Source organism: Bos indicus, chromosome 2 (assembly GCF_029378745.1).
Source record: "Bos indicus isolate NIAB-ARS_2022 breed Sahiwal x Tharparkar chromosome 2, NIAB-ARS_B.indTharparkar_mat_pri_1.0, whole genome shotgun sequence".
Lineage (NCBI taxonomy): Eukaryota > Metazoa > Chordata > Mammalia > Artiodactyla > Bovidae > Bos > Bos indicus.
Genome location: NC_091761.1, coordinates 92,094,417 through 92,166,505, shown reverse-complemented (window position 1 = coordinate 92,166,505; position 72,089 = coordinate 92,094,417). Strand labels below are relative to the sequence as shown.

The window sequence follows — 72,089 nt, the reverse complement described above, 5'->3', positions numbered from 1 at the left end:
GGGCATCTTCCAGACCCAGGAATCAACCGCGGGTCTCCTGCATTGCAGGCAGACGCTTTACCATCTGAGCCACCAGGGAGATTTGATTAGAAGAATATAGAATACACCCGTTGTCCTCATCTTGCTACCACTCTAGTATTACAACAACTGAAAGAGCTGTGAGACACAGATTCTTTCTGAAGAGGAGCACTTTGGAATCTTAAAAAGTTTTGTGGTCTCGTAGAGCCTGAGTCCTGTCACAGCAGCAGAGAGGCTTGTGGATCTCTGTCCAGACTTGGAGAAGGTTGATTACTGATCTTGTTGGCAAACAGAACACCATGGTCCTGTGGAATCTACCATCATGTGGTTCTGTAGAGGATCTGACAACAGAATATACCACTGCAACAAGTCATGATAGACAGAGAGGGAAAGCAGACATGAACAATCTTGCCTATTCCTCGTCTCCTAGAAATGGGCCTGCAGTTCTCTGATACAAAGAATTTCAGGCACAAAGTTGGTGGCTGTCCTATGTCACTGACGGAGCTTTCTCAGGTATTAGTGGACTGGCTTAGATGAGTCACTGAAGAAATTTCTTGCCCTGCTTGCCATAGCTCATTGATTGTCTCAGGAGAAGCCTATGAGATTAACTGCACTTTTGGTCATATATATGATTCCACTGATGAAAGGTAATAGAAATAAAGTAGAAATAAACAAATGGACATAATCAAACTTACAAGCTTCTGTATGACAAAGGAAACCATGAAGAAAAAATAACCTATGGACTGAGAGAAAATGTTTGCAAATGATGCAACCAACAAGGGCTTAATTTCCAAAATATACAAACAGCTAGTACAACTCAACAATAAAAACCAAACAACCCAATCAAAAAACGGGCAGAAGGACTAAACAGAAATTTCTCCAAAAGAGACATACAGATGGCCAACTGGCACATGAAAAGATGCTCAACATAGCTAACAACTGGAAAAATGCAAATCGAAACAACCAGATACTACCTCACCCTGGCCAGAATGCCTGTCATTTAAAAGTACACAGATTACAAATGCTGGAAAAGGTGTGTCGAAGAGGAAACCCTCCTACACTGTTGGTGGGAATGTAAATTGATGCAGCCCCTATGGAAAAAAGTATGGGGATTCCTCAAAAAACTAAAAATAGAGTTGTCATATATGCCCTAATATATGGGCATATATGACAATATATATAGGGCAATATAACCCTAATCCTGGGCATATATCCAGACAAAACTACAATTCAAAATATGCATGCACCCCTATGTTCACAGCAGCACTATTCACAATAAACCTGCAGGACATGGAAGCAACCTGTCGATTGACAGATGAATGAAGATGTGAGATATATATGTATACGTATATATATACACACATGTGTATGTGTGTGTTTAGTCAGTCAGTCATGTCCAAGTCTTTGTGACCCCATGGACTATATATAGCTCCCCAAGCTTCTCTGTCCATGGAATTCTCCATGTAAGAATACTGGTGTGGGTAGCTATTCACTTCTCCAAGGGATCTTTCTTTCCAACCCAGGAACTGAACTTGGGTCTTCTGCATTGCAGGCAGATTCTTTACCATCTGAGCCACCAGGGAAGCCCATATATATATAATGGAATGTTATATATATATATAATGGAATTACATATATGGAATATATACATATGAAGAAATGCTGTATATATAATGGAATACTACTAGCCAGTCATTGGAAGGACTGTTGCTGAAGCTGAAGCTCCAATACTTTGGCCACCTGATGTGAAGAGCTAACTCATTAGGAAAGACCCTGATGCTGGGAGATATTGAAGGCAGGAGGAGAAGTGGACAACAGAGGACAAAATGGTTGGATGGCATCACAGACTCAATGGAAGTGAATTTGAGCAAGCTCCAGAAGATGATGAAGGGCAGGGAAGCCTGGTGTGCTGCAGTCCATGACATCACAAAGAGTCATGGGATCACAAAGAGTCGGACACGACTGAGGTACTGAATAACAACAACTCAGACATAAAGAGAATGAAATACTGCCATTTGCACCAACATGGATGCAACTAGAGATTATCATATTAAGTGAAATAAATCAGAAAGAAAAAGGCAAATACCATATGATATCATTTATAAGTGGAATCTAAAGTATGAAACAAATGAACCTATCTACAAAACAGAAACAGACTCATGCACAAAGGGAACAGATTTGTGATTGCCAAGGTGAGGGGAGTAGGGGAAGGATGGATTGGAAGTTTGGGGTTAGTAGATGCAAACTATTATACATAAAATGTATAAACAATGAGATGTACTGTACAGCATGGGCAACTATATTCAATATTCTGTAATAAACCATAACGGAAAAGAATATGAAAAAGAATATATATATACACATACACATATATACATTATATATATATATTTGAATCACTTTGCTATACAGCAGAAGTTAAAACAACTTTGTAATTCAACTGTGCTTAAAAAGAAACCTGAAAACCCAGATTGCTGACCTCAGCAATCTAAACTGGTTCATCACGGAAAGTTCTGAAGAGAGATTTCTAGAGTTACATGAGCAAGATGCTGTTGATTTAGCACAAAATGCTGAACTTGCAAATGTTTCTCAGGTAGAGCAGCTATGAAGTTCACGAGGTTCCTGAAGCCTCTTGAGAGGGTAAAGTCAAAAGGAATTGAAGGCAAAAGCAGGACAATGGATTATGTAGCAAAGTTAAGTGCCAGTGATTTTACACTTAAAGGTTTTTTTATGAATATTTTATAGAATGTGATTTTTCAAATGGAGAAAATGTATCTTGCATAATGGGATAGGATATTTTGGCCTTAAGGCTGTTATATTGCTTATTTTTAAATAACTGACAGCTTCCCTGAGGATGACTCAAGCAGTAAAGAACCCGTTTCCAATGCAGGAGATGTAAAAGCATGGGTTTGTTCCCTGGGTCAGGAAGATCCCCCTGGAGGAGGGCATGGCAACCCACTTCTGTATTCTTGCCTGAAGAATCCCATGGACAGAGGAGCCTGGCAGGCTACAGTCCAGAGTCGCAGAATCACACATGACTGAGCACACAAGCACACAAATAACTGACACTAAATTTCATAGAGGAAATTGTCTTTAAAGCACAGTGAGTTTTACAAAGCCCTTAATCCAATGATTTTTACACTCTTTTTTTTAACCTCTGAAATTCCTTTTTGTCCTTAAAAGTATCACAAGAAATTCCAACCTGTAAGACAGTGTCATTTATTCACCAAATATCTACATTCCAGATGTTGGGTTAAGCACTGAATAATGGGTAGAGATCACTCAAACTCTGTCCCTGGCGAAACCAAGAGTGTTTCAGGAGCCCCTCCCAACTCCTCTGCTGAACCTGTCATCCCCTGCCACAGCCTTGGTTTTCCTTGAGCTGATCCCTGGTCTCAGCCCACTCCTTCATTCAGAACTAGGTCAACAAGATCAGAAGGCAAACCATTCATGTCACCTTTTACCACTTAAGTATCAGAAAGTTCAATTGCACCCATTTCTTTCTTCTTGCTTTAGACCAGAAATAAAATCACAAGTTGCCCACCTTCCTCTTTTCAAAAAAATGATTCCTCCTACACCTGCCTTCATAATTCTGTTGCTTTGAGTGGAGGCACACTATCTTTATTTTTACTTTCCTGGTACTCTCTTCACACTGTCACCTTGCTTCTGGAAGAAAATCTGTGTGGGAGGATGAGAGCAGAGTTAAGTTGGCAGAATGAAGAAAGCAAATCATGGTCCCTGTGGTATAGCACAAGACTGGGGTGCAAGAGTACAAGATGCAGAAATGGGATTATAATAAAATTACCAGGAAAGAAAGTCTAAGAGTTGGAGTTCAAGAAAAGAAGAAAAAGCCACCCACTGAGAATTGTGCATGGATAACCAGGGCATCAGGAATGGAAGAGTGCTGTCAATGAGGGGAAGCTATAGTGGCTGTTGTTGTTGCTCAGTAGCTCAGTCATGTCCAACTCTTTTTGACCTCATGAACGGCAGCATGCCAGGCTTCCTTGTCCTTCACTATCTCTCAAAGTTGGCTCAAACTCATGTTCATTGAGTCAGTGATGCCATCCAACCATCTCATTTTCTGTTACCCCCTTTTCTTCCTGCCTTCAACCTTTCCCAGCATCAGGGTCTTTTCCAATGAGCTGGCTCTTCACATCAAGTGGCCAAAGTATTGGAGCTTCAGCTTCAGCATCAGTCCTTCCAATGAATATCAGGGTTGATTTCCTTTGGGATTGACTGTGGCTGTGGGGTGACTGAAAGAAATTTATATAAATAATAACATGTCTATAGGAAGATGCTTTCTTTGTGGGTGATCTCTTGTCTTGCCACCTTTATGATCAAAGAACCACAATTGCTGGTCAGATTTGACATTGAAATGGAATACAATATAATAACAAAACACATTAACTGAGCATCTACCTTGTGGCAGGTACTGTGACACACACTGAGGGTCCAAGGGACTGAGAGTTACAGCCCTGACTCCCAGGAGCTCTGTATCTGCAGAGGGAAGACCCACAAGCCAAAAAATATGACATGAGTGTGTTAATCGACCACTTTGCACTCAGCTAACTCTGAGCCAGGCATTGGGCTGGACACCAGGAAATATAGGCCTATAACAACAGATACATTTCTTCAAGTCCTGATATATGTGGTACATGGGGGAGGAAGCTGATCAAAATAATTACAGAAGCAATTCTAGAACTGCCTCTGTTACAGGGCAATGAAAGTGAGGCCTGGGAGCTCTAAGAACCTGCCGTGGGGCATTTGATTGAGTCAGAAGTCAGGGAAGGCTCTCCCCAGGTGAGATCTAAAAGAATACTAGGGGTTGACTAGGCAAAGAGAGGTGAAAAGAGCCTTCTAAGCAGAAAAAATAGCCCTATCAAGGTCAGGGAGCCATGGGAGGCATTAGAGTACAAGATTGGTGAAGGGGATGGGACCTATACAAGAACTTGAAAGCCATACAGAGAAGTTTTATCCTTATTCTAAGCTAAATGGGGAGTCATAAATCCTTTGCTGGTGGTGGTTTAGTCAAGTTGTGTCCAACTCTTGCAACCCCATGGACTGTAGTCTGCGAGTTTCCTCTGTCCTCTGTTCATGGGATTTCCCAGGCAAGACTACTGGAGTGGGTTGCCATTTCCTTCTCCAGGGGATATTCTTGACCCAGGGATTAAACCCGGGTCTCTTGCATTGAAGGCAAATTCTTTGCCAACTGAGCCACCAGAAAACCTGAAAGCCATACAGAGAAGTTTTGTCCTTATCCTAAATGTAAATGAGGAGGAGTCATATAAATCCTTTATGAAAGTTCTATGTAAGAAGCACTGAGGCTACAGAGAGGATGGAATTAATTCTTCCTGAGAGGTGGGGAGGTCTGGAAAAGCTATCAAGAAAATGTGACATTTGGGTTGGAACTTGTCAGATGAGTAGGTATTTTTCTAGGTAATATAACTGGATAAAGCCATCCCAGACAATGCCACTGAGAAAAGGAAAAGCGGAATAGGGAACTGGCGACATTTGAGAAACACGGGGCAAGGCACATGATATTCTGGTTTGTTGGTGGTGGGGGCTGGGCTTGAGGGTTACTGAAGGGAGAGTTAGGAAGCAATAAACTGAACTTGGTCAGTTGAGGCATTTTTCAGAAGTGAAAGCATTTGTCAGAAATATGGAGAAGAGAAGGAAGAACGGGCCTGAAGGGACAAGCCAAGCCAGCTGGCTCAAAGAAATATTGAGCTGGTCTTTTCTTATTCCTGCCAAGAATTATCTTCTCTCCCCTTTCTAGGTAGCCAGGTAGACAAAATTGCCTCCACCATCAGATTAGGTGTCTGTGTTCTGAGAATCTGGCTCTGGGTGGGGTTGTCCTCAGAAAGTCAAATTCCCAGCAAGCTACGTTCTCATTTGTGTACCCTGTAGTTAGTCTCTGACCCTTCACCTTGATCCCAGTGTCTGATTGCCCAGGTTTTTAATCTAGGGTTCTCTTGATCTTATGTCATATGGATTCTGCCTTCTTACTTTCAAGCTTCTTGTTCCTGGTGCTTGATCCTTCCCCTTGACTTCTCACATTCCTGGCCTGTCATTTTCTCACGGCCACATCTGACCTCTTTAGACTCTTAGGACCAGTCAGTACCCCATGGAGCTTTTCAATGCCCTCTCCACTACTTTCCCTATCAATTGCCCAATTCAGTCCTTCCTAGTCAATTTTTCCCTTTTACCACCAAGGAACCAGCCATGTGGTGCCATGCTTGAACCCACCTAAAATAAGAGCTGTCATGAGTTCTTACTACTTCCCAGGGATCCTACTGCTACACCATCCTGTCCTATTTTAACCCATTCACTTCCACTCTTTGAACAGTCCAAGGGCATTTAGCACTTGAAACATCTCAGGTGTGAATTGCCACCATGCACCAGTGTCCCCAGCATTCAGTTAATGACTAAATTGAAGAAACAGAAAGCTGATGCTGACATACTTGGCTCCACATCAGCTTCCTGATTCTGAGAAGCTGAGTTAAGTTGAGCACTTTCTTTTTAAAATAAAATGGGGCTCTGTTTGGGTCTCATGAAACAATGTAAGTAATGTGCTCATTTCACTGGCTATCACACAGGACACATTCATTTAAGGATTACTACTATTAAATATGTTGGCAGCAAAAATATATATCACATTATTTTATTCATATTTTCCTGTGATTAGATTATAAGGCCACACTGGCTTATAAGTCAAACAAGAAGTAAATGACTTAGATCAGAAGTCAGCAAACTTCCTATACACAGCCAGAAAGTATTTTAGGTTTTGTGGGCAATGTGCTCTCCGTCACAACTACTTCTTGCTGCCTCTGTAGAGTAATCAGCCTGTGTGCATGCGAAGTTGATTCAGTCATGTCTGCCTCTCTGTGACCTCATGGACTGTAGCCCACAAGTCTCCTCTCTCCATGGGATTTTCCAGGCAAGAATACTGGAGAGGGTTGCCATGGCCTCCTCCAGGAGATTTTCCCGACCTATGGATCCAACCCATGTCTCTTATGTCTTCTGCATTGGCAGGCGGGTTCTTTACCACTGCTGCTGCTGCTGCTGCTGCTAAGTCACTTCAGTCGTGTCCGACTCTGTGCGACCCCAGAGACGGCAGCCCACCAGGCTCCCCCGTCCCTGGGATTCTCCAGGCAAGAACACTGGAGTGGCTTGCCATTTCCTTCTCCAATGCATGAAAGGGAAAAGTGAAAGTGAAGTCTCTCAGTTGTGTCCGACTCTTCGAGACCCCATGGTCTGCAGCCTACGAGGCTCCTCCATCCATGGGATTTTCCAGGCAAGAGTACTGGAGTGGGGTGCCATTGCCTTCTCCACTAGCACCACCCAAATAGTAAATGAATGGGTATGTGTTCCAATAGCTGTGTTCTGACAGTAGCAAGAGTTTGCTGGTCTCTGACGTGGTGGCCAGTATTACAATATTGACTAATGAATTCATGAATTTATTTATTTAATGATAGTTACTGAGGACCTACTATGTTGGGTGCTAGGCACACGATGGTAAGACAAACATATTTCCGGCTCCATAGAGATGACAGCTAAGTGGAGGAGATGGATGTTAATCAAATAAGCACACATATAAATAGAAAGTGGGCTTAACTGTTTACAATAGCTAGGACATGGAAGCAACATAGATGTCCATTGGCAGATGAATGGATAAGGAAGTTGTGGTACATATACACAGTGGAATATTACTCAGTTATTAAAAAAATGCATTCGAGTCAGTTCTAATGAGGTGAATGAAACTGGAGCCTGTTATACAAAGTGAAGTAAGCCAGAAAGAGAAACACAAATACAGTATATTAACACATACATATGGAATTTAGAAAGATGGTAACAATGACCCTATATGCAAGATAGCAAAAGAGACACAGATGTAAAGAACAGATTTTGGACTATGTGGGAGAAGGCGAGGATGGGATGATATGAGAGAATAGCATTGCAACATGTATATTACCATATGTAAAATAGAAGACCAGGGCAAGTTTGATGCATGAGGCAGGGCACTCAAAGCTGGTGCTCTAGGACAACCCAGAGGGATGCGGTGGGGACATGGGAGTGGGGGTTCAGGATGGTGGGACACATGAACACCCATGGCTGATTTTTGTCAACAAAAACCACCTTGGTTATCACAAAAACCACCACAATATTGTAAAGTAATTAGCCTCTAATTAAAATAAATAAATTAATAAACAATTAAAAAAATAAAGTGCGCTTAATCTGCCTGCCAATAAAGAAGATGCAGGTGACCTGGGTTCGATCCCTGGGTCAGGAAGATCCCCTAGAGAAGGAAATGGCAACATACTCCAAAACTCTTGCCTGGGAAATCCCATGGACAGAGGAGCCTCAAGGGCTACTGTCCATAGGGTTGCAAAGAGCCGAATGCAACTAAACAACTGAGCACACATAAAGTGACAAGTGTAATTAGAGGTATAAAGAAAAGATACATGGAGCTATTAGACTATCAAAGAGGCATTTATTTACTTGTGTGTTTGGTGGGGGTTGGTTAAAGAAATTACTCTAAGGAAGTGTTGCTTGAGCTGCTCTCTGAAGGGTGAGAATAAGTTAGCTGGATTGAAGATGTAGTGGAAGGGTTTCCCAGGCAAAGGGCCAAATGTGTGCAAAGCCCTGTACTGGGGGGAGCCATGGAATATCTAAAGAATCGGGACAAGAGTGATATGGCCAAAGCACACGTAACATAGGGATACGTGGGTTAAGATGTGACTAAGCAGCCTTGCTGAGGACTGTGATCTTTAATCCAAAAGCAATGGCAAGCGAATAACCAGCTTTAATGCACGATTGGATTCGCCTATTGGAAAAAAATATCCCTTCAGTTGAGGCACTGAAAAATGGAGTGGAGGGGGACATATAACATTGCAATAAGAGAAATTTCCAGTTATGGCCAAATTATTCTCTTTAAAGAGGGAGAATGGGTAGTTTGATGATTTGCAAGTAAAATTGCTTCTCTGCATCATGGAAAAATCTTTTAAACTCTTTCTGGTGTGTGGAAAATGAAGAAAAAAATGAAAAATTTTATTTCATCAGTGCCAACCTTTTTATCTTCTCAGTGTTTCTCTTTCAGCAGCAAAGAACCAATGAATTTGCATAAAAGTTTACTCACACACAGTTCTGGGGACCTACTGACTCAACTTGTTTTTCAACTTGACTTATTTTCCACACGTGAAACATTTTGGCTCAGACAGCAGACAGGTTGCAATAAAGTGCTCCTCTTGATTGAACTAAAATATCATTAATCAAAACAATTGAGAAGTAAATCAAGTATTTTCAAAGATTAAAAACTAATACCCATAAAATGAGGTTCAAAACAAAAGAAATCATGTTTTTAGGCTTCTTAAATTATTCATATTCCTTCTAATGGCACCAAAAACTTACAAGGTCTAGTAGAGTAGTTCTCAGCTGGTGGTGGTTTTCCCCCGCTGGGGCACATTTGACTATGTTTGGAGGTATTTTTGGATGTCACAGCTTGGAAGGGAGGGAGGTTGCTACTAACCTATAGTGTGGAGAGTCCAGAGATGCTGCTAAACATCCTTCAACACACAGGGCAGATCTCCCCACAGCAGAGCTTTTTGAACAGAAGTGTTAACAGTTGAGAATAGGGTGGAGAAACACTAGTCTAGAAGAATATGAATCCACTAACTTGCTTCAATTCTGTTTGTTCCAGGTAATGCTATGAATCTTTCTTTTTTTTTTTGTCTTTTTTCTTTCTTTTCTCTTTTATTTTCTACTTTTCTTTCTTTTTCGTTTCTTCCTTCCCCCTTCCTTTTCTTCCCCTCCTTCTCTCCCTCTCCTCTTTCCCCTCATCTCCCACCTCTTCTCTCTCCCCCTCCTCCTTCTCCTCCTCCTCCTTCTCCTCCTCCTCCTTCTCTTTCTTCATCATCATTGTCACCGTCTTTGCTAACCCACCTGGTGTCTATAATCTGAAATGAGAATCCTCAGCTTTTGCAGAAGTCATAAACAACCTTATGGATGCATATCACCTCCACCCCAGGGGGTAGATTGAAATCCGCACATGATTGACCCGGTTTGACCCAGTTTCTTTTCATAGTGACTTGTGTCTTCAGTTTGTCAATCATTATCTCACTAGGACTCAGTCATCCCCTTGCATCCATTCCTAGCCCCTCTCCTCCACCATACAGCCTTTTAAATATGCAATTTAATCTTGCCAATCTCCTATTTATTAAAAAAAAAAAAACAAAAAACTTCGCTGACTTCCCAAGGGGAAGATTAAAAGCTTTATTGGCCTCTGAGACCCTGAATAATCTCTCTCTGCCCCACCACTTCCCAATTTTTCAGATTCATCTCCTACCACTCACTCCAGCCATGTTGGACTCTCTTAGCTTTGAATATGCTATGTTCTGGTCTACTTCACAGGCTCTTCCCTGTATGGAATGCTGTTCCCTTTATTTAGTTAAATAACCTCTCCTTAATCTTCAAGTTCCAACTTAATCATAATTTTTCAAGGAAACCTTCTCTGATTCCCAGACTAGGTAAAAAGCACCAGATCACTTGAGAATATTTATTTATGTGTTATCTTTTGTTAGTGTTGATCTTCTCCATCAGACTGTAAAGAAAACCATGAGTGGGTGTTCAAAAAGAATATTGCATTTTTTACTGTTTCAAAAAATTCTTATCTTTTATCTGTAACCACATGTCATGGACCTAATGTTTCCTCTAAGAAAATAGTGGACTTGGGTAAAATAATCCTGACATCTCACTTTAGCACAGAAAGTCAAAATTATCCATCTTAACACAGAGCCATTTACTAGGATATCTTTGCTGCCCCATCTTATGTTCTTCTGGACCACTCTTAACTTTAGGCATTATGACAGCCAACCAGTTAGAGTACCTTCACCTTAGTTGCTCACATATCTCTAACTTTCAGCCCTGGGACTGATGCATCACAGGACACCTTGGGCAAGCTGCCTGGACTCATGCATGTGCAGCTTGGAAGTACTAGGGATTTGGCACCGTGTGGGGAAACTCTTGGTCAGTAGTTGACAGGACTAGTGTTCTCCCACCAGTCCTATTGCCTGGGCAGACCATTCTGAAACATATTCTAAATCTTCTTCAGAAGGTCTTGGCTAGATAAAGTCCTAGCAGCCTACAGAGATGGTCAAGCCAATAATGCATCCTTAAATTGGATTTCCTATCTTCACTCTTTCCTCAATCCATCACTCATGCTCTTTAGGACCACTTCCAAAACAATCTATATATAAACACTTCTCTTGGGCTTTCATTTTTGTGGGGAATCCAATACAAGACAATGACATTGGATGTTCTGGGAGTCATGTAGTAACAGCTATTTAATTGCACAGTAAGTGAATTCCACTTAGCTCCAGATATCTAGGATCCATCTGTGGTAAACTAAATGATGGTATCCCAAATCTATATCCATGTCCTAATCTCCAGAACCCATGAGTATGTTACCTTGACATGATAAAAAGGACTTTGCAGATATGATTGAGATTAAGATCTTGAAGTAGGGAGTTTATCTGGGATTATTCGGGTGGTGCCTAAAGGTAATCACAAATCCTTATAAGAGAGAGTCTGGGGGGTCAGAGTCAAAGAGAAGACCATGTGGTGTTGGAAGCAGAGAGTGGAATGATGACTTTGAAGATGGAGGAAGGCACCACAAGCCAAGAAATGCTGGCAGCCACCAGAAGGTGGAAAAGGCAAGAAGATGAACTTTCCCCTGAGGCCTAAAGAAGGAAATTTGATTTTAACCCAGTAAAACTGGCTTTGGGCTTCTCATCTCCATACTCTAAGAAAATAAACTTGTTTTAAGCAACTACGTTTGTGGTAATTTGTTATTGTAGTCATAGAAAACTAACAGTCTACCCCTTTTGAAAGTAATACAATTCAATGATGCTTTTAATAAAAATAATAGTAGCCGCTAATATTTATTAAGTCAACTACATATTGTGAGTCAGATTCTGTGTCAATAACTTATTGTCTATTCTTCCCTAAAACAACCTTATAAGGTTGTTACCTCTACTATCCATCATGATGAATATCATTCTATGATGCTCCAGAGGCCCCTCCTCCTCTCTCCATCCTGGAAGGTGGTCCATAGAGACTGACTCAGCTGGCTCCCTTGATCTCTGGCTTCTACTTAGGTTTGGCCTGTCAGAGGCAACAGCAGGAAATGTGGAGAGTGGGTTGACAATAAGGTCTCCAACTTTCTCTCTTTCCCAGGTTATTACAGGTTGACTGTATCCCTTTCCTAAGATCACAAGTCATGACAAGTAACTTCTACAGAGAGTTTATTTTTCAGGTCCTTGCTCCTGCTACTGTGGGAATTATCCCATCACATCTTGCTTTTCCCGAATCTTGTTCACACTTCTGTAAATAGCTTTTCATTAAACACGCCTTAAATTACCCAGATTGTATGTGCCATCTGATTTCTGCCAGGACCTTGTCTGATAGTTTCCTTAGCTGTAAAATGAAGATTAATGCTCAGAATTGTTAAATAGCTCACACATTTCATGCAAGTATAAAATAACCAAAGACTGAGAGGGTTCATCTACTTTTGCTGCAATAGGGAGCACTGCTGATGTTCTCCCAAATTTGAAGAAAAGAAATAAATACATTGTTGTTAATTTTGGGTCTATTGATCACAAGCATATTTAATCTGTTTGCATTTTAATCATGCTATCTCCTTTAAATGTGGTGTTCTCATTTTTTACATTCACTATTGGCTATTTTTTTTTAATAATGTATGCAAATTTTGTGAAAATATATCATTGTCTATCTTGTTTTGATCATCTTGACACCACATTTTCCTGTTACACAAACATTTTAGAGTGTGGTTTGTCCTCAAAGACCATGCCAATCTAAAGGAAATGTTTCTGTGAGTTGTCTGAGTTCTCTGTGGCCATTTTTGATGAAGTCTGCAATTCTAGCAGCTGTGTCCTAAATTAAAATGAAGATGGGCATTTCTCCAGAGATGGACCAATTCATCAAGAACCCATCTTGCTCATAATATAAAACTTTAATAATTCAGCTCTACTAGGGGGCTAGCCAGGCTGAAACATGTTGTTTAAAGAAATATGGTTCAGTGGCTTTGAAATACAAACAAGAACTTGAACTAGGTAAATAGAATGTAGCCAAGCATAGTTCTTAGGAAATCTGCTTGAATGAATAGCTAAGAAAGATTTATAATTGGTGCATCAATTATTTCTATGGGACTGGATGTTTTTATGATGCTTGAGGGTACTTGAAAAGTTTGTTCTCATAAGTAATTTAAACATTCCCCTTGAAATACTGTTTGCACTATTAATTTGTTTAGCAAATTAATCACAGAATCATAACATTTTAGAGCTGAAAGAGGCCTCAGAGAAAATCCAGTGTACTTCTCTTTCTGCAAACAGTGGCTTGCATCATTCTTAGTTTTATGCTCACACTACAAGGGCCAGCCCTCTGCATACTCCTCAATTCAGCTGGAACTCCCAAGGCACTTGCTCTCAGAGGGGGATCCAACATAACTGAGTGCTTGACCACAAACGGAGATCAGGACATGTCATAAGTGAGGATATACAATGCTCCTCTCACTGATCCCCCAGAAGAAATTCCTGGTCCTCCAGACAGAAACTTTGTTCTGCTTTACTCTTCCCTAGCTTTTTTGCCAGGAACTCAGCGTCCCCCGTCACATACCTTCCCAGCCACTTCCACTATGGAAGGCTCAGAGGAGGACCAACTCCTCAGTGTCTTGCCTTGCTAGTCTTCTTCCAATCTGCGTGCTCTCTCCAACCCTCTGAAACCCCTGCTCCAAAATGGCTTTTGCCAAGGCCATTCATAACAAAATTCAAGAGTTACATAACTTGACCACTTCTTGGTAGCATTTGGAATGGCTGACATTTTTTTTTCTTGAAGCTCTTTCCTCCCTTGGCTTCTAATGCAGTGAGTCTCCCCTGGTTCACCCCACCACTCTGATCATCCCTTCCCAGTACCCGTTGTTGAAGTTCCAGGTTGCTGTCATCTTCTCGTCTCATACTGCAGTTCTTCTGGGAAATCAAAGTCAAGCCACCACTTTGTCAACTACTCACAGGCTGTTAACACTCATGCTAAGTCCTTGGTGGAGATCTTTCTCCTGAGCTCCTAATTACCTGTCAAATACCTTCTGAAGTTCCACAGCTCTTCAAGCTTCACAGACCCCAAACAGAGCTATTCTTCCACTTAAATGACCTCCCCACTCATGTTTTTCCCTCTGTAAATAACATTATCATTGGGAGTTTCTGGATCAGTTCATGAGTGCTTCCCCACTGCTTCCAAAATTAAATCCAAGTTTCTTAGAACAACATATAAGGAAAGTCTGAATCACTGAGTCACTGCCTAACAATTTCATCTCTAATAACTCCCGGTTAGCCCTCACATCCACTCCAGCTAGACTGTCCTTCTCTTAACCCTCAAACAAACACTGACTCATATTCAGAGTCAGTTTAAGAATTGTCTCCTCTATACACTGTTCCCCATCCTGAGATAAAGCTCTTTGTCACCAATTTCTGCCTCTCTGGAAGATTCATTCACTCCATGTGTGCCTTATCTATGACACTTAGCTATTCATTGTCCTAAGATAAGATTCTGAACAGTGTTATTGTCATTAGAATTAGGAAGAAAGAACAGGAATTTCAAAGTCACGAAGAAGAAGCAACAGTGTCCAGAAGATTAAAGTCATCACAATAAGGATGAACTAAGTAACCAGCTTCAAAAATGGGAGATGTTCAGAAATTTTCCCTCACTGAGACTTCTTTGTGTAAGATGCTTTCCTGGAAATGAAATGGCTAAATGGGTCTGTTGGAGCAAAACAACTTAATTGTGGGTTTTCTCCCCCCTCCCCTCTTTGGCTGCTGAATTCTAGAAACTGACTTTGAGTGCTGCCAGTCACAACCCTGATAGTAAGGAGTAGGAAGGGGAAGGATGTAGATAAGGGAGAATAAAGATGCATGTTTCCTTATCTGATGTCTTCAATCTTCTAAGGCTAGACACGGGGGAGGAAACAAGCTGAATGACACAAGATGCCAAGAAATCACAGGTGAAAAGGAGCATTTCACAGAACCAGCATCCTAGTGATAGATGTAGGCCGGCATGGTAAGACGGGGAAAAGGATTCGTCTCTGTTCATTTTGTCCACTTAGAGTTAGGATGCAGTACTCCATGACCCTTGTACCCAGCTATTTAGCCAAATATCTAGAAATCAATAAAATCTCCAAAGATTCTGCAAGTCACACAAGTCTTTGCTTGCTTGCTTGCTTTCAAATTAACTCCAAGACCTCAAATAGCCACAGCTACGGAAATCAGAGTTCTGGCAGCAATAAAAAATAAGTGTTGATACGGCAGTCAGTCCCCATACCCTATTGTATACAAATGTTTATTTTACTTTTCATCCCTGGGTATTTAAATATGTCACATGTTTTTGTCTAACTTGTCTGAACTTCTATACAAAAACATATGAAAGCAGGTCTCTCCCATCTAAAAGTACTTAATACATGATTTCCAGGTTAGAAATACAAGAAAATTCTGAAATCTAAACTGGGAAAGTGAAAGTATTCACAATTGTGATTCTCAGATGAAGTCGTTTGTAGATTTCTTCCATTAAGTGGCAGGATGAATTATCTACAGTGAAATCAACAAAAGCTGGTGGCTTTTTTGGTATTTTACTGAGGAAAGGGGAGGAGGCTTCATACATGATTAACTTTATCTGGTTGAATTGAGAGTTTTCTGAATGATTAAGAAACTAGGACTTGACTAAGTCAGAAACCATGTGGTCCATAACAGAACGCCTTCTAAAGAAAAACAACATAAATTTCCAGATGAAGCAACAATATGACTCGTGTAACTGTATAACCAAGACAAGAACTCCACTTGCTTTCAGTTCTGGATAAAGTCCCTGAACTGAGGCCACTCCAGGACAAGGGGGTAAAATGTGTTCTTGGAGACTTCATGGAAAGAGAAAAATTCTCTCTTGAAATTGAGCCCTCCGGTTTATTTTAATGATGTCTCCATTTTTAAGTTGGGTGAATAGAAGAGAGGGAGGTGAGCTTTGAATTGCTTGCTTTGCTAATATAAATGGCTTTTACTTGTTATATTTTTCTAAAAAAAAGGAAAAAAACACAATTCTCACAAGTGGAAAGGGGACTCAAATTTTATTGAGTCTTCCATGGGCTAGACACTGCGAGAAAGTTTCTTTCATATTCATTCTCACTTTTAGAAACAGTAATGATAATTTCAGAATTCTGCTGGCATAGCCACCACTGACTGAGAACTTCTGTGTGTCAATGAGTGCTAAGCCTTTTATTCAGGTCACCTCATTTTCAAGGTTTCCAAGATTCATCTATCTTGTAACATATATCAGCACTTCATTCTTTGTTGTATTATCTTAAAATAAAACTAATTCAAACTTGTGAAAGATAACTTCTGTGTCCATTGAATAGCCTTTCCTTGAAAATGATTTCCACACAATCAAAGCAGCCCTCATGTGAAGACAACCAATATTATATTTTGTAGGAGACACATAGCGTTATGCATTCTCCATAACCTTCTTTTTGATCTCTCAGTCCAGTTGACTTGGGAATATATCACTCATTTGTAGAACAAAAGCTAAAGGACCCAAAGATCCCAGGCTTGTCCTAGCTCCTGCGGGAAGACAGGCCAGATCAGGAGAAATTAGGTTGTTTAAAGTCTGTTGGCCCTTGTGTGTTTATTACCATGCTAACTATCTGCTCCAAGTTTGGGGCTTCCTATGAATTCCACTTCTGATTCTTTTGTACCATTATCTAACCTTCATGGTACAAAAATTTAGGTGAGGTGACCACCATGGGATTGAACACACCATTTCTACCGATTTTTCTTCATTCCTTTATTAGATAATATGAGAGATTCATAGCATTGAAATCAACCTCAGCATCCTCTATTAAGAGGCCTCTGAAGGCCATACAACCAGTGAAGCAACAGATCTGATTTTAGAGCCCAGGGAGCAGGTAGTTTTCATGGTGAACAAAAGATAATATGGATGAACTTCAGAATCAAAAGATCCAGCTATAAATCTCTATTCTGCCACACCTTGGCTGTGGGAACTTGTGTAACTTAACCTACCCAAGCCATCTCCTCATGCAGCTATGACTATTCAATAAGACAACAGGTATAAAGTGCCGAACACTGCGCTTGTGTAGTTGAAAGTATTGATCAATGTCAACTGCCATCCTTTTCAGGTTAGAGCTTTTTGGTTCCTTTTTGATTCAGAGCTTTTTGAGAGCTCTTTCCCAGGGAATTGACCAAAACTCATTGGTTTCCATTGCCTCCTCTACTTCCACACAAGGTCACTTGGCTGCCTAGGGTTACAGCTCCCTTCCACGTGCTGTTACCTGAGTGTCAGTTATTACAAAGCCAGACCGTGCCTTGCTGGGCTTTAGTCCCGAAGCCAGCTGTCATGTCAATCTGTTATGGTTGTCCCGCCCTAAGAAGCTCTGGGAGGCCCCAGGAAAGTATTTTGGATGGAAAGTAAAAGTTTATTTTTCCTGCTTTGTAGTTCCCAAGGGTGAGAATGAACCCAGAATGTAGTCTGAACTCCCTTTTTGGCCCTAAACACCTTACATTCTCAAATGCAAACTGCTGCATGTAATTGAATCCTATTGTAGTCACAGTTTTCCCACTATAAAATATTGTCTTAATTTTAACTAGCATGCTTACTCCTCAAAATCTAACTGAGAACTTCCCATGATACCCAAATGTCTTAGTTAAACAAACATGTAAGCTTGCAGTAATAGTTGTTTCAAACATTTTCCTTTTCCACAGGTTATCGACCAGGGTATTTTCACATTTTGTTACTTTCCCAGATACTGGTCTAACTGGTTTCTGAAACATGTTTTCCTCACCTTACAATCTTTTACAGGCCTGGCCCTGGCAGGCTTACTGTTCGATTACAAACTTCCCCTAAATTTCCTCAAGGCTGTTTCAGAGCCCACTCCAAAACTCTGCCTTCTCATCACTTCTGCTTCAGCCACTTGGAGGAAAGACAGAAAACAAATGTTGAATTAATTAACTTTTGGAGGAGCCCACTATATAAAAGCTGAGCAAAGTTCTGTCATTTTAGGGCTGACCTAATGTGAACTACTTAACATTTCAAAGCTTCAGTTTCCCCTTCTGATGAATAGCATCCATCATATAGGTGGTTTTGAGTAATAAGACAGAAAATTAATATAAAGCATTTGATGTAGTATCTAGCACACATAGGGAGAAGGCAATGGCACCCCACTCCAGTACTCTTGCCTGGAAAATCCCATGGACAGAGGAGACTGGTAGGCTGTAGTCCATGGGGTCGAGAAGAGTTGGACACGACTGAGCGACTTCACTTTCACTTTTCACTTTCATGCATTGGAGAAGGAAATGGCAACCCACTCCAGTGTTCTTGCCTGGAGAATCCCAGGGACAGGGGAGCCTGGTGGGCTGCTGTCTATGGGGTCGCACAGAGTCGGACACGACTGAAGCGACTTAGCAGCAGCAGCAGCTAGCACACATAAGCAAACAACTAATAAAGAAGGCTGAGCACTGAAGAATTGATGCTTTTGAACTGTGGTGTTGGAGAAGACTTTTGAGAGTCCCTTGGACTGCAAGGAGATCCAACCAGTCCATTCTGAAGGAGATCAGTCCTAGGTGTTCATTGGAGGGACTGATGCTGAAGCTGAAACTCCAGTACTTTGGCCACCTGATGCGAAGAGCTGACTCATTTGAAAAGACCCTGCTTCTGGGAAAGATTGAGAGCAGGAGGAGAAGGGGACAACAGAGGATGAGATGGTTGGATGGCATCACCAACTCAATGGACATTGGTTTGGGTAGACTCCAGGGGTTGGTGACGGACAGGGAGGCCCGGCATGCTGCGGTTCATGGGGTCACAAAGAGTTGGACATGACTGAGCGACTGAACTGAGCTGAATATTGGCTCTTAATATTGTTGTTCAGGTTATCAGACAACAGAGAATATGATGATATATGAAACCTATCCTCTACTCTTAAAGAGCTCACAGGATACTTGAGATGACAAGACATGATCATGTGACAAGACTTGATCACATGACAAGACAAAAGCATTGATGCTGCTAAGTCGCTTCAGTCGTGTCCGACTCTGTGCGACCCCATAGATGGAAGCCCACCAGGCTCCCCCATCCCTGGGAGTCTCCAGGCAAGAACACTGGAGTGGGTTGCCATTTCCTTCTCCAATACATGAAAGTGAAAAGTGAAAGTGAAGTCACTCAGTCCTGTCCAACTCTAGTGACCCCATGGACTGCAGCCTACCAGGCTCCTCTATCCATGGGATTTTCTAGGCAAAAGTACTGGAGTGGGGTGCCATTGCCTTCTCCGACAAAAGCATTAGCAAATCCTAATAACAAATGTGATGCTATTATTTGTCAGGTGAGTGAGGGACAGAGCACTACTGTGAGCTAGAATATAACCTGGAAAGACTTCAGGTTGATAGAGGAGTAACAAGCTAGGTGTTGATGGATGAGGTGCACTCAGATAATGAGTGGGGAGAGTATCAGAATAGGACAAACAGTAATAAGCAACCTTCTGAAACAGGACATGTTTAGAAGATTATGAATAACAGGTTAGTAGAGCATTCGTGCCAATGTGGGTTGGAATCAGACTCAAACAAGCATTGTTAAATGTCCATTGTAGACATCTGAAGTTTCAAGCCAAAAACCATGGAAGCTTAATGTGGCGGTGGTAGGTGTGGTGGGTTTGGGAGGGAGAGATGAGAGCAGAATGAGTATAATGTTAAGGTCATCTAAATTTAAGGTGACGTGCAGAGATTTGGGTGGCTGTCCAGCACCCCATGGAAAGGGAAGCCAGATCTGAAAGACAGACACCCAAGGGGAAGAATTGTGTCCTAATTGAACAGGCAAGGGCAACATGGAGTAGAGGGGTTATGCAAGGACAAGGGAATCACAGAGTCCTTGGAGGCTTTCATTCCAGGAGGCAGGCAGGAGAATGGCGCATAGTATCATTAGCAAAAGATGAAAGTCACACATTCAGTCATTTTTTTCAATAATATTAATTCTGCACTCTCTGTGTCAGATCCTGTGCCAGGTCACTGGGATTCAGAGATGAACAGGGCAGTCGTTGCCTTCCAGGAAATAACAGTCTAGTCAGAAAGGGAAACTAACTTGGGGAAGAAATATAAATGTTTACTCATAAGGTGACAGAGCTGAGAAAACATATATGTCACCTAGAGCACTCCTTACCTGAAGCAAACTGTAGAGAAGAACACTGAAGTCCAAACAGGTTAAAATTTACCATTCTAGCTACTGTCAGAGCCACGCCAGAATGTGAGCCCAGAATTCTGTTTTTTTGAAGGGAAAGTGGTTGGTGAACAAAAGTGGAAAAGTGGGGTTATAATCCAACAATTGACTTTCTTGCTCATTTGATTCCAAAGGACAGCTGGACCTTGATTTGGTCTTGAGCTTGACCTGTGGAAGTGTTAGATCTTGAATGAGGAAATCTCAAAGGATATGTTGAGAGGAAGGAGAGGAGCATGTGAGATCCTCTTTTCTAGCTCCACACTCCCAGTATAGAGAAGGCAAATGTTTGCAGGTCTGAGGTGATAGCTCATTGTGGCTTTGATTTGCAGTGCCATGGTGATTATTGATGTTCAGAAATGTTTTATGTACCTGTTGACTTTTGATATGTCTTCTCTGGTGAAATGTTTATTCAGGTTCCTTGCCCATTTTTTTAGGCAGGTTTCTTTGTTTCTCTATTGTGTTGCAGGACTTCTTTATATATTTTGAATATCAGCCCCTTACCAGACACATGATTTGCACATATTTTCCCCCATTCTGTTTGCTGCCTGCTCATTTTGCTGACAGTTTCCTTTGCCAGACAGATGGATGATTTTTAGCTTGATGTGGTTCCTTTTATTTGCTTTTGCTTTTATTGCCTTTGCTTTTGGTATCAAATCCAAAAAAAAAATCATCACAAAGGTCTATGTTAAGGAGCTTACTCTGTTTTTACTCTAAGAGTTTGGTAGCTTTGGGTTTTATGTTCAGGCCTTTAGGCCATTTTGAGTTAGTTTTTGTGTGTGGTATAGGATGGTGGCCCATTCTTTTGCATGTGGCTGTCCAGTTCTCCCAGCACCATTTACTGAAGAGCCTCCATTGTACATTCTTGGCTCTGCTGTCATAAATTAACTGCCCATATGTTCATGGGTTTATTTTGGGGCTCTACATTCTCTCCCTTTGATCTACATGTCTGTTTTTATGTCAATACCACATATTTTGGTTACCATAGCTTTTTAATATAGTTTTAAATCAGAAAGTGTGATGTTGTCCACTTTATTCTTCTCAAGACTGCTTTGACTATTCAGGGTCTTTTGTAGTTCATACACATTTCAGATTGTTTGTTCTCCTTCTGTGAAAACCACCTTTGGAATTTGGCCTTTGCTTTGGGCAGTATAGACATTTTAATAATATTAACCCCTCTAATCCATAAGCATGGGATATCTTTCAATTTATTTGTAGCATCAGTTGTTTTCACCAATATCTCATAGTTTTCAGTGTACAGGTCTTTTACCTCATTGGTTAAATTTATTCCTAGGTATTTTAATCTTTTGCTGTTTTTTTGATACAACTGCAAATGGGATTGTTTTCTTAATTTCTTTCTGATAGGTCAATATTCATGTATATAAATGTAATTGATTGTTGTATATTGATTTTGTAGCCTGCAACTTTACTGAACTTGTTCATTGGTTCTAATAGGCTTTGTCAATGGAGTCTCTAGGATTTTCTAAATATAGCATCATGTCATCTGAAAATAAAGACAGTTTTACTTCTCTATTTCTGATTTGGATGCTTTTTATCTCTTTTTCTTGCCTACTTGCTGTAGCTAGAATTTTCATTACTATGTTGGATAAAAGTGGCAAAAGTAGGTATCCTTGTCTTGTTCCTGGTCTTAGGGCAAGAGCTTTCAGTTTTTCAGCATTGAGTATAATGTTTCCTGTGGGCTTGTCATATGCGTCCTTTAATATATTGAGTTATGTTCCTTCTATACCCACTTTTTTGAGAGTTTTTATCATGATGGATGTTGAACTTTGCCAAATGCTTTTTCTGTCTCTATTGAGATGACCATATGATTTGTATCTTTTATTTTGTTAATGTAGTGTCTCATATTGATTTTATGAATGTTGAATCATCTTTCCATTCATGGAATAAATTCCACTTGATCATGTTGTATGATCCTTTTAATGTATTGTTGAATTCGGTTTGCTAATATTTTGTTGAAGGTTTTTGCATCTATATTCATTAGGGACATGGTCCTGTAATTTTCTTTTCTTATAATGTCCTTATTCAATTTTGGTATCAGGATAATGCTGGCCTCATACAATGAGTTTGAAAGTGTCCCCTCCTCTACTATGCTTGGCAGAATTCACCAGTGAGGCCCTCTGGTCCTGGGCTTTTATTTGTTGTGGGGTTTTTGATAACTGACTCAATCTCCTTACCAGTAATCAGTTGGCTCAGATTTTTACATCTTAATAATTTATTCTTGGTAGGTTATATATTTCTATGAATTTATCCATTTCTTCTAAATTATCCAATTTGTTGGTACATGATTGTTCATAGCAGTCTCTTAAGATTCTTGGTATTTCTGTGGTATCAATTTAATGTCTCCTCTTTCATTTCCAATTTTACATTTTTGAGTCCTCTCTTTTTTGGTAAGTCTAGGTGAAAGTTTGTCTATTTTTTAATCTTTTTTAAAAAAAACAAACAGTCTTGGTTTTGCCGATCTTTTCTATTATCTTTTAGCCTCTGTTTTTATTCATTTCCACTCTTATCTTTGTTACTTCCTTCCTTCTACTACCTTTGGTCTTCGTATGTTCTTTTTCTAATTCCTTGAGGTAAAAAATTAAGTGTTTATTTTATATCTTTCTTGTTTCTTAATGTACATATTTATCACTGAACTTCCTTCTTAGAACTATTTTTCCTGTACCCCAAACACTTTGTTGTATTTCCATTTTTATTTGTCTTGAGATTTTTAAAATTTTCTCTTCTGATTTTTCTCTGACCCATTGATCTTTCATTGGTAGCATGCTGTTTAATCTCCACATATTTGTGAATTTTCAGTTTTCTTCTGGTAATTGATTTCTAGTTTTATACCATTCTGACAGGAAAAGATGCTTGGTATGATTTTTAATCTTAAATGTATTATGATTTGCTTTGTGGTCTAACATATCTATCTAGAGAATGTTCCATGTACACTTGAGAATGGTGTATTCTGTTGCTTTTGGATGGAATGTCCTATAAATGTCCAAGTCCACCTGGTCTAATGTGTCACTTAAGTCCAATGTTTCCTTATAGATTTTCTGTCTGAATTATCTGTCCATTAGTAATCCCCTACTTTTATCATATGGCTGTTTATGTCTGCCAATATTTGCTTTATATATTTAGGTTTTACTGTGTCAGATACATAAATAGCTACTAATGTTATATCTTCTTGTTGCTAGCCCAGAACCCTTTGTCATACTGTTCCACCGCAAAGTCCTCACCATCAAGACCACATCCTTGACATTCACTCCTGCATTGCCTTGTGACATCATTCACAAGGTTTCAAACAAGGGAATGTGATCCATGGCAATCTGTGAACTGTGAGGGGGAAGGTAAGCTATTGCTACCTCAATTCTCACGTGCTGGTGACTTTTTTGCTCCCCAAAGAGTCTAAACTTCCAACGACCATACATTCAACGTCTGCGAGAATGAGGACATCATCTACTATCCACATGAAAGCCTGTCTCTTCTCTCTCCCTCACTGGCTATACAAAAACAGTTCTTGAAGTCGTGGCACTTCGATTCTTCAGTGTTGCTCAAATTGGTTGTTTCACTTACACCGCTGCCACTGCTGCCTCAGTCCAAGTCTCCACTGCAGCTGTCTCCGAATTTGCCGCCTCCCTCACTACAATCCCATCTTTTCCATTCTCCCATCACATGTCACTCCTCTCCTTAAAAACCACCAATGCTTCTTCACTGACTACAGAATAAAGTCCAGTCTCCTCAGTATGACCAGCAGTTCTTTTCCTTCCAGAAGTCCCTGGCCCCTCCTACCACACCAAGTGCTCTATGATCCCTTGGGGTGTTTTATCTGAACACCCCAAGAATTTCATCCCCTTATACATTTGCACATACCATATAGCGGTAGTGGTTTAGTGACTAAGTCGTATTCAACTCTTTGCATCTCCATGGACTGTAGCCCACCAGGCTCCTCTGTCCATAGGATTTCCCCGGCAAGAATACTGGAGTGGGTTGCCATTTCCTTCTGCAGGGGATCTTCCTGACCCAGGGATCAAACCTGTGTCTCCTGCATTGGCAGGTGGAGTCTATATTGCCGAATCACCAGGGAAGTCCCGCACATATTCTGCTGCTTTTTCTCCCTCTCAGTGTTAGGGAAATTGAACTCTATGTTTCAATTCCTAACTCAAAAATCACCTCCCTTAAATACACACTTCTTTTATTTTTTTTTTAATTTATAACACTGTAACAAAACACCATAACGAAAAAAAAAAGAGGATATAAATCTGATCTTAGCCTCCCTGGTGGCTCAGTGGTAAAGAGTCTGCCTGCCTATGCAGAAAACACAGGTTTGATCCCTGGGTCAGAAAGATCCCCTGGAGAAGGGAAAGGCAACCCACTCCAGCATTCTTGCCTGGGAAATCCCATGGCCAAAGGCAACTGGTGTCCACAGTGTCACAAGGAGTCAGACACGACCTGACTGAACAACAATAAATGTCACATACAGAGATACACACTATATAGCAAAGTGAAATATAGTCTAAAATTTAGCAAATGATCTGGAAGTAACACAAAGACAGGAGTCATGTTAGGCCACAAGATGTTGTCAAACAATCCTGCATGTCTGATAGCCCCTCAGTCGTTCACTTTAGCCTCTGGGAGGTCTTTGGGGGTCTTTATGTGTCTTCCTTCTTTCCTAGACTGTGATTCCTTGAGGAAAAGAAATTCATCTTATTTCCCTATTTTCAGTTTCTCAGTGTCTAGCACTTGTTAAGTACTCAATAAATGGTTATTGGAAAATGAGTAAATGAACATTTCAGTGGCTATCATACTCATCTTTATATTCCCTCCCAGGACTGAATAATTTGTACATAATGTATAAAATGGAGAGAATTCAAAAAGAGATTTCCAAGCACATGGAATATGGCCATCCTCTTCAGGGAAAATAGATTAATTTGGGGAAATGTATTGAATATCAAGAAAGAAAACTTGGAAAAAGAGCCAGTGAAGAAGAAAAACAGAGAGTCAAAAAGGAAGGAGCAGTAGGGGGCAGGGAAGACAGGGCCAGTGATGGGTCAATAGCTATGAACTTTTAGGCTCAGCTAGCTCTTGTTGAGCCTGATACATTTTGCATTCACTCTGCCCACTATATGTGCTAAGTCACTTCAGCCCACCAGTCTTCTCTGTCCATGGGATTCTCCAGGCAACAATACTGGAGTGGGTTGCCGTTTCCTACTCCAGGGGCCCACTGTAAGTTTGGTACTAAATAGACATAGTCATGTCAGAAGTTGGACGGTGGGAAACTTTCAAGTCCCAAGTCAGAAGCCCAGCAGGGTAAATGACTTCCTTGTCCTCAGATTTAGTTTGTGCTCCATGTGAACACACCATACTATTTGCTGTGTTTTTGTTTATATCAATTTTAACCACTTCTGGCTACCTTTCCCTCAAACTCTAGAGCTGTTGGACACACCGCCTTTTATCTACATTTACCCACTCTGGTTGTTAACTCTGGAGAATAGGCATTCCTTCCAGATGTTAGTTGATCTCACATCTGTTTAGGTGTTCTAGACTTCCTCATGCCCTGGGATGTAGGTAACACATGGGGCTTCCTATGTAGTCCTGGCAAATCTCATCTAACTCTTCAAATGTGTATATGCCAACCTAGGCAGTTATCTGGCTCATCTCCTTCATTCTCATCTTCTTCCCCATTCCCACCCTTGGCCTCTTTTGGCCCTGACATACTTCAGAGATTAAAATGCTCTTTGTCTCTTGGAGTAAGTTTTTAAAGGTACTAGAAAAGAAGACTATGTAGCTTTTTTATTTTCCAATATAGCTTTACTTAAAATCACTATAAATTGTTAAAAGACTGACAGCGTGTAACAAAAGACAGTGACTACAATGAAATACTCTTTATAAAAATCTGTGCCATGTTTTGTGGAAAATTTCATCCCAATTTTTCTGATTTTGAAATTGCTCGCTTATAATTGCTATTTAAGTCCAAGAAGCATTGAAACTGCCATCTATAACATTTTTAAAGGTTGTTTGTTTGTTTTACTTTGAAATCACTTAAAAGAAGTTTGTACCACATATATTCATATTCTGCAAACCTAAGAATTAAGTGGCCGCTGATTCAAACATATTACCCAGGTAGAACTGCCATAAGTTAAACTGCTTGTTTTAGTTTGCAAAGTCATTCCTTTCAACTCATTCTAATTGGGTCAATCCCTTTCTTTTCATCTAACTTTCAAGATGGAAAAAAGTTACAATATAAAATACTAAAAAATGGGGAAATTGGCACTTTATGATTGAAGAAAACAGACTACCTTTACCCTTAGAAAGCTGTCGAAGTGTAGAAGATGGAAGTAGAGAATCTCTTGTGACTTGGGTGATTTTTGAAAGCTTGGGAGCTTTCAGAGTTTCCCAGAAATTAGAGAAGTAAGCAACAGAGTGCCTGACGATGCAGTTTTAAGAAGTACAGACCTTACCAAAAAATAGAAATGTATCTAGCTGATGAAATTTATGAAATTTTACATACAACAATGGTCATCTCACCCACCTGGGAAAATGAAGAGCTGAAGTACATGTTTTCAACAGTGAACTGATAGGCTCTGATAATCTACAAAATGTTCACCATGTAAGGTCTTTAAAAAAACACTGAAATTCAAGTGCTGGGAATGGAGCTAAAGATTCTAAAATGCTAGAAGGGTAAAAATTATAGTACTAGAAGAGACTTTAGAAACTGTTTTGTAAATGAGGAAAATGAGACCTTGAGTGTGTTTGACTGGCAGTGAAATGACTACTCAGTCACTGTGAAGATAAATGCACAGACAAAAGGCAACATGCTTTGAGAAATAAGAAAAATTACATGCAGAGGTTAAATGCGATTGGGTATAATTGAGATGGGATGCAGCAGTTCATCTGCAAAAACCCCCAAGCTTCAATCCACACTCCCGGCTTCCTCCCCCATGAGTACAAAGAAGTTGGCAACAATGAAAGTGGTAATATAAAGAAACTTAAAAATTCAAAGCTAGTGATAACTGTGAGAAAATGAAGAGGTGTGAGGTGTGAAAGCCAAAAAGCTCACAATAATTATGAGAATAGAAAATTGACTAATTTTAGACAAATTATTGGTGAAAATTGTATAATCACATTGTAAACTTTCTTTCAAGCATGTAATTAAAAAGTGTGTCCCAACATATTTTTAAGTGTCAGTTTTGAATTCAGGTTTGTCTTTTTTAAAGATTCTTATGTTAATTTGTTCTACAGCAACACTAAGTACCACTTCTTTAGAAAAGCAAATTGTACCATGGGAAAAGTGCTTAGCAAGAGCTTATAGTTTGTTCTTTGTGGGGGTGGCAAAGTTTCTTGGGTGTAGGCACCAGAACTCAGTCTCATTTTCTCTCTAAGCATGGTGTCCTAAGTTTGTTATGCCTGTAAGTAAATAGGGCTCCCAGATGTCTCCCACAGCCAGCTGTGGCTCAAGGTGCTTTTCAAGTGAGTTGGGTGGGGTATTTGAAATTGTAATATTCAGTGCCTCCGGGCACCAGAGATTGCTGTTGATAATAAAGATAATGAAAGGAGGGGAAAACCCAGATGACTTCAAATAAGCCTAAACTTCAAAAGTTTCAAGACTTAGAAGCTGGTAATTTGAGGTAAAGATCTTTTGTGGGTTGAACTTGACTTAATTAATTCCCTGCCCCTACCTTCACCAATAATGCATTAAAGAAAGGAAATTGAAATTGTCTCTTGGAAATTGGATAAAGGAAAAAATTAGGTCCATTTGGCCTAAAGAAGAGAAGGTAGAGACAAGGTTTACTAACCATCTTCAAGGATATAATCCTTATGAGAAGATTAGTGGACTTGTCCTAGAGGTGTTCAGTAATAGTTACTGAATGAGCCATTTTCGTTAATGGCAGGAAGAAGTTAGTTTAAATTTCAACAAATAAGAAAGACAGTCTAGTGAGAACTAATGAAAAATAACTATATAGGAAACATCCACCTCTGAATATTTTAGGAATAGATAAGGCAGGAAGATAGATTACACTTTTTCCCAAGATCATATCATATTTGAGTTCATCAAAGTTCATCTTAACATAATAAATGGCCTTGTAATATCTCTAGGATTATTTCAAGGGAAATTAATGTATTTGTCTATGTGCTCCCAAATTCCTACAATAAGTTTTACACATGGAAGAGAGAAAAGCTTTCTGTGGCTACAAACTTTCCTTCCTGAGCCTACAAACAGCAGAGAAGTTGAAATGAGAAGCCTGGGAGGAAAGGAGAGATGAGAGTGCTCAGAATCAAAGAGGGCCATCTCAAACCCAAGGAAGCACTTGACTGCCAAGTCAAAGAAGATATCAGTGACTCCACTTCCACCAGAGCCCAAACTGCTCCATAGGACTTCTGGGAACACCAATTACAAGGTGAATATATCAGCTGCCAACTCTGACTGTCCTACACCATATTATCTGATCCCAAGTTTCTGGAACCACTGTCACCCCTTAGGAGATCATCCTTCCTTGCAAAATCCCAAGTCAAGATAGGAAACAAACTTCTCAGAGTTGATTTCTTATTAAATTGGCCAAGATATATTTTCTAAGCTTTTCCTTTTCCTCTGAAGCTACCAGACTTTCTAAACCTAGGGAAGAATAATGATATCTGATGAAAACTCTCAGCTATCAGTTCTCTAGAAGATCATCAGAAAATCAAGCAAACTCAGACTACTAAATGCATTGAAGTAACAGAGGACACCACTTTGAGAGTCTCAAAATAGAAAATTGAGATAAATTATCCATAGTGTTTTAGGGCCTAGACAAGATGACTTTAAGGTAGGTCTTCCAAGGCAAGAAATTGGCTGGGGCTGGGCAAAGTTTATGACAAAATAAGTTGATTTAGTAGGCACAGTAGGCAAGGTTGTTAAAGTAGGTCTTGATGAGCAAGCTGTTAGAAGTAAGTTATAGAGCTGACATTACAGGTTGGGTTCTCCATAAAGCAGATCCTGGGGCAGTTTAGTATTTCAGATGGTCATTAGGGTGTGTCCTTGAGATCAACAGCTATGTAATAGAGGTGGGGGAAGGGGCAAGCCAGAATGGCCAGGAGGGAAGTCAACCTGTGATACAGTCTCCATAATCTCAGAAAATCCCCCATAGTGAGTTCTACATATTTAAAATGACTCATCAGAAATGTCCTTTATTGGGCCATGTCACTGGATATAGGTTACCCCTGGAAGGAAGTTATGGTCAAGGCAGCTTTGATGAAGTAATTAGTGCTCAACTGCAGCTGAGGTGATCTTGGAAAGGAAAGACAGAAAAAGACATTCAGCCAATAGCCTACCTAGCAGCTAGGGTAGAAGTCTTAAAGAGGGATCTAGACAGAGTGGTCCACAGTTTCATCATATTCTCTAATCACACTCCCTGAATAAGTATCTATTATTATTGCTTGGTCTGAATACTGTCTAGCGTAGGAGTAGGAAAATATGTCTGATCTCATTATTGTGTAACATCAGATCAGATCAGATCAGATCAGTCGCTCAGTCGTGTCCGACTCTTTGCGACCCCATGAATCACAGCACGCCAGGCCTCCCTGTCCATTACCAACTTCCGGAGTTCACTCAGACTCACGTCCATCGAGTCAGTGATGCCATCCAGCCATCTCATCCTCTGTCGTCCCCTTCTCCTCCTGCTCCCAATCCCCCCCAGCATCAGAGTCTTTTCCAATGAGTCAACTCTTCGCATGAGGTGGCCAAAGTACTGGAGTTTCAGCTTTAGCATCATTCCTTCCAAAGAAATCCCAGGGCTGATCTCCTTCAGAATGGACTGGTTGGATCTCCTTGTAGTCCAAGGGACTCTCAAGAGTCTTCTCCAACACCACAGTTCAAAAGCATCAATTCTTCGGTGCTCAGCCTTCTTCACAGTCCAACTCTCACATCCATACATGACCACAGGAAAAACCATAGCCTTGACTAGATGAACCTTTGTTGGCAAAGTAATGTCTCTGCTTTTGAATATGCTATCTAGGTTGGTCATAGCTCTCCTTCCAAGGAATAAGCATCTTTTAATTTCTTGGCTGCAGCCACCATCTGTAGTGATTTTGGAGCCCAGAAAAATAAAGTCTAGGAACAAGGAATTAGGACAGTTTCAGTTTTCAAAACAAGTTCAACTTCTGTCCTCCCCACATGAAATTTGTCTGGATCTCAGAGAAAGAGGTGCTTTTCCTCTATATATCAGTTGGATCCTCTATCCATCCATCCTCAACCCCTTTTCTCCACTCATGTATTACATGTGTTATCATTGTACCCTATGCGTGTCCCATTGCCCCTCACCTCTGATAACTTTTCTGCCAAAAGTTAATTAATTAATTTTGATTTATTTGGGCTTGTAGATCTGTATATAATCATCTGTCTTCCTTTCATCATCAAATGGCTTCACTTTAAAAAGAAATAAAAGATAGTTCTTACTGGCTTCATTTCTCTTACCAACCCTTCCAATTCTACTTTACTCTACTCTACTCTATGAAAACTACCCATTGGGAAGTCATTAGTAAGTCTCCCTTGATATTTACAAGATTTGCTCAGATTGACCACCTTCTTAAAACTCACTCTTGGCTTTTCGCTTCTGCAACTTTTCCTTCTGCCTCTGACATAATCATTTCTTTGTCTTGTTTTTTGTTTTTCTTTCTCTTCATTATCTGTCTCAAAAACAAAGATAGTTCCCATTTCTCTCTCTTTTCTGCTTTAGCCATACTTTCCTAGTTGTTGATCTCTACTCATACGAACAGCACCTCCATGTGAATAATATATTGTTTTCTTCAATATCCAGTTGCCAACTAGAAATCTAGAAGTGATTCATTTGTCAGCACCCCAAACTCACCGTTTCTATTAGCAGACTTAATGTATACTCCTTCAAGCGTACAATTCTCATATTTCCTATCTATATCCTCCCATATATCCCTATTCTATACAGAATACTGGAGGAGAAAGTGGCAACCCACTCCAGTATTCTTGCCTAGGAAATCCCATGGACAGAGTCGGAGCCTGGTGGGCTACAGTCCATGGGGTTGCAAAGAGTAGGACACGACTTAGTGACTGAGCACATACAAAATATAGTCCTGCGTGGATCAGCATTCAGTGAGGGAAACAGAACACCACGCCAATTATTCCAACAGAGAAAATTTAATACAGGAAATAATTTAAATAGACTTTGGAGGATTGAAAAGGCAGAGTAAGAGGGGATTCTGAGGTAACTCAAGATAGTAAGTCCAGAAAGCAGCTACCATTTGTAGGGCTGTTGGAACAGAGGGGAAAAGTTTGGGTTATTAGAACCTAGAGTCTTGGGTCTGAGGAGAGGTCTCTGCCTGTCTGGCACTGATGGCTCAGGAAATCAGAGGAAGATCCTCAGGATGACAAGATTCAAACCCCAGTGGAGACGGTGCTACGTGGGCTGGTGCTCACATCACTAAGGCAGCTCTATTAGAGGCTGATTCTAGAAGTATGGGAAGAAACTGGAAATCAGAACCCACTGCAGTTTCCAGGGTACAGAACCATCGTAATGACCCTGATGGGAACAGCGATCAAAACACGAAGGAGCATGTGCCTTCTCCCTGCTCCAGATCTCACAGGGAGCAGAGGGAAAGCAGAATTGTGATTTGCAGAGTCCCAGTCCCAGCATCCCAAGAGGACAAGTTTATAGCTCAGAGGTGACAGCTTAATTAATATCAGCTCTGGTGCCATAGTCTTCTAAGCCAGGGATCAGCAAACCACAGCCCACAGGCTGAAAGTCTTAGTAAATAAAGCTTTACTGGAATACAGCCTTGATTGTTCATTTATTAATATGTATTGTGTATAGATGCTTTCATGCTAACTGTGGAGAGTTGAAAATGGCATGAAGTCTGTATGGCCCAAGCAGCCAAAAATATGATTTTGTCCTTTATAGAAAAAGCTTGCCAACCTCTGCTCTAAACTTCCAAAGCTGAACAACTGCATTTTTTTTTTTAATTAACTGCACTTCTTTCACCCTCAATAGATCTATCAAGCTACATGTCTATGATATTATTTCTCCTTCTTGACTGTTTCCTCAGACATTATCTCTCTTCTTGGTTATCATCTTTCATCTGCCTTCAGTCTATTTACATACAGCTGTAAGATTATTTCCTTGGGCTCTGCAGATGGTGACTGCAGCCATGAAATTAAAAGGTACTTGCTCCTTGGAAGACAAGTTATGACAAACCTAGACTGCATGTTGAAAAGCAGAGACATTACTTTGCTGACAAAGGTCTGTATAGCCAAGGCTATGGTTTTTCCTGTGGTCATATATGGATGTAAGAATTTGACCATAAAGAAGGCTGAGTGCTGAAGAATTGATGCTTTTGAAATGTGGTATTGGAGATGACTCTTGAGAGTTGCTTGGGCTGCAAGGAGATCAAACCAGTCAATCCTAAAGGAAATCAACCCTGAATATTCATTGGAGGGACTGATGCTGAAGTTGAAACTCCAATACTTTGGCCACCTGATGCAAAGAGCCGACTCATTGGAAAAGACCCTGATGCTGGGAAAGACTGAAGGCAGGAGGAAAAGGGGACGACAGAGGATGAGATGGTTTGATGGCATCACCAACTCAATGGACATGAGTTTTAGCAAACTCCTGGAGTTGATGATGGCCAGGGAAGCCTGGCGTGCTGCAGTTCATGAGGTCGCAAAGAGTAAGACACAACTGAACAAGTGAACAACAACAACTAGATTATTCTTCGTAAAATTTGCCTCTGGAAATGTTTCTTCCCTGGTCAAATACCTCCATTGCTTCCCCTTTTTGCTAAAAATAAAAAATCTAAAGTCATTCTCATGTTTGGCTCAAACTACATTTGCTGGCTTGTTTTCTACCACTTTCATGCACCCTCAGATCAATGAATTGTCTCTAACAAACTCTACTCTTAATATCTTTGTGATTTGCACTTACATCTCTGGTTTAACATAATTAAAAATAAAAAACACCTCTACTCCACACCTGAGTTAAAATCCAATTGAGAAAACCAACTCTCAACTGAGTACGGGAAAAAGATCAAAATGTTAGATTTATTACAATGAAAGCTAAGGTACAGTATGTGGTGTATGCAAGAAAAATGGATTACTGATACTCTTTACTATCTCTCATTCACATACCAATTAGACCTTTAGGAAAGCCCACTCAAGGAGAAAACTTTGATCTTCAAAATAAAACAATATCCAGGACCTCTGCCTCCCACTGATGTAGGATAGAGAGGACATGATAGAAATTAGCACCCAGGGCTTGGAACTTTGTGATAGATCAGCTCCACTAAATGGATCAGTGTGTACCAATGGATGTCTCCTACCATCAGAAAGGATGGAGTAGGAAAGAAGACAGGTAAATGATGAGGGTGTTAATTAAGGACTCCCATATAAAATTTAAAGCAAGAATAGGGGAAGGGTTAGTTCCTCCAAATAGTCCCCATTTTTTCTCTCTTCCTCTGGGATTCATCATGAATTATGTCAACGAAAACAGTGATCATTCTCTGAAAGGGAGGAGACCAGCTGTTGATCAAGGCAGTCTTATTTCCACCTTCATGGGTTGCTTCCTTAGTATCACCTATTGATCCTTTGGTAACCTTCTGGGGAAGCATAAAAATGCTCCAGACAGTATACTAATGAGATTAACTCCAAATCGACACTGTATCCAAGGCTGAGACTTTGCTTCTTCTTCTATTTCCCATCCCAAATGATGCCCAACTACACTGCCCACTGTAGCTTACCAGAGGTTAGGCAACACAATTAAAATGCTACACCAACATATTTCACGCAGAAATTTCCAACAAAATAAAGATGACAGAACTTTGCATAGAAACTCCCTCCCACTGTGAAATTCCCAGAAGAAATTGAAGTCCAAATATTAAATTCTCTTGCAAGTTAAGGTTCAAATAATTTAACATGCAAAGAATTAACATCCTTAATTCTTCTTCTCCATATTGCAAAATGGCTCTGTGAGAAGGCCTTATGAATAGCTGTGAAAAGAAGAGAAACGAAAAGCAAAAAAGGAAAGATATACCCATTTGAATACAGAGTTCCAAAGAATAGCAAGGAGAGATAAGAAAGTCTTCCTCAGTGATGAGTGCAACGAAATCAAGGAAAACAATAGAATGGGAAAGACTAGAGATCTCTTCAAGAAAATTAGAGATACCAAGGGAACATTTCATGCAAAGATGAACACAATAAAGGACAGAAATGGTATGGACTTAACAGAAGCAAAAGATATTAAGAAGATGTGGCAAGAATATACAGAACTGTACAAAAAAGATCTTCATGACCCAGATAATCACGATGATGTGATCACTCACCTAGAGCCAGACATCCTGGAATGTGAAGTCAAGTGGGCCTTAGGGAGCATCACTACGAACAAAGCTAGTGGAGGTGATGGAATTCCAGTTGAGCTATTTCAAATCCTGGAAGATGATGCTGTGAAAGTGCTGCACTCAATATGCCAGCAAATTTGGAAAACTTAGCAGTGGCCACAGGACTGGAAAAGGTCAGTTTTCATTCCAATCGCAAAGAAAGGCAATGCCAAAGAATGCTCAAACTACCGCACAATTGCAGTCATTTCACAGTCTAGCAAAGTAATGCTCAAAATTCTCCAAGCAAGCCATGCTTCAACAATACGAGAACAGTGAACTTCCAGATGTTCAAGCTGGTTTTAGAAAAGGCAGAGGAACCAGAGATCAAATTGCCAACATCTGCTGGATCATGGAAAAAGCAAGAGAGTTCCAACAAAACATCTATTTCTATTTTATTGACTATGCCAAAGCCTTTGACTGTGTGGATCACAATAAACTGTGGAAAATTCTGAAAGAGATGGGAATACCAGACCACCTGACCTGCCTCTTGAGAAACCTGTATGCAGGTCAGGAAGAAACAGTTAGAACTGGACATGGAACAGACTGGCTCCAAATAGGAAAAGGAGTACATCAAGGTTGTATATTTTCACCGTGCTTATTTAGCTTACATGCAGAGTACATCATGAGAAACGCTGGGCTGGAGGAAGCACAAGCTGGAATCAAGATTGCCGGGAGAAATATCAATAACCTCAGATATGCAGATGACACCACCCTTATGGCACAAAGCAAAGAAGAACTAAAGAGCCTCTTGATGAAAGCGAAAGAGGAGAGTGAAAAAGTTGGCTTAAAGCTCAACATTCAGAAAACTAAGATCATGGCATCTAGTCCCATCACTTCATGGGAAATAGATGGGGAAACAGTGAAAACAGTGACAGACTATTTGGGGGGCTCCTAAATCACTGCAGATGGTGATTGCAGCCATGAAATTAAAAGACACTTACTCCTTGGAAGGCAAGTTATGACCACCCTAAACACCATATTCAAAAGCAGAGACATTGCTTTGCTAACAAAGGTCCGTCTAGTCAAGGCTATGTTTTTTCCAATAGTCATGTACGGATGTGAGAGTTGAACTATAAAGAAAACTGAGCACTGAAGAACTGACGCTTTTGAACCATGGTGTTGGAGAAGACTCTTGAGAGTCCCTTGGACTTCAAGGAGATCCAACCAGTCCATCCTAAAGGATATCAGTCTTAAATGTTCATTGGAAGGACTGATGTTGAAACTGAAATGCCAATACTTTGGCCACCTAATGCGAAGAACTGACTCATTTGAATAGACCCTGATGCTGGGAAAGATTGAAGGCCGGAGGAGAAGGGGACAACAGAGGATGAGATGGTTGGATGGCATCACCAACTCAATGGACATGAGTTTGAGTCAACTCTGGGAGTTGGTGATGGACAGGGAGGCCTGGCGTGATGCAGTCCATGGGGTCGCAAAGAGTTGGACACGATTGAGCAACTGAACTGAACCGAAAGGATTTAAGCTCAGATATCTGGTGGAGTCTATGTTCTTTTGACTACTACTACCTGGGATTTTTATCACTGATATGGGCATCAATTTTGTTTTTCCCTCACATTTAAAGAAGTCTTACTTTGATTGTTACAGCAGCACTGCACATGAAATTTAAAACAGGACAAAACTCAGACCCTAGAAATTTCATCTCAGGCAAAACTGTGCCCTGAACACAATACTTAGTCTAGACTCATGTTCATTTGTCCAAAGATCATGGCAATGAATCTGCGGTAATGAAGGGCAGTCAGAGTGGAAAAGTTCTCAATTTTAGTCGTGCCAGGATGCCGATCAGCTGATGTCAGTTATCTATAGTTCATGACTATGAACTTAAGCCCACCTGGACAAATTCTCTTAAGAGATTAATACTACATCTGAGAAAAAATCCAAAAGCATACTCTCTTTTTTCTTGGAGAGAAGTGCTGAAGATGCAATAGCCGTCTTTAAAAGGGTAGAAATTTATAGTGGTTAGAGTATCAGTCACATGGTCTTATTTCCATTTCCCTTTTGAGTTTTGGGGTAGTAGAAGATAGGAGCTGAGTCCCAGAAGCCAGGGATCTGGCTTTCATTTCCACTGACCATTTCATTCAAAACCAGTTTTGGGCCAGACTTCTCATGTGTGGTTAGAAGGAAGAGAGATCCTTGGATGAAGAAGAGGGTTACACCAGTGTTTCCTAGGTCAAGAGCAGAGAGGGGTGTTGAGAGAACACTGGCTCTGGAGGGCAGGTGGGGGTTTGGAGGTGGGAACAAGTCCTGGTGAAGAAGGAGAAGAAAGAAAAGGAAAGTGAAATTGACAAAAGGGCCCCAATAGAGTCTCTCCACATGCTCCCCACCCTTCCTCTTTCTTTGTCTTCTTCAGTCTTCCTCCATGGGTGGAGAAGTTGGGAGATAAGAGGGGTGAGTTAATGTTTAGGGAGAGGATATAGGGTTTGTGAAATTGAGTTGTGTAAGATAAAGCAAGTGGGAAAACAGATAAGCAAAGGAAATAAAAGGTACAGTTTCTAGTCTCTTTATGATACTAGGAATGTTAACCATGAAAAATTATTTTACTTCTTTAGACCATCAACAAAGTTGGACTGTGGATCCTTGTAGATTCTGTGGTTGCAGAGCCTGTGGAGTTTCTGTGGTTATTCTGTTGAGCTTTATAAATATCTTTTCTTGTGATCAGATTTGATATCTCAGGCCTCACCTTCACACATGTAAAATTGAATATTCTAGACATTTTAAAATCTGGACAGTGGGATTTCTATAGCATTTTGCTTAAAATTCAGAAATTAACATAAAATTCCTTTAGGATAACAGAGTGGTATTAGACAGGGACGAGAAGGATGGAGAGGCATTTTGGTTATTTTAAATCACTCCTTTGGTCCTCACATACCAAGAGGGTTTAATCTCAAAGTACTGTTTGGGAAACGTTAGGCTGAATTCAAGCTTCAACTGGACGGCAGTCAGTGGTTCCCATATTTCTCATGTTCATTCACTTGGGTTTCTTTACGTTAAAAGAAGAATGCTTCCCAGAAATCGCCATTTTTCTTGACTATTGCTAGGAAATAAATTCAAACCCCATGGCATTTAATATATATCATAGGATGGAGGAAAATAGAAGATCCCTACCTGGATTTCCATTAGAGTGGAAACTCTGACCCAAAATAATTTAATTAATTCTAGCCCACTTCCCACATTAATAAAGTGAACAGATATTAAAAATTAACATCAGCTTCTTTTAGGATGCTGGCAGGCATTTCCAAAGGATGCAAGATAAAAACTTATTTCATAGTGGTGAGGACCAAATGACTCCTGGCTAAGTGAGGCAATTGAGTCTTTTCTTAATCTGAGCTTAAACTATACTGATTCCCAAGCATAGTTTGTTTTGGGGGCATTTGCTTACTTTAGTCGGAGAAGGCAATGGCACCCCACTCCAGTACTCTTGCCTGGAAAATCCCATGGACAGAGGAGCCTGGTAGGCTGCAGTCCATGGAGTCGCTAAGAGTCGGACACAACTGAGCAATTTCACTTTCATTTTTCACTTTCATGCACTGGAGAAGGAAATGGTAACCCACTCCAGTGTTCTTGCCTGGAGAATCCCAGGGACGGGGGAGCCTGGTGGGCTACTGTCTATGGGGTCGCACAGAGTTGGACACGACTGAAGCGACTTAGCAGCAGCAGCAGCTTACTTTAGTGGACCAATTAGTAAACAAACCACTGGGTTTACAGCTCCTTTTGGTGGATGTAATGGAAAGGAAATTGGACTTGACAAAACTGTATTCACTATTGCCCACTGGACTGAAACCGATTCTAGCCCATCCTCCTTCCATCTCAGCACCTGCTCTGCAAAGAGTAATGAACTTCAGCCATCCAGTTAGCTGAAGCCTAAAACTAATCACAACACTAGGGCCAAGAATTAGGAATATTGTCCACTGGATAGGGAAAGAATCTAAAGAGGCAATAACTGGAGCTTTGTCAAAGAAGGGTTTGAAATTTCAGAAAGAGAGAATTAAAGAAAGGGGTAGGGCATCCAAAGTATACAGACTCAAGTTGAGAGTGAAAGGAAAAGTTCATAAGGGATTCCCCACCCCCAACACCCTGATGGTTAGGGGACTATGGAAGACAGAATAATGGGCTAGGAAAGATATCCCAGTCTTAAGCCCTGAAATCTGTGGATAACCTTCCAAGGCAAAGGGGACTTTGCAGACATTTGCAGATGCCATTTGGTAAGGATCTTGAGATGAGAAATCATCCAGGTGGACCCTCAATGCAACCACAGGATCCTTATAAGAGAAAGGCAGAGGGAGACTCAACAATGGGACTACAGAAGCAGAGATTGGAGTGATGACAAACCGAAGACCACTGGAAGCACTGCAAAAGCAAGAAAATGGATTCTTCCCTGGAGCCTCCAGAAGGACCAGCCTTGGTCCATCCATTGACTGTAGGCCAACAAAGCTGATTTTGGACTTCTGACCTCCAAAACTCTAAGAGAATAAATTTATGTTGTTGTAAGCCACCAAGTTCATGATCATTTGTTACAGCAGCCTCAGGAAACCAATACAAGGACAATGTGAATTAGGAAGAAAGAGCTATTTTTCATGTGTTGTGAATGGGAAAGTGCAAAGGGGAAAAGGAAGTGATGGGCAGGCTGCTTGGAGAAGGCTCTAGGAGAAGAAAGGAGGGGGCTACTGCTTCCAGAGCTGCCCCCAGGAGTGCAAGAGGCACTGATGAGGAGGACAGGGTTTTTTTAATGACATTTTTTCTGTCCTTTGTGAATGAAACCCATCCCCATTTGGGCATGTTCTCAAAAGACTGGAAAGATATTTTCAGTTAACGTTTATTTCTGATGCAATGTTGTTTTTCAATGCAATTCTGAGTAAGCTCGGAGATATCTGGGTTTTATCCTGGGGGTTTTAGAGAATGTCTTTGATGTTTTGGACCTAAAATGGGGGGGGAGGTATTCAACTATGTCTTCCTAGCTTAGCTCAAGAGAGCATTTCATTATGACTTCCAAAGTAAGGGAATAATAATGCAATATAGTGTCATGTCCATTAGACAAGCTGCAGTCATTTTGGACCATGACCCATAATTAAAGCAAAAAGGACAGAGTAGAGAGAGACTGTATGGAGGAGAAGTCACAAATAGGGTTCAGTGTTTCTGGCAAAGAACCATACATAGATGCCATTATAATCTTCATGTACATGAAAACTAAAAACTCCCCCATACAAAATGAGATTTGTTTTTTTTTTTTTCAAAATGGCTAAATATAATTTTTGTATGTTAAAGTTTACAGAGTCCTTTTGAAAGGACTTGCTAGAAAGGGAATGGGGGGCGGATAGTGATATTACATACAGGAAAGAAAAGAGACTAGCTGGCCCAGGAGTGCTTGGCATGGAGAAGTACAAAGGTATCTAGATGTGTCATGGCAGAAGGAGAAGCTGTTGAAATGTTAGTCAATGGCTAAGTAATGTCTGATTCTTCAGTCCCCTGAAGGAGTCCCCAAGGAGGCAAGGCTTCCCTGTCCTTCACTATCTCCCAGAGTTTGCTCAAACTCATGCCCATGGAGTCACTGATGCCCTCCAACCATCTCATCCTCTGTCACTCCCTTCTCCTCTTGCAGGGCTGTGAATTCAGTTTCTGTTAGTTTACAATTGTATTTAGTTTTGTTTCATTAAAAAAAATATTCAGCCAGGCAGCTCCCTTTTCCACAAGCCTTTTTGAGACTTTAAAATTATTGTAGAGAAAAGATTCTTTTCTATATTATAAAAAACAATTATCCAACACAGTAATATTGGTACCTGTCATTTTTCCAATTCTGTTGAACCCAGCCTCAGTGGACACCCTTTCTTAAGGACAGAGGTCAGTAACAGACAACCATGGTTTGGTGAAGGCTTTTATCCAGCAGAGATCAGGAAATTGAAATTGAAAACTTTCTTAAAAAGCTCTATGCTAAGGAGACTTGGAAAGAAAGGAAGATTTTTAGTCATGGTTAGAGCAGTCCCTGAAATGAGAAAAGAATGGATTGACTTGGAAGACAAAAAAGTAAGAATCCACAAGTGTTGGTTTTAGGGATAATTTTTGGGTTTGTTGATAGACACTCTTATTGCCTTTAGATGGATTATATGGCAAAGTGGAGAATAGCTTAGACTCATATTGAATCACAAACACTAATCAGCAAGAGAAAAATAAAAGGTGGCATAGAGTGAACGACTTCCCTTTAAATTCACCAGCGTCTTCTCACTGAAAATATAGACTATGGGAGGGGAATTAAATGTTGATATTGATGCAGTCACCGTACTAGAAAATTTCAAATTTCCCTGTTTCTCATTTTCACAGAACAAAGGTTGACAAGCAGGTAGGATGAGCATAGCCTGTCTTCCATGGCACGAAGAGAAATGTTATGTACCCAATACAAGAGAAAAATTATAAAACAGAGTGGGAAATGGGAAGATGATTTAGAGCACCCAAAGAACAAGTGGTCCCCTCACATAAAGAATGTGAATGTTACAAGGTGGAGAAGTGTATTCACCAGAATTCAAGATGATACTTCTAAGCAAGGAGGTCAGATCCTAGGAGGACTCTGTGTCCCAGGGCACTGGACACAGTGGAAGGAAGTAGAAGGGTCAACAGATTGCAACTTAGTGGTTAAGTGAAGAGGGCAACAAAGAGATTTTTCCAAAGGTGTACAGAGTCAAGGAACAAACGGGAGAGGATGAAGCACCAGTTACAAGCAACAGTGGGAAAATAGGCTTTCCCTAGTCCTGGAGGATCAAAGGCTATCTAAGCTGGAGTTACCCCAGAAGCCAAACCTGAGACAAGGATGCTAGGGCAGGAAGTTTATGTGAGAAGTGAAGGAGATGCCAGTAGGGATGTAAGCAGGTAGACAGGGAAGGAATGGCTGCCAATAAAGCGTATCAAATTGAGCCAGTAGTCATTGTAGGCAATCAGAACTTAACACAAAGGGCAAGCTCTGGGAGCCAGTAAAAAGCACAAGCCATAGGTTAGACATCCCAGGCCAAGGGAGCCACTGTGGCCCCCAGTTGAGGATGGAGAAACCACCCAGACTGGGGTGTTAGAACCCAAACAGAGTTAAGGGGGCATCCATGGAGTAGGGGCATCCATGGGGTGGGAGGACCCAGCATAGGGAGTGAGAACCCAGACAGAAAGAGGAGGCTATCATGTGGTGGGGAGAGGAGGTGCAACCAAGATGGGAGATTGGTTTCATTCTGGGGGACTGATCAAACAAGTGACATATTAAAGATAATAAGAGTCATATTTCTCAATGTCATAAGAGGAACAAATAATAGAAAGGAATAAATCTAGAATGAACTTTGTTGTGTTGCATTAGAATCAAAGGCATAGGTGTGAACTCATGAATTTCAAAACAGCAGATGTGGGTATAGAAATAAACACAATTGTAAATGTGTATATGTATGCATATAATGTATATATATATATATATACACATATTTATATCCAGACCTAGGTATACATGTTATATATGCATGTATATTTGCATCCAGGCTTCCTAGGTGGTGCTAGTTGTAAAGAATGCGCCTGCTCATGCAGGAGACGTAAGAGACATGGGTTCAATCCCTGGGTCAGGATGATCCCCTGGAGGAGGGCATGGCAACCCACTCCAGGGTTGGAGAATCCCATGGTCAGAGGAGCCTGGTGGGCTACAGTCCATAGGGTTGCAAAGAGTCAGACATGACTGAAGCAACTTAGCATGTCCAATTTGTATCTACACACATACACACACATATATACACACACACATATTTACATCTACATTTGTGTATATGTGGGTATGTGTGTCCCATTTCTGTCCAGTAAGGATCCTGGAGCAAGGAAATCCCAATAGGAATGAACACTCACTAATGCTTAAATCTTGGCTTCTAAAAACCATTGTCCACTTAAAGAGATCAGGGATCCGTGGGGAAACAACTGATTTCAGCACTGTGGAAAACACGAGCTGAGCCTGGGGGATCTTGTTCTGCCAGAAAGCAAGGAAGTGCTGAGAAGATGATGGAGACCTGGTTGAAAGACACCAGAGCCAGTTTGAGTAGGCGCCCACTGGCCAAGGATGGGACAATTCAAGCATCAAAACAGACTAAAGATAGTAATAGATGTTTGCCACTGAATAAAACAGGAAATCATACATATATATTAAATAGATGGACAAATGACTAAATTCAATGAGGAACAGATGATTCACAAAACTTGAAAGTACCTCCCTATAAACTGTCACTATAAACAGGAAAAGAGCTAACTTTACAGAGGAGAAGCTTGACAGATACCAGCTTAGTCAAGGGATCAAAATGCCTGTTGTCAGTAACATAACAAGTTGAGATTTCGAACCACCTGACAAGATGCAATTAAAAGAAAGTAGCATCACTTCCCAGAGAAGGCAATGGCAACTCATTCCAGTGTTCTTGCCTGGAGAATCCCAGGGACAGGGGAGCCTGGTGGGCTGCCATCTATGGGGTCGCACACAGTCGGCCACGACTGAAGCGACTTAGCAGCAGCAGCAGCATCGCTTCCATGTTATTTTGGCTAAAGGTCAATAAAAGCTGATTTTAATTATGAAGAAACACCAGACTGAGCCAAATCAAAGGACCCTCTACAGAATATCTGCTTATAATCTTCGAAAGAGCCAAGGCCATAGAAATCAAGGCTGAGGAACTGTCCGGACCAGAGTTCGCAACAAAGGTGTGACGACTAAATGCAAAGGGAGATTCTGGATAGAATCTTTTGCATAGAATATATTATAAGGATATCTGGAAAAACTTGAATGTGGTCTGAGAATTAGGGGCAGCAATGTAACCATGCACATTTTCTGATGTTGACGATAGTATTGTGTTTATGGAGAAAAGGGGCTTGTTTGTTACAGGAAATACATACCAGTTGGAGGTGATAGGCTATTAGGTCAAAAACTTAGAACTAATGCCCTATTAGGGCATTTTGGTGGCCTTCCAACTATATGTTTGTGATGGCCTCAATTAAAAAAAAAATGAGAACAGAAAGAACAACTGTTCCAAGCTGTAGGACAATCTTTAAGAACGAGGTCAGATTTGCACATGCTGGCTACAGGAATCATTTTCCTCCTCCAAGAAAACAGATATTTTCAGTTGCTGAGTATCAAATGTTTATTCTTCAGCTTCCTAATACTACTAAAATCTATTTCATAATTAGCTCCTCTTAAAACCAGCTTTTATTTCACAGAAATTGTATCCTTTAATAATTCCCTTTGAAACATACAGGGCTAAGGATGCAGGTGTTTCAGAGTACAACTCAGACAACCAGGAGAAGTGGACCACCTGAGGGCTGTCCTCCTCACTTGACACCCCACGCAGAAAGCCACAAACAATTCTGGGAACACCTCTGCAAAGCCAGCCAGGTTGTCCAACTCAGTAGAACATCGTACTTGATTCAAATTACACATTCAGTACTGTACTGTACATATCCAGCATCACACATGCTTAAAATAATATAAGTATGCATAATGACATCTCAGGTCTCGTTTTTAAAGTAATGATAAGCAGGCAACTACACATTCTAAAACTACTAAATAATCCCTTTTTACCTAAATTGAAAATGTCACATACACATTGGCTGCTTCAGAAGCCTTGGGCATGCAGACAGGAAGTGAAGAAAATATTTCAGCTAAGAATAATCACATGTTGCATGTACTTAAGAATCTCTACAGCCAAACTGAAGGCAAAGGAAGACTGTCTTGAAGAGCCAGGGCCAGTTTCCAGGCTGAATGGTTACTAGGAGGGGGGGATCATACAGATGTTTTCCTGACACATCTGTGTTTCATCACAGATCCTGGAGGAAAAGTCAAGCAGACCCACTCTGGTTCCCAGGGTGGCTTCAGCCCCAGGGGGAAGACCACCTGGTTGTCCTGGCTCAGTAGAGTCTCCCAATTCTGGGAATTCCATCCAGGTCTGGATAGCTGCTCCAGGCTGATGGGGGCCACTTCAACCTGTAAAGAACAGCGGCATCATGGCTGAAGCTTGGCAGTGACCTCTAAGAACTGTAGCCTTCTGCTGAATGGATCATGGGCTTTACCTTCCAGGACAATGCTTGACAAAGAAAGATGGTTTTCTTAGTTTGTTCAAAATTTTAGCATGATATCCAAAAACAGGCTGGTTTGTAATTAATAGCACCGTGAAAATATAAAAATAGTAGAAAAAAGTGTCAAAAAATGAAGTCACTTTTGATTCTGAGCAGTGCTTCCTACCACTGATGTCAACATGTCAGCAAAGTAAACCATTTGGAAAGTAAACTGAAGGCAAAGTAAATCTTTTTCATAGAATACATTATAAGGACATCTGGAAAATTTTGGGAAATTTGGGAAAATAAGATATCTCTCTGGAGCAAAAATTATGCTTATTTAGGGAGAATACAGGCAAGTTATATTCACTAGACTGCAACTACATATATGTAACTGAGCAGCAGAAGGAAAAAATGTAGACAGTAGCTCCCAACTCTGTATGCCTGTCAAGTAGTTAGGTAGAAGCATTTTTAAAAGGAAAATTGAGGGCAGAAGAAAGCATCTAAATTGTTGGGGCAGTGGTCAACTGGGGTTAAGAAGTTGGAAAAGAGTGCTGTGTACAAACGTATCAGTATGTTATTGTTACACATCCACACCTCAAAAATAAAATAACTACAGTTTTCAAGCATCTTCCTCTACTGCCTGATTATGAAAGGAATGGTCATTCCTACAGAAAGAAAAGGTAGTCCGTAGTGAAATGCAGATAGACTCTGGCTCTCAGCTGCCCATTTGCTTTGCAGATTTGGTACCCCTGACATCTTTAAAACATTTTTGTAGATGTGTTTGTTCTCCTGGCTGGTGCTTTGCTATAAGCAGATGTGAAAACAGGGATTCCATCCCAGTGAGGTCTGTTTGTCGAGCACACATGAGCTGGGCTTTCTATAAAGCTAGTTGCAAGAGGGTATTTGTTTTAAGAGAACTCAACAGTACTAAGGCAGTCTGTTGAAATCCCTATTGACTGACGTAGTCAGTGGTCCAGACTGAACAAAACTCTAGCAGAAGATGTATGTAGTCAAATCAAGTCAGACTCTCTGTGGTCCAGGAAACAGAGAATCTTGCCCTTCAAGTTGTAGAGAACTGGCCAAGGTGGTTCATGCCTGGGTGCCAGGGAGTTCCAAATTACGGGTCACATCTGTAACAGAAATATAGCATAAATTCTTTAAAAGTTCTTTATGTGCCAAGCCCATTCAACAAAACTTCTCCTTTCCTCTGCCTCTTATAAACACACACATATACACACACACACATACACACACACAGGGAAACATATACCCCTTCTAAACTCTTCTTTATGTTTCAAGATTGAGCACCAATTCTACATTTTCCATGGAGTTTGACCCAACCTCTATTGTAAACTTGGCTCCTACTGCAAACTTTGAGCTCTACCATATTGTTTATTTTCAATGAATGAGACAAAGCATCAATTCAGTGAAAATGAAACTTTGGCATTTTACAGAAAATACTAAAATTCTGTCTTAAAGACATCTTCCCTTCTTTTCAAATAAAAAATTAAAATTATAGGCTTCATGTAAAGAACACTCTTCCCTTCCCAAATCCCCGTGTGTCACTGTACCTGTGGGTGCAGGCTTTTTAGCAGTGTTCACCGCTGCCATGAACATATATTCACTGTTAGGGTCATGCACGCTGGTGGGATACTTCTGCAAGAAAAGTCAGAAACGTGGTTTGTCTTCTCCTCGTCCCCATCTCCATTCTTGTGTGTGTGTGTGTGTGTGTGTTACTGATTTCTATTCTTTGTTGAAGAAGTATGTGACAAAGTATTAAATGAGACTTAGGCTCTTGACTTTGGGATTCCCTGATAGCTCAGTTGGTAAAAAATCTGCCTGCAATGCAGGAGACCCCAGTTTGATTTCTGGGTCAGGAAGATTCACTGGAGAAGGGATAGGCTACCCACTCCAGTATTCCTGGGCTTCCCTTGTAGCTCAGCTGGTAAAGAATCCGCTTGCAATTTGGAAGACCTGGATTCAATCCCTGGGTTGGGAAGATCCCCTGGAGAAGGGAAAGGCTACCCACTCCAGTATTCTGGCCTGAAGAATTCCATGGACTGTGTAGTCCATGGGGTCGCAAAGAGTTGGACACAACTGAGTGACTTTCACTTTCAAGGGGAACCATATGTGTAAAGGACTTTAAATAAAAGGCTTTCTGCTCGGTATCTTTTCTCATTTATGCCTTTACTTTTCCTTCCGCCATAGACTTAAGACCACAGGACTTATCTTACTCTCTTCCTTCTTTGTCTCTCTTTCCAAATTCCTTTCTGGAAACAAATACACATACTGTATGGCCAATGATCACACTGTGGATGTGCTTGAAGGTGCTAACATCCTTGCATAATACTCAGAATGGTATAATTTCTTTGAGAACCCATTTTGTGATAGATTAAAAAGAATATTCGCCAGCACAGAGAGACTTTCGTTATCGTTCTTTTATCTTTCTGCATAGCTTTTCAGTGATTTTCTTTAAAAGCAAAGAGTCCTAATAACTTTCCATGTAAAAAAACTGGCAGTTTCTTTCTCAACTACTGATGGCATCTTCCAAGACTTTCTCACTGATTATTTCTTAATTGACAAGTTGAGGAAAGCTTATAACTGTTTCATCTGCCCTGACTTTGGAAACTTAGAATCAAATTTGCAGTCCACATGGAATAATATTTTTTAAAGTCGGAAGCATCTTTTTAAAAAATCTTTTAAACTTCCTTTTCCCTTTTGGTCTTTCCATGGCCCCTTTCCCTTAGCATTTTGGAATAATAATAATGACATATCTCTCTGGAAGCCACTGAACTCTTCTTGGAATGAAGTGGCTATAAAGTAAATAAGCTTCTGTTCCAAGTTAGTAGTTTAATTAATAGGCACATCTTAAAGAAAAGACATTATCTGTCTGTCAATCAAATTATTCTGGAAAAAGCAATACATACTCTGATGAGTAAAGAACTACTGATATCCCCCAGTAAAGCTAGTGCAAGAAAAGATCGACGTTGCTCACCTTTTTTGTAAGCCAATACATAAGGACACATCCAAAAACGCAGACTGTAACAAAAGCTGCACATCCTATGGGTAACCAGAACTTCAGCTGGCAACAAAGCTCTGATTCTGGGTTGAAAAAAAAGATTAGTTAGACAAGGAAAAAGTCTCAGAATCAAATCTCCCCTTTCACTGCTGAATTATAAGTTCATTTACTAAATTTAAAAGATCTATTTAATCAAATAAAGTTTCTATTCAGTACAACCATGAAATGCAGTAAATAGTAAATAAATAACATCTCAGTATGATAGCAAGGATCCAAAAATAAAACCAAAAAGACCCCATGTACATATATGTCTACAAATGTGGTTAATGGAGAAGACTCTGCTGTCTATGTTCTTGCAAAACAGTAAGAAAAGTAACGTAGAAAACTATTGTTTTCAATCATCTCACTTAATTCCACACACCCCAACAAAAAAACCCAAACCTTAAACTTTAGGTGAATAGAGGTAATAGCTCTTAAGCCATGGGTTTTGACATTTGTTCTAATTTTTTTCCTGATTTTCAACAGCATGTCTGTTTTAAAGACAATATGACCTATTTCTAACTCAGCAGTTTATATGATACTTGTTTGTTTAACTGTTTTCACAAGTGAGAAAAATGTTAAAATGCATATATACTCTTAAGTCTAGAAGATGAAAGCAATATCTTACCATAAATATTCAAATATTCTCTGCTTAGAATATCTACTTGAAAAGGAGGAGGATCAAAAATTGACAGTTTGCAGATGTAATAGCTGGCATAAGAACTGTCCAAATTATATAGAAAAAAAGAGACACTATTATTGGATAACTGAAATTTACAGACATTCAGATTCCTGATGGATACTGTGTCTTCATTTTCCTTAGTCTTAGTGAGATCACAGAGTACATTATCCCCTTTCAGCAACTGCATTTTAAATTGTCGAACAGTATCAGGGTATTTGCATAAAATTTGTACACCTCCATTGTGAAATATGAACATCTCAGATGCAGCAGAATCATTGAATTCTCCTGGGCAAAAAAAAGAAAGCAAAATTTTATGATTTTGTTCCTCTAATCATTATATTGGAACACAAAAGTCATCTCTTCTCTTCATAAAGTCACCATCATTGCAACAAAATGAAAGAACTTCACAACCAAAATATAGAATATTAAGGTAGAACTGTGAATTAGGAAAAAACCTAAACAGAGACTTGTTTATCATACATAAGTACATAATATTTAATATATTAAATAATACATTTACATAGTATAAATCAAGCAGAAGTGGTTCCTTCCTTTTGGCAGATTTGATATTGGAGACAGATGACAAATAAATATGTAGTCATGCACCATAATTTATGCTAGAAATGGAGTACTATTCAAATATAGGTACATGGGTCCTAATTTTTATTGAAGAATTCAGATAATGCCACTTGGAGAAAGTGACTTTGAAAATTAAAATTGAAGGAGGATTAGCACTTTAGTCAAACAATGAGAAATTCGGGGAAAAACATAGTTTAGGGAAAAAAACTTTTTAAAGCACAAAACAGCTTAAACTAAAAATGAATGATTATGTATAACTATATATTTACACTATATGCTCTAAGAGAGTGAAAGAACAAATGAAAATTATTTTCAAATGATAGAAACATGTCTTCTCTGAACCTCATCCATTGAGAACTGAATCAAAGTCTGATGATAAAGATAAAGATCCAAATTTTCTATTTACTGTCTCATTTTAATAAACAAATTTGAAGCTTATAGGAAGCCAAAGTTGTTTTTGTGAGCTACATAGGGGATCACAGAAGAAAGAGGCTGAAATGGTTTTGGACCGGTTGCAGATTCTGAGTTATAAGTTCAAACAGCTCTCTGCCTTCCTTTTTCCTTTTTTATTTTTAATATGATTAAATTTCATACTGAAATTGTTTGGAAAAAATTATTACCATGACAGTTGCTAGTTTAAATTTTGAAATCCCTGGTTTTACTCTTGAGAAAACTATGTAACAAGTACAAAGAATTTTTAAGGAAAAAAATTACCTTTTGCTCCTATTCCAGTGAAATAGATATTATCTGTGAATTTTTTGCTCTTTACCTTCCAGATATATACTTATTTTATATAGAAACGTATTACTTAATGTTCTTCTATTGGCATTTAATATTATATTATAAATGTTCTATTTTTTACATAGTCATAATAATTATCCTTTTTAATGCCTATACAAAAGGCTGAATGTCAATCTAGAATAACTTGTTAAAGCATTCCACTCATGTTGACTGGTTGGGGTTATTTCCAGCATTTTGATTTCATGTAAATATTTCAACATGTGGGAAAAATCTTTTAAAGACTCTAATGACACTCTGCATGGCCATGTTGCTTTTGGGAAGAACTGTTCCACTTTTTAACAGGACTAGCATTATGCAGGAGAATTCACTTGCCACAACTCTGCTTACACCAGTGTGTCAATTTTATTTAAGATTTACCATAGTTACTTACTTTTTTTAATATCTCTAGGCTTTCTATCTCTCATATTGTTAGGGAATAGATTTTCAACTTGAGGATTTGATTGTGAAAATATATACGAGTGTTCTATTTTTCAGTTATGGCAGTCCAGATTTTTCAAACTAACTCCCACACCGAAATAACCAAAAATGCTTAATGAAATGCCTAAAATTATTAATTTAAAAGATTAAATGGTGAAAATAAAGAAGAAATTACTAGATTAAATTTAAAGAACCAGAATCAAAGGAGAAAAGCAAAGGTTAGAACTTGCTTTTACTTTGAGAGTGTATGCTGTTCTCTCAGATTTATATTTTCGTTTTCATGTCTCAACTTCCAGAGTCTGAAAGTGAGAAATCTGGTAAAAGACATTTTATCAGATTTCTCCTTAGTAAGGTGAAATCCCCAAGGTTTGCATTCTTAGAATACAGGTAAAGCAGAAGTAAACCAGCTTTCACCTAGATTATGCCCCCCCTTCAAATCACTCCAATGGTCCAGAAAAACCTCAATAACTGAACTTTGTTTAAGGTGATTGGGATTACTATTCAGTTCAGTTCAGTTCAGTCGCTCAGTCGTGTCCAACTCTTTGCAACCCCATGAACCGCAGCATGCCAGGCCTCCCTCCCTATCCATCACCAACTCCTGGAGTCCACCCAAACCCATGTCCATCAAGTTGGTGATACCATCCGACCATCTCATCCTCTGTCATCCCCTTCTCCTCCTGCCCTCAATCTTTCCCAGCATCACTGTCTTTTCAAATGAGTCAGCTCTTCGCATCAGGTGGCCAAGGTATTGGAGTTTCAGCTTCAACATCAGTCCCTCCAATGAACACCTAGGACTGATCTCCTTAAGGATGGACTGGTTGGATCTCCTTCCTGTCCAAGGGACTCTCAAGAGTCTTTCCCAATACCACAGTTCAAAAGCATCAATTCTTCGGCATTCAGCTTTCTTTATAGCCCAACTCTCACATCTGTACATGACTACTGGGAAAACCATAGCTTTGACTAGACGGACCTCTGTTGGCAAAATAATGTCTCTTTTTTTAATATGCTGTCTAGGTTGGTCATAACTTCTCTTCCAAGGAGCAAGCATCTTTTAATTTCATGGCTGCAATCACCAACTGCAGTAATTTTGGAGCCCCCAAAAATAAAGTTTGTCACTGTTTCCACTGTTTCCCCACCTATTTGCCATGAAGTGATGGGACTAGATGCCATGATCTTAGTTTTCTCAATGTTGAGTTTTAAGCCAACCTTTTCACTCTCCTATTTCGCTTTCATCAAGAGGCTCTTTAGTTGACATATTATAATAAAAATCTTGAAAACAACCAGGGGAAAGAGACTGACTTTTTTTCTAAAAAGCAACTGTTAGACTGACAGGTGGTGTCTCAAGATCCACAATAAAAGTTATGATACAGTGGGATTACATTTTATATCTTTAGAGTACTGAATGAAACTGTCAACCTAAAATAAATTGTCTAGGCAGACAGAAAATGTATATGTAACTTGAAACTTTGATAAATGAAGTACACATGTTGTGATTTCTTAATAATGACCAAAAGAATAGAAACAGACCATAAAACCCAAATGAATGTCACAAAATTTAGTACGATGCTTCTGTACAAAGGGGAAGAAGAGTTGGAATCAGGAAAGAAATACAGAGCGGAAAGCTGTCTGTGTGCTGACAATGTTTGACTTCTGGACCTGTGGTAATTGTGGGAGTAAGGTAGTATGCTAAGTCACTTCAGTCGTGTCTGACTCTGTGCGACCCCAGAGATGGCAGCCCACCAGGCTCCCCCGTCCCTGGGATTCTCCAGGCAAGAACACTGGAGTGGGCTGCCATTTCCTTCTCCAATGCATGAAAGTGAAAAGTGAAAGTCAAGCTGCTCAGTCGTGTTCGACTCTTAGCGACCCCATGGATTGCAGCCTAACAGGCTCCTCTGTCTATGGGATTTTCCAAGCAAGAGTACTGGAGTGGGGTGCCATTGCCTTCTCCAAAGGTAGTATGCTTAGTAGTTATTCATTAAATTGCACATTTTATTTTTTCACTTTTCTGAATAGATGCTTTGTTCTAGAAAAAAAAATGGTTTCAAAGTACAAAAAAGAAAACTAATGCTTGTTTCATTTAAAAAATTGAGGGTAAATATAAGCAACAGGCAAAGGGGGAAAATTGATCACATGAGAATAGGTGCAATCTACATTAGATTAAAATAAAAGATGATTTGCATGGGGACTTATTTGTCTGAAAGTAAATTATGTTGCACTACTCTTGCTTTGATGCAGAAGATAAAATCAGTGAGCTGGTTCACAGTTTCTTTAGAAATGTTCACAGCAAATTTCCCAAGGACTTTAGAATGGCAGTGTGTAAACCACAAAGGAATCTTGGAACAAAAGTGTCTGCAGCCACCCTTGTGCTCACCCAGACACAGATGCACTTCTATTTCTGAAGATGATTCTGTCCGCACCTTTTCCTCCTTTTATACCCACACTATGACCTATAACCCAACACAACATGAAATATAATGGTTGGTGGTGCAGAGTGAGAGAAGTACAATGCAGTGGTTCCCAAGGAAACCAGAGGAAAATTCTGGCTTTGCCATTTGCAAATCTCTGTAACAAGGATCTCTCTCTAGACTGTAGTTTCTTCATCTGTGAAATAAGGAACTGGGACCAAGACATCTTAAAGTCCTTTCCAACACTTACTATCTGTGGATTCAGGATGAGAACATAACCAGATGAGACCATGAACAACCAAGAGAGATTACTTTGCTATTGGATTCTTCAGAGGAGAAACCATGTTTCCATAATCCTCTCTCTGTTCCAGCATCTTACTGGGCTATTCCAGGAAGTCAGGAGAAATGAAAATTAATGAGACTATCTTCCTGACCTATAAGAGCTTTTAGGTATGGCTAGGAAGACTCTTGAGAGTCCCTTCGATTACAAGGAGATCCAACCAGTCCATTCTGAAGGAGATCAGTCCTGGGTTTTCTTTGGAAGGAATGATGCTAAAGCTGAAACTCCAGTACTTTGGCCACCTCATGTGAAGAGTTGACTTATTGGAAAAGACTCTGATGCTGGGAGGGATTGGGGGCAGGAGGAGAAGGGGATGACAGAAGATGAGATAGCTGGATGGCATCACCGACTCGATGGGCACAAGTTTTGAGTGAACTCCGGGAGTTGGTGATAGGGAGGCCTGGCATGCTGCGATTCATGGGGTCGCAAAGAGTCGGACACGACTGAGCGACTGAACTGAACTGAACTGAACTGAGGAAGACTACTCAAGTTTTTCTTGAGTGACAGTGCTGAGGGTGTAAGCTCGGGGAGTAACTGCTGCTGCTTCTGCTGCTGCTGCTAAGTTGCTTCAGTCGTGTCCAACTCTGTGCGACCCCAGAGATGGCAGCCCACCAGGCTCCCCCGTCCCTGGGATTCTCCAGGCAAGAACACTGGAGTGGGTTGCCATTTCCTTCTCCAATGCATGAAAGTGAAAAGTGAAAGTGAAGTCGCTCAGTTGTGTCCGATTCCTAGCGTCCCCATGGACTGCAGCCTACCAGGTTCCTCCGTCCATGGAATTTTCCAGGCAAGAGTACTGGAGTGGGGTGCCATTGCCTTCTCTGCGAGGAGTAACTGGAGATCCCAAATTCTCATATCTAGAGACACTTTTTTTTTATTGGAGTATAATTGCTTTAGAATGTTGTGTTAGTTTCTGCTGTACAACAAAGTGAATCAGCTATATGTATGTATATATGTATATGTATCTATATATCCCTTCCTTCTTGAACCTCTTGCCCACTCACCCGCCCCCCTCGGCACCCACCATCTCACCCATCTAGGTTATCACAGAAGGGAAAAAACCATCACCAAAAAAATCTATAAACAATAAATGGAGACAGTGTAAAGACAAGGGAACCTTCTGCTAGACACTCTTAATTATTCATTTTATCAATTTTAATATATAAATTGCCTGTCACCTTTTTATTATTAAATGTGGTGGTAAGAAGCCTGACTTAAGTGTCCACATACCCAATGCTTGGAGGAGGAAATTGCAACCTACTCCAGTATTCTTGCCTGGGAAATTCCATAAATGGGGGAGCGTGGTGGGCTACAGTCCATGCGAGCTCAAAGAGTCGGACATGATTGAGTGACTAAGTGTGCAGACACACCCAACACTTAAACTTTCCATCTGGAAAACCATTTAGTAACTCTTAATCTGCTATTTGAACTTTTTCAACTACAGGAATCAGATAGGGCATGTAATCAATTGCTTCACAATTGCTCTGGATCCTGTAGAACCTCAAATCTCTCATCACAAAATCTCCTCATTCTTTGATGGCATTTGAAAAACAGTATCAAAAGGAGGTCATGCCTATAATCATGACTAAAGCATTTAATGGATATACAGACAATTTAAGGAAAATCTGAATATTTTAGTTCCTTATAACTATAGAAGCAGCTAGAATCTTTTCTCCACATTTCCCAGATGTTATCTTCAAGTCTGATATTCAACCAGGAGTACTGGTACAATAGCACCAACTTTTATAGTCAGTGTCTGCTTTGATTGGGCATCACATCTCTTCGGTCAGTTCTCCTGCCATGCCAGTGGTGGAAAATTGTGACCGTCTTCCTCATCAATGTCTTTCTTCTCACATACCACATTTTAATATAAAATCATCCTCTAAAATAGTCTCTTACACTCTCTTTGATATGTTCCTCACACTTGCTAAATCACCGTCTCCATTCCCCAGTATGCATAAGTTCTCATATTCACTGTCTGCGCATGTTTCAGGCATCCTGTAAACAGCTCCACCTTCACACTTGTGTTTCCTGTAACATGATTCAACGTCTGCCCAGTATCAGACACAGTCAAACCTAGCAAACATACAAATCATACAGCAAGTCCAATTTTTCCGTTTACAGTCAACTGATGACCCAGACAGATTAGATTGTCTGTCTAAGGTCACACAACCTCTTGGGCACATGAAAGATTTGGGGTACAATCTGAGGTTGAAGTGCCACTAGCAACAACCAGAGAAAGTATAATGGAAGCAGGCAACCACAAGAAGCTTTACAGTGATCACTTCATATTGAGTCTTAGAGGATCACTGTTGAAATCTGTCTACAGGAAGAAAGCCTAATTTCCTGCACCTCTGTTTTAAATCCAATAGAATCTACCCATTTCTCCATCTAAACTGCTATTGGTCCAAATTAGCAACATCTCTCTCTGGCATGACGAGAGCTTCCAAACTTTCTGTTCTCACTCGTGCACATTCACCATCCATACTCCTCAGGGAAACCAGAATAATCTTCTTATGTACATAATCCGATAGAGCACTTGCCCTGCTAACAAAGCATCCAGGGCCTCCCATCTCAGTTAGAAGAAAATCTAACTCCTTACACTGGTTTCCATGACTTGCATGATCTACCCTGTCTTGCTAACACTATTTAATACCAGTCACTCACTACACTGCAATCACACTGCTCTTCTTTCTATTCCTCAAACATGAGAAGTTGGACTCCAGGGCCTTAAATTTCTTGTTTCTTTGTCTGAAATGTTATCTCTTATTTTCATATGGCTGCTTCTTACTTCTCCAGCAACCACTGACCACTCAATCCAAGTGAAAGTGTTAGTTGCTCAATCATATCTGACTCTTTTTGACCCCATGAACTGTAGCCCTCCAGGTTCCACTGTCCATGGAATTTTCCAGGCAAGAATACTGAAGTAGATGGTCATTCCCTTCTCCAGGGGATCTTCTCAACCCAGGGACTGAACCCAGGTCTCCCACATTGCAGGCAAATTCTTTGCCATCTGAGCTACCAGGGAAGCCCCATTCCAAGTCATGTTCTAGCATATTACCTGAGATAAAGTATCATTATCTGATTTGTTTGTTTACTTGTTTATTACCCAATAATGTAAGCTTTAAAACCAGAGACCTTGTTGATTTTATCCAATGATCCATCGCAAGTATCTACAATAGCACCTGGTATGTAGTAAGTCACAATAAATATTGGATGGATGGATGGATGGATGAATATGTAGAGCTCAGAGATATAATAAATCTAGGGAGATAAAGCATAGAATATTAAAGAACCAAAAAGGCTCTTAGAAATGATCCAGTTAACCCTTTCATTTTAAATTTAAATTTATCAAGCCAAACTGGGGTCAGAAAAGTGAGTATATTACCCAGGATTACACAGCTCATAGTTGGGACATGATCCTAGGGTTGCCTTTCCTCTGCAGACAAGTACATGCAAATATACAATCAAGTACAGAAGATACCTCCTCAACTGGGATGTCAGATTCTAATGAATATTACCTGAGTATTAAAGAAGCATGTTCTTTAAGTACTATAAATATCTACCAGGTTCATAAAGACTTATTTGTAGGTGTGCATCTAAGTTGCTTCAGTCATGTCCAACTCAGTGCAACCCTATGGACCGAGCCTGCAAGGCTTCTCTGTCCATTGGATTCTCCAGGCAAGAATTCTGGAGTGGGTTGCAATGCCCTCCTCTAGGGGATCTTCCCAACCCAGTGATCAAACCCAAGTCTCTTAAGACTCCTGCATTGGCAGGTGGATTCTTTACCACTAGTGCCACTTGGGAAGCCCAGAGATTTGTTTAGATGGTTGACTATTCTCTTGGTTCTTGTATCTACAGAGAGGAAGACAGATTTAAACCTGGTTATTTTTGTATCCTCCAGAGGGCAGAATCATTAAATTTGCCCAATGGATGTCTATGATAGGTGCCTCTGAACCAATAACTGTTCTAATACACCCAGATGTTTCATAACCAGAGCCTGTTAGTGATTTGTAATAGAAAGTGAAGTCACTCAGTCCTGTCCGACTCTTTGCTACCCCATGGACTGTAGCCTACCACGCTCCTCTGTCCGTGAGATTTTCCAGGCAAGAGTGGGTTTCCATTTCCTTCTCCAGAGGATTTCCCAACCCAGGGATAGAACCTGGGTCTCCTGTATTATAGGCAGATGCTTTACCATTTGAACCACCAGGGAAGATATTTGTAATAGAAACACAATGCTATCACATTTAGCACTTAATGCATTGTTAAAAACACAAATAGGATAATGCTCTCTTGAACTCTGGTGATGAGTTTTAAAATCTGGATAATAAGACTTCGTTTTTGTTTTGCTACCATATCTGTTCACTTCTTGTTGCTACTCCTAGATTATCAGTACTCTAAAATATAGATACTATACTTAATCACATTGACCACCATGTCTAAAGGGTTCAGTCTTTCCAACAGAGGTTCAAACCTGTTCACTGCTGCTAACTATGATTTTTATAACATTATCATTGATATTAGTAGACTAAGGTTTTAACAGTAAAATCAAAATCTTTGTATTAGATGATTTCTTTAGATCTTCAAACATTTCAAAAGATAAAATCATTTGCATCTTCTTTTAGGGGCAGCTATTAAGAAAAAGCTCTGAAAAAAAGTTCACCTGAGAATTGCACTATGGTTCAGAAGTTTATTTGCAAACTGATTCTTTTAATATCTGAACTATTTCATTTCTTCAGTGTCAGATTGTCTTGCTAGAACCCGTTCTGCCAGGACTCTTTATAAGCAGTCATATTATGCTTGTTTGAAAGTCTTTTGGCAAAAACACTTTAAAAACCCACACAGTGCAGAGGGTGCAAGACAGATCAGCAATTTGACTTAACTCTCCTTAACTCAGACTTTTAACCACAAACCTCCACAAAGATCTGAGTGATAGAAAGATAAGAACTCCTGAGTATGCAATTATTGATAGGCTTATTAAAAATATTTTCTGTAATCCAATAACGATAATCTTTAGCTTAGCATAGCACACAAATGTGACATAAGATGCAAAGTGCTAAAAACGGCAATGTTTATGTTAAGGTTTTGTTACGTTTGGGCTTTTACTAAGAAATTCTAGCATTTATAAAATATGCTTTCTACCACTTTTTTTAAACCACTCATAAGAACACTGTCATTTCTTATACACCTACCAGCTAAAACTTTTAGAATCCTGATTAGCAGATTTTTATATATGCATTATTTCTGCTGCTGCTGCTGCTGCTAAGTTGCTTCAGTCGTGTCCAACTCTGTGCGACCCCATAGACGGCAGCCCAACAGACTCCTCCGTCCCTGGGATTCTCCAGGCAAGAGTACTGGAGTGGGTTGCCATTTCCTTCTCCAATGCATGAAAATGAAAAGTGAAAGTGAAGTCGCTCAGTCGTGTCTGACTCTTAGCGACCCCATGGACTGCAGCCCACCAGGCTCCTCCGTCCATGGGATTTTCCAGACAAGAGTACTGGAGTGAGGTGCCATTGCCTTCTCCAGAAAAACAGCTGCTGCTGCTGCTGCTGCTAAGTCGCTTCAGTCGTGTCCGACTCTGTGTGACCCCATAGACAGCAGCCCACCGGGCTCTCCCATCCCTGGGATTCTCCAGGCAAGAACACCGGAGTGGGTTGCCATTTCCTTCTCCCATGCATGAAAGTGAAAATTGAAAGTGAAGTTGCTCAGTCATGTCCGACCCTCAGCAACCCCGTGGACTGCAGCCTTCCAGGCTCCTCCGTCCTTGGGATTCTCCAGGCAAGAGTACTGGAGTGGGTGCCATTGCCTTCTCCAATATTTACCTTATTATTCAAAGGCATCCATAATCTAAAGTAGAGATTTAAATCAGTAGCAAGGGTAGGCAAAATAAGCCCAATCCAAAGTCTTAACATTTGAAGAAAAGGAAGTAAAAAAATTTAAGAAACAAAGGAGAAAGTTAAAAAGCCAAAAGTGTGTGTATATGTGTGTGCGCGCGCGCGTGCATACTGACACAAGCATAGATTGTGTGAATTGCTTTTTTCTCCAAGGAACTCTGTAGAGGAGGTAAAATAACCTTTGGTGTTCCAAAATGTGTAATGCTTTTAAATGAAAGATTGGTTTTCTTCTAGTAAAAACTGATGGGAAAATCCCAGAGATGTTATAAACTTTGTCGTGATATTTACAAGTGATTAAAATAAACTCTACTCTCCACTCAGTAACCTTTATCTCCAGCCCACCGTTCCCTTGGCTTAGTTCCTTCTTTCCGGCTTCCTTTCAACATCTTTCTCAGGATGTGCCTGACACATCAAGAGTAACATTTCCAGACTGAACTCAGCATTCACTCACCAAACCCAAACAAGTCCTGTCCTTTAAGGAGTTAGGACCTCAGTCTTCCTCAGGTCTCCCTCTCTCTGATCTGCCTCTCTGACTGTCCTGATTCTATTAGTCACCAAGTCCAGTTGCTCTCAAATTCAGTTGCTCTTCTGTATTCCTATCACCAATCCAGGACTATTTCACAACTTCCCTCATGTGTGGAAGCATCTTCTTGACTGGCATTCTCAACAGCCTCACTCCCTCCAAATCTAGCCTCTATGCCTGCTTCCAAAATCGTGTTACTAAAAAGCATGCTACTCCCCAGGTTAAAAATATCCATTACCTTGTTGCTTATGAGGTTAAAAAAACCAATTTTCTTGGCATGATACAAAACCCTTTCATGATATTAAGGACCATATAGCTTCAAGCTGCACTGTACATTTTGGCCATTCCTTTAACTTGGTTACCTCTATCCCCATAGACTAGAATAGCCTATTACCACTTTATTTGCTTAGAAATCCTTGTTCATCCTTTAAGAACAAGTTTAAACTGGTCTCAGAGACCCCTAGACAAAGATTCCCATCTCTATGCTCTCAATTAATCTTTGTTTACATTGATATGTTTATAATATGTATAAGCTTAGATCATAATTATTTTTGTCTATCTTCCTCATTTAACCAATAGCTTTACAAGTATAAAGATTGTACCATGGTCACTTAAATAATCCCAGGACCTGGAGTATATTAGATACTCAATAATAATGAATGAATGAGCAGATGGATATGAAAAATGAGCATGATTGGTAAGTGTCCTTCATTAGGGTGAGGAGGTGATCAAGGAAAACAGAGCAAAAGAGCCTATTTACTAGATAATGGAGAACACTTATTTCCAAGTCCAAAGGCAAAGGCTCAGACTGAATGACTCCCAACCAGTTCTCTGGAGCCCAGTGGTTCTGGAGTTATACAAATATCTAAGCCTTCCAAAGCTTCCAAATGACAATAATGATAATTGCAACTTCTAAGCATTGCATGTTTCTCATGTATTAAGGTTTTAGATACATTACATTCAATATATCATTTGATGTTTATAACAGTATTTGACATCAGATTTTCTATATTTATCCCTATTTTACAGATGAGGAAACTGAGGCTTGAATAATGGGCCCAAAATGAGGTAGAGCCATGATCTGAACCTAGACAATCTGAAACCAGAGTCACCCTTCCTAAAGAGCCCCTTAGTCCAATAATCTAGCCCAACTCCCTAATTTTATAGAAACTGAAACACAGAAGCTAAAGAGACTTGCTGAGAAAAAGGAAGAAAAAGAAGTTCTTAACGTTAACCTAGATTTAGAAGTTATTTTCAAGTATTTCTTTTCCTTCAAGATGTATTAGGTATATAATTGTTCCAAATACTTAAAGTGGTGTTTATGTTGGTGCCAAGGGGACATTTCATGCACAGATGGGCTCGATAAAGGACAGAAATGGTATGGACTTAACAGAAGCAGAAGATATTAAGAAGAGACAGCAAGAATACACAGAAGAACTGTACAAAAAAGATCTTCATGACCAAGATAATCACGATGGTGTGATCACTGATCTAGAGCCGCACATCCTAGAATGTGAAGTCAAGTGGGCCTTAGGAAGCATCACTATGAACAAAGCTAGTGGAGGTGATGGAATTTCAGTTGAGCTGTTTCAAATCCTGGAAGATGATGCTGGGAAAGTGCTGCACTCTATATGCCAGCAAATTTGGAAAACTTAGCAGTGGCCACAGGACTGGAAAAGGTCAGTTTTCATTCCAATCCCAAAGAAAGGCAATGCCAAAGAATGCTCAAACTACTGCACAATTGCACTCATCTCACACACTAGTAAAGTAATGCTCAAGATTCTCCAAGCCAGGCTTCAGCAATACGTGAACCATGAACTTCCAGATGTTCAAGCTGGTTTTAGGAAAGGCAGAGGAACCAGAGATCAAATTGCCAACATCTGCTGAATCTTTGAAAAAGCAAGAGAGTTCCAGCAAAACATCTATTTCTGCTTTATTGACTATGCCAAAGCCTTTGACTGTGTGGATCACAATAAACTGTGGAAAATTCTGAAAGAGATGGGAATACCAGACCACCTGACCTGCCTCTTGAGAAATCTGTATGCAGGTCTGGAAGCAACAGTTAGAACTGGACATGGAACAACAGACTAGTTCCAAATAGAAAAAGGAGTACGTCAAGGCTGTATGTTGTCACCCTGCTTATTTAACTGCTATGCAGAATATATCATGAGAAACGCTGGGCTGGAAGAAGCACAAGCTGGAATCAGGATTGCCAGGAGAAATATCAATAACTTCAGATATGCAGATGACACCACCCTTATGGCAGAAAGTGAAGAGGAACTAAAAAGCCTCTTGATGAAAGTGAAAGAGGAGAGTGAAAACGTTGGCTTAAAGCTCAACATTCAGAAAAGTAACATTCATGGCATCTGGTCCCATCACTTCATGGGAAATAGATGGGGAAACAGTGGAAACAGTGTCAGACTTTATTTTTTGGGGCTCCAAAATCACCACAGATGGTGATTGCAGCCATGAAATTAAAAGACACTTACTCCTTGGAAGGAAAGTTATGACCAACCTAGATAGCATATTCAAAAGCAGAGACATTACTTTGCCAACAAAGGTCCGTCTATGGTTTTTCCAGTGGTCATGTATGGATGTGAGAGTTGGACTGTGAAGAAAGCTGAGTGCCGAAGAATTGATGCTTTTGAACTGTGGTGTTGGAGAAAACTCTTGAGAGTCCCTTGGACTGCAAGGAGATCCAACCAGTCCATCCTAAAGGAGATCAGTCCTGGGTGTTCATTGGATGGACTGATGCTGAGGCTGAAACTCCAATACTTTGGCCACCTCATGCGAAGAGTTGACTCATTGGAAAAGACTCTGATGCTGGGAGGGATTGGGGGCAGGAGGAGAAGGGAACGACAGAGGATGAGATGGCTGGATGGCATCACCAACTCGATGCACATGAGTTTGGGTGAACTCTGGGAGTTGGTGATGGACAGGGAGGCCTGTCGTGCTGTGATTCATGGGGTCACAAAGAATCAGACACGACCGAGCGACTGAACTGAACTGAACTGAACTGATGTTGGTGCCACGTATGTTTTATATGATTGAAAAGGTTATTATACACCAAAAAATACATAAAATTATTTATTGTATATGAAATTACATTGTGTTTAATACACTCATTTCCCTAGACAGCCTTAAACCATTGTGTGTTGAGCTGCCTTGTGTACTTGAACCTGCAACAAAGTCTGGGTCCTTGCTCTAATGAGGTCTAAATTCTTGATAAGTATTGTAACTAACTTGCCTGTAGAAAAGTAAACAGATATATTCACATCTATAAGAAACTCTCATAGTTAAATAAGTGCAAACAGGAACTCCAAGAAGATTTTGCTTCAGTCCTAAATAGTACAAAATGAACAAAGCTTGAATTTGAGAATGGTAGGCTGCAGTCCATGGGGTCACAAAGAGTCGAAGAGTTGGACACGACTGAGCGACTTCACTTTCACTTTTCACTTTCATGCATTGGAGAAGGAAATGCACAACCCACTCCAGTGTTCTTGCCTGGAGAATCCCAGGGATGGTGGAGCTTGGTGGGCTGCTGTCTATGGGGTCGCACAGAGTCGGACACAACTGAAGCGACTTAGCAGCAGCAGAGGTTTATTTCTGTTTCTTGTTGTTTTTTATGAATGAATTTTTTTGGCTCTAAGTCATAGGAGAGTATAATTGCTGGCTATAAAAACTTTGATGTCTTACACTTGAAGAGGTTCCTTCTAAGTGATCGTCTGTTGCTTGTTGGAAGTGCCATGTCTATGGCAGTACACTCAGACAAACAAAAGACACTATCAGAACTAGTGGTTGACTGACTCAAAATTCTTGAGTCCATTACTTTCCTTAAAGACAACCTGATTCTTCTTGGCTTTTCTTCATGCAAAGTAGATCCAGACATCAGTATGTCTGCAAGAGTCAGAGGAGGTTCATATCCCGGTTTCTGCCTCTCTCTAAACTTGCCTGTCTGTTTCAATCAACCATACAGGCCAGACTAATGGGAAAAATCACTTGTTGACTAACAGCTCTCATTTGTGTTACATATTTTTTGCATACTTAAGTTACAAACTCCAAAGTGTAATTTTGAATTTTCCTTAAAAGGTGTTGAATGCCATATTCTTATTTTACTTAGAATGACCAAAATGTGTCATTTAATAGACTCAATTTATTAGAATAGAAGTAGCACAGAGATGCCATTTATGGAGTAAACGTGGCTTTTTATTCAGGCATTGAAGACAGCAAATGATGTGTGCTGCTGCTGCTGCTAAGTCGCTTCAGTCGTGTCCAACTCTGTGTGACCCCATAGACGGCAGCCCACCAGGCTCCCCCGTCCCTGGGATTTTCCAGGCAAGAATACTGGAGTGGGGTGCCATTGCCTTCTCCGAAATGATGTGTAAGTGTATGTGTATATACACGTGTGTATATGTATATGTACGTGTATACATATGTTTATATATATACTGAGCTTTGAAATTTTATCTTTTGCATCTTTTATGTATAAAAGTCACACTGTTAGGATAGGGAGTCAGCATAAGCTATGGGTTTTGCTCAGTTTGCAACTGTGAATACTGAGGCCAATTTTTTTTGTCAAGCAAGTCTATGGATACTACAGTGAGCAAAGCTTAGATGAGAACTGAAATCCTCCCTACACACTCGCATTTTGTTTCTACTAAGAAATTGGAATATTCTGCAAGCAATTTAAAAACCAAAATATTCCATTTCATCTGAGGAAGTTGTTAATACCAATTGCAAGTTATGAAAGTCATTTTGTTCACTAATTATGAAACAACAAGGATCTCAACACCTTCATGAAAATAATAAGCATTTCTAGAAAGAAGGAAAAAAAGACAAAGATATGACTAAACAACCACGGGAAGAGAAAAATATCCCAAAAGTTTAAAATAAAGAACTGAAATCTTCAGTTTGAAAAGACTCACTCAGTCTCAAACAATGTTAATGAAAACACTCACAGAATTAGGCATATCCTAGTGGAATTCCAGATTCCAATAAGTCGCTCAGTCGTGTTCAACTCTTTGTGACCCCATGGACTGTAGCCTATCAGGCTCCTCCGTCCATGGGATTTTCCAGGCAAGAGTGCTGGAGTGGATTGCCATTTCCTTCTCCAGGGGACCTTCCCAACCCAGGAATCGAACCCGGGTCTCCCGCATTGCAGGCAGACACTTTACTGTCTGAGCCATCGGGGAAGCAACGAGACTCCAGAGAAATTTTTTTAAGCTACTTGCAAAGTAATGAGAGTCAGACTAGCATGGAACTATTTACCCACAACCCTAGAAGCCAGCAGACAGTGAATGAATATCCACAGACAATTAAGAGAAAAGAGGACAGATCAGGAATCTTATTCCCAGGAAAGATATTAGTTATTCATCAGAGTAAAAGGAAAACATCTTTACCCATGCTGGAATTCAGAGACTTCAAGGTATCTGAAGAAAATAATAGAAGTCTTCTGAACATTGGATAAGAACAGGGATGATAAGGCAGGAGCAGATGGCAAGACTGATGCTGCCATTGAAAAGAGGTGATGTGAGTATAAGGAGAGAATCCTTCAATCAGAGGAGAATTTCTGTTAGAGAAAACTTAGCAATGATCTGCAACTACAAGTTTTCATTTATTTCAACAAAACCCACATATGGGGTGTGCATGCTAAATCACTTCAGTCATGTCTGACTCTTTGTGAGCCTATGGACTGTAGCCTGCCAGGCTTCTCTGTCCATGGGGTTCTCCAGGCAAGAATATTGGAGTGGGTTGCCATGTCCTCCTCCAGGGGAACCTTACTGGTCCAGGGATCGAACTCAAGTCTCCTGTGTCTCCTGCACTTTCAGGCGGATTCTTTACCACTAATGCCACCTGGGAAGCCCCATGTAAGGGTCAAGGGTGCACTAAACAGAAAATATAAGAGTGAAAAGAGAACATCGTGAAGTTCCCATGTCACTGCAGGGGGTGGGGGATAAACACGTCAAGCAAGCCTATTGTCATTATTGATTTTATTATGATTTTATCATTTCATTATTAAATTATGATTTATTATTTACAATAATAAATAGATATTCAATTAAGATGCTCTGAATATGACAGTGACTTAGTCAACCAAGAAGTGTAGCAGACCTTTCAAATTACAGAGGGAAGACTTCCTCTGTAGTCTGTAAAAGAAACTTCCTCATTTCAACAAAAATAAAAGAAAATACCACAACCAAGGAAAATCAAAATAAACATAATGTTGAAGGAGTAAAATCAATATAGGGCTTGCTTGGTGGCTCAGCAGTAAAGAATCTGCCTGCAATGCAGGAGACACAGTAGACTCAGGTTTGATCCCTGGGTTGGAATGATCCCCTGGAGAAGGAGATGGTAACCCACTCCAGTATCTTGCCTGGCAAATCCCATGGACCGAGGAGCCTGGCGGGCTACAGTCCATGGGATCGGAGAGAGTTGGACACAACTGAACAACTGAGCACAAACACACTAAATCAACATCGAGTTATTGTACTGAGTGAGAAAATGGCGTGAATTCAACTACTGAAAGAAAAATGGACAATTTGGATTTTTTAAATGTAGCACAAACACTGGAAGGAGGAGGCTCAAAGGTTGCCTCAACTCCTCCCCTGAACACTGGGGAGGAGCAGATGCTGGAGACACCAAAGAGATGGTTTTTCTCTCAGATGATGGAGTTGAGGAACCACTGCTTCAATGCCTAGGTGACAAAATCAAGGCTCAAAATGAGCCTGAGGGTTCCCCTTCCAGCTTCCACCCAGAACACACCATGAGACATGCACATTTATTAAACACCACCTGATCTTGCCCATTCACACTTCACTGCTTTCAAAGTGGTCTTTCCAAAACCAGAATTCATCAGATCACCCACATGGTCTCCATTGCCCATAAGTTCTGGAAAGAACGTCTTCTAAATGTAGACAGAAGGTCCCACTTTTCCCAAATGCTTCTACAACAAAGAACCTCCTATTGTTCCAGAATCATTAAAAGAAGATGGTTTTGTTAAATTTTACATTGAGATCAATAGAAGACTGAGAATCACCAAGATTTCTTTCCCTCTTAACTCACCAACCAAATAACAAAACTGGTAATTTCTCTTATTTGAGATTCATGTTATTTCTCCACTACTTCAACATGGTACAGAAAGATAGTGGATATTGGAATCAGATGTATTTGAATTCTAATCTTGGTTCTGCCACTAAATACTAGGTAACCAAACACTTAGCCTTTCCTGAGATTCTTCAAACATTATCTAAGAATGCCTACCTCTTCGTGGGATGAGAAAGCCTACCTAGTTGGGAGGATTAAAAATATGCCAAAGGAAGGGAGCTGCAAGAACTTAGTTGACTGCAGTTTTGGTCTTTACTTTGCATTTAGAGTCTTTAAAACAGTAGTTGCTGAATAAATGGATTGTGATAATACTTTGGATATGATGACCTAAATGGGAAGGAAATCCAAAAAAAAAAAAAAGAGAGAGAGGATATATGCATACATGTAGCTGATTCATTTTGCTGTGCAGCAGAAACTAACACAACATTGTAAAGCGACTATACTCCAACAAGAATTAACTGCAAGAAAGGCATAGTGATTGCCTTAAATTAGGAGCATAGATGCTCAAGTTCATTTAATAAGGAATGCCTTACCAATGGTAAATCCCTGAACCAGCTGAATCAATTATATAAATTAAAGGAGCAAAACACAGCTAGAAAAAAAAATTGTTAAGCAGTTTACTATCTCCATCTAGCCATTCATGCTCCAATTTTGCCACCAAATAGGAAAACAGCTTGTCGTGTGGCATGGTTTTCTGTGTGATGAGAGGGAATGTTGATTTTATTCCATCAAAATTTAAGATATATATCATTCCAGAAGTACAATGTATTAATCAGCTTAGTCTGACAACTGGAAATAATTCCACCTAGGCTGGATCGATCCTTCCACAGTGGTAACACCATTGTTAATTTGAATCTCCTGAGCATAATATCACCACAAGTACCCAGTCGGGTTTGGCGTACTGGGACACTTTCTAACAGTACAAACAACCCCTTCAATGACTTGAACCAAAGTTCTTGGGAGAAAATCCACAATCCTTCATGTGGCACATAAGGTCTGAATAGTCTAGCTTCTGCTTTCCCTTCCAGCCTCATCTTGCACCATCGCCAACTCTTTCCCTCTCTGTCCTCAGGCACATCCATCTTCTTCCTGCTTTCTGACTTACTTCATTCCTTCCTGACACAGGACCTTTGCACTTACTCTTCTCATGATATGAAATGTCCATGATATGAATGTCCCACCATTCTCCCCATTTATTCTTATTTATCCTGCAAATCTCAGCTCAAGGACCACTTAAAAGACTTGAATGAACCCCACCCCCCACCTGCACCTCCATATCCACCCAGTCTACACAAGTTTTTTTTGTTACATCCCCTGATGGAACTGAGTTCTGTCTGTAATTGTCATTTCATTCACAAAATTATCTGACTTGCCTCTCTCCAGCCTTTCAGTTAGGTTCATGAGAGCAGGGACTAACCTGGTTTTGCTCATCATTACACACACAGAGGCCAGCACAGTACTGCCTACATGGCAAGTTCTTGGTGCTGAATGAATGAACGGCTGAGTGAATGAATGAATGAACATCGATCCCCGTGCTATTCCCTGTTGCTTGTGCAGCTAAAGGATTTCACTGGCTGTAGAAAAGGTATTGTGGTCCCAAACTACCCTTGGGACCTATAAATAATTCCTCATTCCTCTTAAGAGCTTTGGAGCCACCTTGAGCCACCACAAGCTCAAATATTTGATCAATACACTTTTTTTTTTCTTTGAAGATAAAAATAAAGTCTGCTTTTGGTACCACTGCAAAACATTTCTAAATAAAAGTATACCAACCAAAATTCTGCCTGCACTTTTAGTGTTAGTAAAACTTCCCAAAGTAATATAATTTCACTTTGTTTTTTCCCAACCTTGGGAACATGGCCCAGACTTAAAGATAAAAAGAAAATAATTGAAAACATACCCAATAAGAAGTAGAAGAAACACATATTAATTTCATCGTTGGTAGCATTATTTAAAATATTCAAATAGAGCCTGATATACACCATATAAGAGAAAGAATTGAGGACTTCAGAATGGTTTTTTTTTAGTGTCTTCAGAGGCTAAGGACTGTTTTACATTGTCCATTGATCCTTGGCCTTTCACAAGGACCTTGACATTAGTGCTAAAAAATCCCTGTGGCAGCCAGGGCATTTCTGACAAGACCACCCAGATAAGATTAAAATAAAACTCCTTCTTTTCAAAGCCCTTCCATTTTATTTTCTCCCAGTCAAATGCCAGGCCTACTTAATTTTCATTCTGTTGACACAAGTCATTTTGCCTTTCATCTTCCTCTGAGAACAGTAAGCCACTCTTCTATTTTATCCACTAAAAGTTAACTTCAAGCAGGTAATTTAAAATTTTAATGATCTGATGAGACATTTTTCATCTTAAAACAGTGACATAAATGCTGTTAGCCATGGGCTTGGGCTTTTCTGTAATTGTTCTTACTTTCTAAAAAACAAACAAAAACTTTCTATTTGGTGCCTAACTTTTCCACCTTTGATTTTTCTTAATGTTCACTTGAATTATAACTTAATAATGCATATTCAATAAGTCACTTACCTGCTAGAATTTCAACTTGGATGCAGAAGAGAAAGAAATACCGGAGGTCTGACTTCATGTTTGCCAGAAGCAAATGCAGTTTTCTCCTTCAGTGTTTAAGCCTGACAGTGAATTCACGTCCTTAACTGTTTTCTATTTGCTGGAAAGGAAGTGGGTTTGGTGGGGGTTGATGTCGTGTCACACTTACCATCAAGGCAAGGAGGTGTCTCTGAAGTGATGTCAATGTCAGTGGCATTATTGCTCATGGAGGTTAAGTTTAATTCATGGATTATTATAATTTGTTATATTTATGTATTTGGCTGCACAGGATCTTAGTTGCAGCACATAGGATCTGGTTCCCTGACCAGGGATTGAACCTGGGTACCTCCTATATTAGCAGCATGGCTTCTTAGCCACTGGACTACCAGAGAAGCCCCTTACTCCATGGATTATTGATGATTTGGAAGACAAAGGAAAACTTTGCCCTCATTTCAATTCCAAGAAAACAAATGAAAGAGACAACACCTGCTATTTTCAGAACCACCCTATTCCCTCTGAATGAATAGTTGTTGGGTATAGCATGACCTAAAATTAACCATATGATAAATAGCATGTATTTTGATGCATTTCTATCTTATGCTATTTGCTCCAGAGATAGAAAACCTTTGAAGTAGGACAAGAAATACATAAAATTACTACAAAACTTCGGGCTTCCTTGGTTGCTCAATGGTAAAGAATCCTCCTGCAATGCAGGAGACATGGGTTCAGTCTCTGGGTCAAGAAGATTCCCTGGAGGAGGGCATGGCAACCCACTCCAGTATTCTTGCCTGGAGAATCCCATGGACAAAGGAGCCTGGTGGGTTACAGTCCACAGGGTCACAAGGAGTCAGACATGACTGAGCAACTAAGCACACAGGCATGCACTACAGAACTTTAAATAATGATATCTGAAGGAGCAGCAACACAGAAATCTAAGAAAGAATATTTTTTATGGCATTCATTGTAGATGGTAATTTTCCAAGTGATAGAGTCAGTTTTAATCTAACTTAAACCTTGCCTCTTGATGAAAGTGAAAGAGGAGAGTGAATAAGTTAGCTTAAAGCTCAACATTCCGAAAACTAAGATCATGGCATCTGCTTCCATCACTTCATGGGAAATAGATGGGGAAACAGTGGAAACAGTGTCAGACTTTATTTTGGGGGGCTCCAAAATCACTGCAGATGGTGATTGCAGCCATGAAATTAAAAGACGCTTACTCCTTGGAAGGAAAGTTATGACCAACCTAGATAGCATATTCAAAAGCAGAGACATTACTTTGCCAACGAAGGTCCGTCTAGTCAAGGCTATGGTTTTTCCAGTGGTCATGTATGGATGTGAGAGTTGGACTGTGAAGAAAGCTGAGCACCAAAGAACTGATGCTTTTGAACTGTGGTGTTGGAGAAGACTCTTGAGAGTCCCTTGGACAGCAAGGAGATCCAACCAGTCCATCCTAAAGGAGATCAGTCCTGGGTGTTCATTGGATGGACTGATGCTAAAGCTGAAACCTCCAGTACTTTGGCCACCTCATGCAAAGAGTTGACTCATTGGAAAAGACTCTGATGCTGGGAGGGATTGGGGGCAGGAAGAGAAGGGGACGACAGAGGATGAGATGGCTGGATGGCATCACCGACTCGATGGACGTGAGTTTGGATGAACTCTGGGAGCTGGTGATGGACAGGGAGGCCTGGTGTACTGTGATTCATGGGGTCGCAAAGAGTCGTACACGACTGAGCGACTGAACTGAACTGAACTGAAACCTTGTTTTGCAGAATATAGCAGAGTCTGTGCTAAGCTGCTTCAGTTGTGTCCGACTCTTTGTGTCCCTATGGACTGTAACCTGTCAGGATCCCCGGTCCATGGGATTCTCCAGGCAAGATTACTGGAGTGGGTTGCCATGCTCTTCTCCAGGGGATCTTCCCAACCCAGGGATCAAACTCGCATCTTTTATGTCTCCTGCATTGGCAGGTGGGTTCTTTATCACTAGTGCCACCTGGGAAGCCCCAGCAGAGTCTGTAGAGAAAAGGGATTCTGAATCTATGGCCTCAGATGAAGACAAGAAAGCTGAAGAGCCTTCCCATAGTGTCTGTCTGTGCAAGGAGATAGAGTAGACAACAGTTATAATAATATAAAGAGTTATGTTTATATGTATATAAATGTTTATATGAAATGTGACATGTGCTCTGTCATGTTCAGCTCTTTGTGACCCAAGGACTATAGCCTGCCAGGCTCCTCTGTCCATGGGATTTTCCAGGCAAGAATTCTGTAACGGATTGCCTTTACCTCCTCCAGAGGCCTCTCCGACCCACGGATCAAACCTGTATCTCTCTAGTCTCCTGCATTGTAGGTAGACTCTTTACCTGCTGAGTCATCCAGGAAGCCCCTTTGTATGAAACAATGCATGTTAATGCAAAACATATAAAATTAAATGTAAAATATGTATTTAATATGTATAAAATATGTAAATACAGCTAATATTATGTTTTTTCACATTGATTTATGTGGATTATTTGCTATATATTTATATAATGTTTTACACATGTATTAATTCATTTAATCCTCTTAACCATCCGATTAGATGGGGACTACTATTTGGAGAAGGAAATGGCAATCCACTCCAGTACTATTGCCTGGAAAATCCCATGGACAGAGGACCCTGGTAGGCTACAGTCCATGGGGTCACAAACAGTCGGACACGACTGAGCGACTTCACATTCACATTCACATTCACACTAATCCTCCCATTGTACAGATGAAGAAAACTGAGGCACAGAGTGGTAAAATACGTGGCCCAAGTCATTTAGTTAGTAAGTGGCAGTGCTAGGATTTGGAGCTTGTGGCTCCAGAATTCTCACTCTTAACCAAGCAGGTGAACCCAGTCATGCCAAGGCCTGCCAAGCTTAACACTCAGAGGTCTGAACCAGCTTCCAGAACGCTGGATTCAGGCTGGGTTTCTAGGGAGTA

At 40.3% G+C, this 72,089-nt stretch overlaps 1 protein-coding gene across 1 annotated transcript; it reads right to left on the bottom strand.

The window, feature by feature from the left end:
• Positions 1-43,903: 43,903 nt before the first annotated feature.
• ICOS (inducible T cell costimulator) lies at positions 43,904-69,261 on the bottom strand. Its single transcript, XM_019975564.2, has 5 exons — positions 69,111-69,261; positions 48,456-48,794; positions 47,765-47,871; positions 46,341-46,425; positions 43,904-45,899 (listed from the first exon to the last, which is right to left on the bottom strand). Exons 1-5 carry the CDS (start codon positions 69,166-69,168, stop codon positions 45,859-45,861), a joined length of 630 nt encoding a protein of 209 aa, XP_019831123.1. The 5' UTR covers positions 69,169-69,261; the 3' UTR covers positions 43,904-45,858.
• Between the last annotated feature and the right edge of the window lie 2,828 nt (positions 69,262-72,089).

Bases quoted from the DNA above. Each gene is read 5' to 3' on its own strand.
- ICOS (XM_019975564.2), bottom strand. From the start codon at position 69,168: ATGAAGTCAGACCTCCGGTATTTCTTTCTCTTCTGCATCCAAGTTGAA. The intron at 48,795-69,110 runs GTAAGTGACTTA...TTTTTTGCCCAG, and splicing joins CCAAGTTGAAATTCTAGCAG to GAGAATTCAATGATTCTGCT. The intron at 46,426-47,764 runs GTGAGCAACGTC...CTTTTCTTGCAG, and splicing joins TGTATTGGCTTACAAAAAAG to AAGTATCCCACCAGCGTGCA.